At 39.8% G+C, this 72,089-nt stretch overlaps 1 long non-coding RNA gene across 1 annotated transcript; it reads left to right on the top strand.

Moving 5' to 3' along the window:
* Positions 1–32,929: 32,929 nt before the first annotated feature.
* Positions 32,930–38,904, top strand: LOC118500465. The gene is made up of 2 exons (XR_004903024.1): positions 32,930–32,995; positions 38,811–38,904. It is a non-coding gene; the product is annotated as an uncharacterized LOC118500465 (long non-coding RNA).
* Positions 38,905–72,089: the final 33,185 nt, after the last annotated feature.

The raw sequence follows: 72,089 nt of genomic DNA, 5'->3' as shown, positions 1-72,089 counted from the left end.
GTGTCAAACTCATTTTCATCAGGGGCCACATCAGCCTTGTGGTTGCCGTCAAAGGGCCGAATGTAATTTTAGGACTGTATAAATGTAACTACCCCTGAACAGTTAAGCAAGATCTTGAGCAGAAACAAGGTGCTGGGCTAGATAAAACAAGGTGGAGGGCCAGATTTGGCCCACAGGTCTTGTGTTTGCCACCTGTGTACTAGATATAAAGTTAAAAATACTGGTTATAAGGGTGTTCAGTGAACTTAGGGGAAGAGCAGATGAACTCAGAGAAAACTTCAACAGCATAAAGAAGAACATGAAAACATAAAAAAGAACCAGTTTGAAAGGTAGCCTACACTAATTGAAATGAAGAACAATTTACAGGGTATCAACAGTAGAGTAAATGAAGTGAAGAATCAAATCAGCAATTTGAAATCTAAGGAAGCCAAAAACAAACAAACAATCAAGCAAGCAAAAACAAAAACACCCAATTAAAACATCAAGAAGAAAAAAGAATAAAAAAAGTAAGGATAGTGTAAGGACCTTCTGGGACAACTTTAAGCATACCAATATTCACATCCTGGGCGTGACGAAAGGGAAGAGAGCAAGAAATTGAAAACCTGTTTGGAAAAAAATGACAGAAAACTTCCCTACCTATATGAAGAAAATAAATATACAAGTCCATGAAGCACAAAGAATCCTAAACAGGTTGAACTCAAAGAGGCTCACGCTAAGACATATCATACTTAAAATGCCAAAGGTTAAAGAAACTGAGAGAATCTTTTTTAATTTATTTTTTTAGATTTTATTTATTTATTTTTAGAGAGGGAAGGGAGGGAGAAAGAGAGAGAGAGAGAGAGAGAAGCATCAATGCAAGGTTGCTGGGGGCTGTGGCCTGCAACCCAGGCATGTGCCCTGACTGGGAATCGAACCTGCAATGCTTTGGTTCGCAGCCCGTGCTCAATCCACTAAGCTATGCCAGCCAGGGCCCAAAACAGAGAGAATCTTAAAAGCAGCAAGATAAAAGCCACTACTTACAAGGGAGCTTCCATAAGACTATCATCTGATTTCTCAACTGAAACTTTGCAGACTAGAAAGGGTTGGTGATAAATATTCAAAGTGATGAAAAGCAAGGACCTACAACCAAGAGACTCTATTCAGCAAAGCTATCATTTAGAATTGAAGGTCAGATAAAGAACTTCCTAAACTAGAAAAAGCTAAAGGAGTTTATCACCACCAAACCAGTATTGTATGAAATGTTAAAGGGCCTTCATTAAGAAGATCAGAACTATAAAACAGTGAACAATATGAACAATAAAATGGCCATAGATACATATCTATCAACAGTTTAATCTCAAAAACAAAACAAACAAACAAACAAAAAACCAAATGAACAAGCAGAAGAGAAACAGAATCACAGATACAGAGAACATTTTGATAGCTGCCAGATGGGAGGGAGACATGGGGTTGGGCAAAAAAGGTGAAGGGGTTAAGAAGTACAAATTTGTTACCACATAGTCATCAGGATGTAAAGTACAGCATAGGAAATATAGTAGCCAAAGAATAGATATGCATGACCCCTGAATATGGATAATGGTGTGGGGATTGCCTGAGAGAGTGAGGGGGTCCTGGAGGAGGGGGCAAAGGGGGAAAAATTAGGACAACTGTAATACCATAAACCATAAAATATAATTTAAATTTAAAAAATTATATATATAATCATTCATACATAAAGGAACAAATAACATTTTTGTAACATTCAAACACTGTGGAAATATGCATATTACTTTCAGCCCATTTTAAAGAAATCACTAGAGGATGTGATTTTGCCAACCAAGAAAATAAGAGACAAAAAACAGGTTGAGAGCATTAATGTGTTTAGTTACAAAAAATTAATGTTTTTAAAATGTGAAAATAATGTTTACAAAATAGAGTGAAATGTTATACATATTCATAATATAAATATAATAAAACTAACATTAGTTTAAAGTTTTGGGCCATCATTTCTTCAAATATTTTTTCTGTCTTTTCTGTCCTCTCTTTTGGGGATTCCTAGAATGCATATATCAACACATTTGTGTTAATTAACTCATATTCTCTTTATTTTAAGTTTTATTCTCACATTTTATTTTAAATAGTTTCTATTTGCATTTGCCCCTTGTCCTTGCTTCTGCTTTTAGTCTCATTTATTCTATACTGCTGAATCAGTTAGGTACCTTACTGATACCTAAGCTAATCTCATTCATTCTATGTTTCTGCACCAGTTCATTGCTGATACCTAAGCAATAATCTTAGATGAACACAATTCAAGTTTTGCTCTTGTTATAATTTAATATCAAATTACTTTTCATTGTTTGGAGTATACAGTGAACCACTGAATTTTGGAATCCTTAGAGAGGTAAGATAACGCTTAAAAGTCATATAGTGTCATCTATCAATTTACCTCCCATGAATCTCCAGCTCAAGAATGAACTATATTTGTGTGTATGAGTGTGCATGTCGCAGTTTTATCACATGTAGACTCATGGATATGCCATAACAATCAAGATAATGAATAGTTCTATCACTACAAAGATCTGTAATACTGACCTTTCATAACTGCATCCACATGTCCTCTCTCCTCTGTCTCTAAACCCTACCAACATCTAATATGTTCTATTTTTTAAATGTTTTTAATTTTCCATATAAGGAGCTTGGAAGTCACTAAAGACAATTAAAAAGGTAAACAGACTGAAAAATCCACAAGTCTTTTAGGATCCATTAGAGAAGTAAGGACGCAAGACAAACTGCTGCCCCCGAATTAGACACACAGGTGAAAAGCACAGCGTTCTGACTGCTAGAGCAGATGCACTAGCAGGAACTGCTGTGGGAACGTGTCAGAGTAGGAAAACCTGAACTGTAATTGACAAATTGCTGCAACCCCAATGTGGACAGCTCTGAAAGTTAAAAACTCTAGGAGGACCCATTAATAGTGGGGTCTCTACCATATTTTAAGATTTACCTCCAGGAGCTTGGCCCGATTCCTGCAGTAAATATCTGAGAAAAATCCCTTTCTGCTTCTCACAGAATGGAAACATAAACTATTTTGAAATATAGTCATATGCCACATAAGGATGTTTTGGTCAATGATAAACCACATATACAATTGTGGTCCCATAAGGTTTTAGTGGAGCTAAAAATTCCTATCTCTTAGTGACATCATAGCCATGGAAACAGCATAGTGCAATGCATCACTAGTGTTTGTGGTGATGCTGTTGCAAACAAATCTACTGCATTGAAACTTGTATAATAGTATAGCACATACAATTATGTATAGTACATACTTGATAATAAATGACTATATTACTGGTTTAGGTATTTACTATAATTTTTCTTGTATTTGAGGTGTGCTCTTTCTACTTAAAACAAATTTTGTTGTGAAATAGTACTCTGTGTTATGCTGGCAGCAGCCTCATATATTTCCTGTTTACCATTTCTCTACGCAACATCATTTTCTCTTGTACTTGATTTAAACCAGTGTTGTTATATAAATTTAGTGTAGTCTAAGTGTACGATGTTTATGAAGTCTACATTAGTGTACAGGGATATTCTTGGTCTTCTCATTTACTCACCACTCACTCACTCAGTTACCCAGAGCAACTGCCAAATCCTACAAGCCACATTTATAGTAAGTACTCTACAAAGGTATGTACCATTTTTTATCTTTTATATCATATTTGTACTGTACCTTTTCTATGTTTAGATATGTAAATACTTACCATTGTGTTACAATTGCCTGTGGTATTCTGTACACTAACACGCTGTACAGGTTTATAGCCTAAGAACCATATAGCCTAGGTGTGTGGTAGGCTTTACCATCTAGGTTAGTATAAGTACACTCTGTGATGTTTGCACAATGCAAACTATTGCTTAGTAATGCATTTCTCTGCACACATTCCTGTCATTAAGCAGCACATGACTGTACACTAGAACACTCTGTTCTTTATAAAAAGATCTGCCCTGAGAGGAAACTAGTTAACCAGAGCCTAATTTATTGGGGCATTATCAAAGCCTAACTAAAAACAGGATGTGGATATAAAAATGATATTAAATATTAAAATAACCTTGAAAAAGAACAAAGAGAGAGAACTTATACTACCTGACTTCAGGTTTTTCTATAAATCTACACAAATCAAAAGAACGTGATAGTTAAAGTAGACATAAAGAATGATAATAGTGAACCCCCAAATAGACTTATACAATCATGTGATTTTTAATAAAATGCTAAAGCAATCTAATGGAGAAAAATCAGCCTTTTCTACAAATGGCGTTATAACACTTGGATATACTCATATATGAAAAAAGTAAGTTTGATCTCACACTTAAAAACAAATATAATATGTATATAAGATATGAATGCATTAGCTAAATTTATGAAGCTATTTGAATAAAAAATAGAAGCCTACATTCATAACCTGGAAGCATGCAAATATTTCTTAGGTCATAAATAGGAAAAGAAAAAGCAAACTATATTCCATTAAAATATAAAACTCTGGCTTATAAAATGAAGAAATATGCCAGAAACAAAAAAAAAAACACAAAAATGTATCTGAGAAAATATTACTTTTCAGTGTTTATAAATAATTCACAACTACATATTGTATTGATAAAAACCTCAATTAAATAATGGGAAAATATTTTAAGAGAGTTCCCAAAGCAACATAGATGAATAGCCAATAATCATATGCAAGAATTTTCAATGTTAATATGTCATGGAAATGCAACTTAACACAGCAATAAAATCCATAATACTTTCACCAGAACACCTAACACTAAACAGGCTGACAGTACCAATGAGTGATAAGGATTTGGAGGAACCAGAACACTCATACTTTGCTGGCAACAAAGTGCTAGACAATCACAATTCACACTTTCAGAAAAGTAAAGAAAAAACAAATCACAGGCTCTAGCAAATGTTAATGAGAATGTGCTGCAACTACAGTTTTCATCCATTGTCGGTGGGCTTGTCACTTAGTAAAACCAGTTTGAAAAACTGAAGCTGAACTAACACATGCCCTATAACATATCTAGGAATAGGCATGTATATCCAAAAAAAAGATGTGTACTGAAATGCACGTAGAAGTAAAGGTGATACTAGTCAACAAACGCACATACACGAATGATTATTAACAAGAGAAAGAATAAAAACAGCAAAAATTGTTTGGAAATGAAAATTAATGAATTACAACTACATACAATTTTATGAATAAACCTAAAAACATAGTGTTGAGTAAAATATGGTGGAAAACATAATGTAACCAAACAGCACTTGGGGTCCTGTTGCCCCAAGGCAAAATTCCAGAGGCAAAGTTTTGGTGATAAAGGAAAGAAATTGATTCAAAGCTTCACAATTTTGGAATAGCTTTACACAAGAATTAGTCACTTAGGCTCATCAATTAAGGCTAAAAAATCTCTTTAACTCTTTAGTTGCAGCTTTAATCACTTAAGCCAATCAATTAAGGCTGAACTTTAGCTCCCGGAATCTTCTATCATTCCCCTTGTTAGGTTTTAATTATCTTATTTCTATAGGATTAGTTTACAAATTAAAACAACATAATATACAAAATCTATACAATTTTGAAAGAATGTCAGGCTTGTGTCTCAGAACCTGTTCCCTCTAAAACATCCCAAAAATAAACCTGCCACCCTCTGCCAGGCCAGCCTGATCCTAGGCTGTGCCGAGTTCCTTCCCATACAAAATACTGCCCATTGGAAAATGCAAGCACCCTAGCAAGATGATCATCCAGGCATCCTGGAGGAAGAGCCTTAGAGCACCAGCCCAAGCTCGAGCCTGAAAACCAGAGCCTGAGCGAGAACCAGCTCAGGAGCCAGAGAGCCCTCCCTCTTTTTATTTCCCTGTGCTCTAGCGGCATTCAGCTTCTCAGCCAATCCTGTCCTAGACTGCCCACAGTTGCATGACAAACTCCTCCTATGCCCTGCCCCCTACTTCTCCCCAGTGATCTGAGTTACGTTAGTCAGATCACTCTGTGCCAATAAGACTGTACACAATATAATTCCACTTATACAAGCTTAGAAAGCACATTAACCAATCTACACTGTTAAAAGTTACAGAGTGGTCACACTTGAGAATTGGTGAACGTGGGCATAAGAGGGAGCACGGGAAAATAAATAATACCCTATTTCTTGATTTCATCGCTTGTTAAGCAGGTATAACCAGGTGAAAAGTCATCAAGCTCTATACTTACACTTAGTACAGTTTTCTGAATGTATGCTTTATCTCAACAAAATTTTACTTAAAAATAAAAGCATGTCAGCAAAATGGTGGAATGTACAGCCTCAAGGTCTCATCCTCTTTCCCCTTTGAAACTTCACTAAACAAGCGGAAACTGTCAAAACCTACTTTGTCAGAACTCCAAGCAAATGATGAATACCAAAAGAGGCAACTTTAAAATGGCAGGAAAGTGTTGTGTGTATGTGTGTGTTTTAACTTGCCCTTGCCCCACAGTTTCTCCATGCAGCAGATTTTGAAGCTGCAGCAGCCCTGTGTGGAATCCTGTCCCTTAGAAGCAGCAGAGCATAACAAATTATTACGTATATCTGTTCAAATTTGTGTATAGGCCACCTAAAAGACTGATGTGAGCTCTTCACCATTGTTTAATCTAACTTGAAGCTCAGGATAGAAAAGTGGTTAAGAATTGCTCAAAAACACTTCAAGGTGAACTACAACCCCCAGGAACCTAGGGCAAAAGATTGTGGTTTAAAAATATATTTGACTGTATAAAGCCCTGGAGGAAGAAGCTGGAGGAGTTGTTGTTTTTTTTTTTAAGTAGAACATTCAAAAGTACCTATGTATATGGTACATTTTAAAAAGCCATAAGCATGTCAAATGCAAGATGTGCATTCATAAAAGATCTGAGAGGACTCTAAGCTTTCACTTTGAGTTGATTGATACCCAGGGTAAGGTTAGTGCAAGGCTAGCAGAGTGCTGAGAATCCCAGCATAGAGAGAATCCACAAAAATTTGAAGAGATGTTTGGTTTTCTTTGTCTGCTTATTTCTCCTCTTTTTCCCTCTTTTTTCAATATATTGTATTGATTAAGCCATTATAGTAGTCACATTTTTTTTCTTTTCTTTATTGCCCTCTGCCCTGTACTCCCCCTCCCTACAGCAATACCCCCTGCCTTAGTTCATGTCCATGGGTCATGCATATAAGTTCTTTGGCTTCTCCATTTCCTATACATTCTTAATCTCCTCCCGTCTATTTTGTACCTACTAGTTATGCTTCTTACTACCTGTATCTTTTTCTCCATTCTCCCCCAGCCCCAGCCCCACTGATAACCATCCATGTGATATCTGTTTCTGTGATTCTGCTTAATTTGTGCTTGTTTTTGGCTTTGGTTTTTAGGTTCAGTTGTGAATTTGTTGTCATCATACTGTTCATAGTTTTGATCTTATTTTTTTGTAGATAAGTTCCTTTAACATTTCATATAATAAGAGCTTGGTGATGATGAACTCCTTTAACTTGACCTTATCTGGGAAGTACTTTATTTGCCCTTCTATTCTAAATGGCAGCTTTGCTGGGTAGAGTAATCTTGGATGTAGGTCCTTGCCTTTCATGACTTGAAATACTTCTTTCTGCCCCTTCTTTCCTGTAAGGTTTCTTTTGTGAACTCAGCTGCTCATGGGACCTCTTTTGTAGGTCACTGCCTCCTTTCTTCTTGATGTTTTTAAGATTGTTTCCTTATCTTTAATTTTGAGTAATGTAATTATGATGACCCAGGTGTGTTCCTCCTTGGGTCCAACTTCTTTGGGGTTCTCTGAGCTTCCTGGACTTGCATATCTATTTCCTTCACCAGACTGGGGAAGTTTTCCTTCACCATTTTTTCAAATAATTTTCAATATCTTGCTCTTCCTCTTCTCCCTATTTTTTTTTTGAATTCTTGTTTGTTCATTCTGTTCCAGTTGAATATTTATTTATTTCTTTTTTTCCAAATTGTTGATCTGAGACCCATTTTCCTTCCCTTCATCGTTGGTTCCCTAAATATTTTCCTTTATTTCACTTTGCATAGCCTTCACTTCTTCTTTTATTTTTGTGTCTGTACTCAACCATTTCTGTGAGCATCCTGATTACCAGTGTTTTGAACTGTGCATCTGATATGTTGGCCATCTCCTCATCACTTAGTTCTTTCTCTGGAGTTTTGATATGCTCTTTCATTTGGGCCATATTTCTTTGTTTTGGAACACCTGTTATGTTTTAAGGGGCAGAGCCTTAGCTATTTGCCAGGGCAGAGCAACCCACTTCACTGCATCATGGTGTTGTATATGGGTGGGGAATCATACAAGGGACAATGCAGCTTATTTGACTTTTGCCCGGCTTTCAGTCACTTCTCCCAGTACCTACAAGTGAATTGGTCCCTTCTGGTGCTGATGCCTGGGTGGGTGGGTTTGTGTATATTCCAGGTCCCTCCAATAGACTTTCCTGTGAAACTAGGTGTTTATTCTGCCACCACAACCTCCACAGGTTTTTGCAACTAGAGGATTTGAGGCTTTCTTTTCCCGTGCGGGGACCCTGAGTTATGAGGTTTGTCTCCCTCCTCAACTGAGAAAATATTCCTCCCAGTTTATCCACATATGAATGTGGGACCTCCCAGTCTCCCAGCCACTGCCTTGCCCACCTGGCCCACCAGCCACCATATTGCTACATGTTCATGCCACCCCAGCTGCACATCTCTGCCCCTCATACCAATCTGGATGAATGTTATTTAACTCCTTGGTTATCAGACTTCCATACAGTTCAATGTTGGCAGTTCTGGTTGATTTTTGTTTTTAAATTGGTTGTTGTCCTTCTTTTGGTTGTGTGAGGTAGTGAAGCATATCTACCTAAGCCTCCATCTTGGTCTAAAGTCCCAAATGTGTCATTATTTACATAGAACTGAGCACTTGAGAATTGGAAAGAACTTCATTTTATAGGCAAGAAAGCAGATTCTGAAAGTCAAGTTGCTGGCCTGAGACCACACAGTTGCAGTGGGCAGGTGGTACCTGGAGCCCTACCTTTAGCTGCATGCCTGCTGCCTCTGTTTTCCAGGAATTAACACAGCTTGATGGCACAGACCCACAGTTTTCACCCTCTTGGGGCAGCTGACCATCACAGGAGCACAAAAAAGGATGTCTGTTTGCAGCAATGGCACCAGGAAGTCTTCACCTACACACTTCTCAATGCAAATTTGACAGGAATGTACAGAAGGGTCCTGAGCATAGGTGCTTCTGTCCTCTAGAGTTTGGCGTGTATCACCCTCCTGGCATATGGATGCTTCTTTTCTTTCTCTCTCTATTTTGTTTAGCTCCTAATGTTCAAGAAATTCCCAAATTTGTTGGGAACTGCCCTGACTGGTATCAGAAGCTGAAACCCCCACCTAGGCTAAGGCTAAGGGAACACTCTTGGAACTGTAAGTCAGCAAGGAGACAAAAGCTTATCTCCCTGGCAGGAATGATGCTTCTGCTGCTTTATTCATAACTGAACCCCAAAAAGCTTGGCCGGTTAGCCAAAGACGGGTAAGATTCCCCAAGGAGGGAATGACCTAAGACAGGCACGATCACTTTGGGAGGCCCCCCAAAAGAAGGACTTGGGGGGCTGCAGCAAAAGGGGGTGATGGACCCTTGCTCCTCAGCTTTGATATAGCCTGAATTCTCATCTTCTGGGAGAAAATCTCCTTATCTCTTGGTTGCCTTAGTTCCCTTGCTCCACCTAAGCCTGAAACAATGACAGGGTGGTACAGCTCTGTGCTGAACAGGGCGGATTCCCTGGGTGATCAGGCCTAAGAAAGAATATGTAAATTCCTGTGAAACCTTCTTTGTTTAGAATGCTCTCAGTTGAATGAGAAGGGTCCTAGGAGGAAGTTAGTTTATTCCTCAAAGTCTTACAGCTCTTTGACCCCGACTCAATAGACCCACAGAGTTCCTTGTTTTCTATGGTTCCTTACTTCCCCCTAATGAGTACTGTACTTTACCTGAATTATTATGCAAAATGAGCCCAATAAAAGCAGGTATGGATGGTAAATCGGCGCGCTCCCCACTAGGGGGGTGGCCATTTCGTCCTTACTTTCCCACAGAAACTAGTTTGTCTCTGTGCATGTTTGTGTTTGTTTCTAGCGTGTTTTTCGGCGAGCCATCCACAGCGTTCTGTGATCACTGCTGGCCAGTGACCCATGCATCATAAATTCAGTGACAACACATAACAAGGCATACCATCTTTGCAAAATATTTTGGAAAACTCACTAAACAGATGAACTACTATAGTCATCAACAATCAATAAAACAGCAAAATGTGGATTCCTGGATTGTCAGGAAGCAGAGGAATCTGATTTCCAGAGATACCATGTTATAATATTCAAGAATCCAGTTTTCAGCACTTCAATCCATTGATAGAGGAGGTGGGAGGTTCCATGGGCAATGCTGTCCTGTAGACCATAAAGGACCTAGACATAGGCCCAGGCCCAAGTCTGACTTCACCCATAGCCAGGTTGTTACAGGGTGCAGCCAAGAGGGGGGCCCCAAATAGGCATTTGAAATGGGGTCCAGAACTTAAGGTGTCCAGGAGATTTTAAGATGTCTCCATCCCCCACCCCAGGGTGTGGGTTGGGGGAAGGGACAAATGGAGCAGAGCCTTTGAGAGCTGTTTTGCATAGCAACAGCCTTGCAGCTAAGATCTGGTGTGGTCATTTAACATATCTATAGCCTTTGGCTGGTTGCATAGATATGTTAAGTAGCTGTGATCAGCTCTAAGACAGGGGAACAGAAGTAACTTCCCCACCCAGAAGTAACTTCCCCACCTAGCTGTAACTGGGGGGGCAGGTCCCCTGAGTTACAGCGCCTGCGTGGGAGCTCAGAGAGGATTGGCTCCAGGACATGGGGCCACACCTGCCCAGACTCATGATGGCAGCCCAATAAAGCTGGAAGGATACGAGTTCTGGCATGTGAAGCTGAGTGTGGGAGGAGTCTGAAATGAGGCTGCAGAGGAAGATTGGCCGTGGGGATTTAAAACCCAGACTTGGCGGCCATTGAGAGGAGGTGAGCCATGTGCAGCCCTGAGGAGGAGAAGCACACTGACTTGATGGAGTGTAGACTCCTGCAGCCCTGAGAAGAGAACACGCGGCAGCCCTGGAGAGAACCACGTGGCCTGGCAGAGTGGGGACCCCCACAGCTTTAGAAGGGGGAACCACCACCTGGTTTTAGCAGAGATCCCGGCAACTCAGCTGAGGGTGCCGGGAACCCAGGGAGGTCTCCCAGTCGAGAGGGAGTACTAACTGGGAAGAACCAGAAGACTACCTAAGCCATGGACTTCTATTTCCTTTCCTGAGATACGGTACTCTGGACTGGGCAAAGGGGGAAGGAAGGAAGGACTGTGTGTTCGTGGGTGTTTTAAGGGACTTCGGGATTTTGGTAAAGACATTAGGTCACTACTTTAAGTTTGTATAGCATTAAATAAACATTTCCTTTCCTTTTTACAAATCTCTGACATTGAGAGACGTCTTTCCTCTGGTGGCGGACATAATGGACCCGGGGCCTTCTTTCAATAATAGTATATCATCCCAGGCCTCCCCTTGTTGTGTTCTGTAACAAGGTGAGGTGATGGCCACCGTGCTGGTGCTGAACATGGCAGTGCTGGAGAGTCTGAGGCCGTTTCAGTGTTCTATTTGGTTCAAGATCTGCTTTGAGGGCAATGAGGCTCTGATGGTTGACCTGGAGTTGAAGATCATTTATGTCAGCTCAACTGAGTACCATCTCTCATATGAGTACATTTGACCCACAGTTCTTCCCACAGATGTCCCTGGACTGCCTTGAGGCTTTCTTGGCCAATGACTGGCAAGGTTCTGGTCCTTTTTAGCCAAAATTTCTGTCATTCCTTTCCCTTTCCAAACACCTGAGTAGATTCACAGTTTTCTGGAATTAGGATGAATCTGGGTTAGAAGGTAGACTCGGGTACAATTTCTGTCCTCTTCCCAGGACAATTTTTAGGTCTTTTGAATTCATCTTCTCTGGAAAATTCTGTTCCCAACAGTGTGATCAATACGATGCTGAGAAATGATGGTTGTCTCTTCTCTGAATCTCAACACCTTCTTGTTGCCTCCTAACTGCATCTGGATTTCTCTGGAGGCTGCCACTGTGGGGAGATGGCATGTTGGAGCAGTCTGCCATGCTCTGTCTTCATTTTGGCATCAGGGCCCTTCTGCCTCTGGCTTCCTTGATCTGTCCTCAGCTAAAACCTCATGCTCTCACAGGCTACCAAGTGATTGCAGGCACGGGAAACTGTAGAGACCCTGAAAACCTCCCTTTCATGCCAAGTGTTCTGCCATGTTCCCCAACTCCTTGCTGCTACATGGATGCTGTTGTGATAACAGTTTGTATACTAAAGAGTTTTTATATTTTAAACAAGTCATTTTTTAACAACAGAAAAAAATCACAAATAATACAATGAAAGAGGAAAATATGGCCAATTAAATAGAACAAAAAAATTTACCCAACCATCATTGAGGTTGCCCAGAAATTGTATTTATTAAGTAAAGAGTTTAAATCAACTGTTTTAAATATGCTCACAAAACTAAAGGAAAATATGGAGAAGAAAACCTAAGGTAATCAGAAAATTACAGAAACAAAATGAAAATATCAGTAAAGAGATAGACATTATAAAAATCAAACCAATTCTGGAGGTAAAAACTATAAAAACTAAAATAAAAAAACACTGGTGTTTAACAGCTGATTGGAGCAGGCAGAAAAAGAAACAGTAAATTTAAAGATAGGAAGTTACTGAATCTGAGGAGCAGAAAAAAAAACAAAAAGTGAACAAAGCCTAAGGACTCTGTGAGACACCATAAAGTGGACCAACATATGCACTATTAGAGAGATAGAAATGGAGAAGATATTTAAACTGATGGTTGGAAATATCCCAAATTTGATGGATTATATAGATTTTTAAAATCTTAGAAACTCAATGAATTCTAAATAAATTAAACTCAAAGAGTCTCATATCAAGACACATTATAATCAAATTAACTAAAGCCAAAGACAAAAAAAAAATCCCTTACAAACAACAAGAAAAAAAAGAGATGTCCTGTCAGATTAACAGCGAGTTTCTCATCAGAAGCCATGGAAGCAGGAGCACAGTATGATGACATATTTAAAGTGCTGAAAGAAAGCTCTCAAGAAACAATTCTATATTTGGAAAACCTCTCCTCTTGAAGGACAAGTAAGATATTCCTAGATAAGAAAGAAAGAAAGCAGGAAAGCATAAAAGAAGGAAAGAAAAAAGGAGCTAAAGTTCATTACCAATAAATCTGTCTTATAAGACATCGTAAAGGGAGTCTTTTAGACTGAAATGAAAGGACACTAGGCAGTAAATTGAAGGCATCTAAATAGATATAAATATATGTGGTAATGGTAAATATATGGGAAAATATAAAAGCCTATATGTCTGTATTTTTTCTAACTCTAGTTTTTCTCACAATTTAAAACATATACATACAAATAATTATAAATATTATTGGGCATATAATTTTAAATAGACATTTATCCAAAGGAAATATTCAAATGCACAATAATTATAGGAAATTATAATAATTATCAATACTCTAGGGAAATGGAAACCAAAACCACAATGAGATATTATTTCATAACTACTGGGATAGCTATGATTAAAAACAAAACAAAACAAGTGTTGGTAAAGATGTGGAGACATTGAAACTCTTTTATACTGCTGTTAGGAATGTAAAATGCTGAGCCACTTGTAGAAAATAGTTTGGCAGTTCTTCACATAGCTGCAAATATAATTACCTTTGGCCATGGTTCATAGCAATTTCATTACAGTGTTCTAAGACCACCACATTCTGGAACTCATTTCTATTTAATCATATGTATTTTCTATTAGTTAAAATATAATACATGTTCTTTCCCTATTTTTAATAGTTTTTTAAAAATTTTATTTCTATCATATTTGGCAAATATACAAAGAAGAAAAGCCAAACCCCATGGAGTGGAAATGAAGAAATAGTCAAATACTAAGAATCAGCTGTAAATGGTCAAATGATGAAGCCTGAACTGAAAAGTCTATGAATAGACACCCACAGTCCTATTATTTCATTAGTCCTTTTCCTCTCCATCATAAAGATTGATTTAAGTCATTATTATCTCATACCTGTGATGCTGCCTACATCCTATGTTCTTCCTGCTGCCTAGGCACCTCTCTCCACTTTATCTTTAGCATTGCATGGAGATGAACCTATCTGAAAACAAATCTTAGGTCATCCCTGCTTCAGAGCTATTCATGTCTCCCCTAAAACATGAGTAACACAGTGACCTAGCACAACAGAAAAAGTCTTCCATGACCTTGACTATTACAGAAATATCCTTATAGCCAGTACTTACTAAAAAACACTCAATGCATGATCAGTGTTTTCTGCTAAGATAAAGAAAATAAAAATAAGCATAATAATAAGCATAATAGGAGGTAAATTCTCCTATTTTGTACATATTTTTCTGAGCATTGTCTCTGTGTAGAAGACTGAGAGGGGAAAGGAGAAGATTTTCAATCTCAAATATATGCTTCTTCTACTTTATCTCTTGCCCCAACCTTTAAGACTTGAGGATTTAGCAGGAAATGTAAGACTTGTGCAGAATCTGCCATGTGGTTAGGACTTGATTAATATGCTGAGGGAATTCAGTGAGAGAAAGTTCATTTTTCATGTTGGGGATTTAGAAAAAGCTACAGACATTTGATCTGGGCCTTGATGAAGGGAGTAGGGCAGGTAGGAAGACACAAATCTCCAGCGTCTGGGGGAAGGCCCTCTGGTATATGAAGGTCAGGGAAGAGATATTGTACCTGCTGTCATGCTAGTCAACTCTAATGCAGAACATGTGAAGTTCAGCAATCAGCAGTAAGATTGGAACACCATTGTGGCTAGTTTTGGAGGGTCTTGATTGCTAGTAAGAGAAATTTAAGTTGAAACTTCTCTGTGGAGACTCTTGAGGCCCCAGCTAATTCTCTGCAAAGCCTGACCCCTGGCTGTTTACTCTCGCAGGCTGCCCTTCCCACCTGTAATTTATTCAGATTCACTCTGCTCCTTTCCATGCTGTGGCTCCAACTCTGTGATGATAGTTTTCCATCAGCTTCAAAGGAAACTGACCCACCAAATCATTCTTCATGTTCCTTTATATTTCCCTAAACCTGGGTATTTCTCCCCAGAAGTCTAGGGAACAAGAGAAAAAAACAAACACTGGTCTACAGACAGATTTGCATTCTAATAACAGCTCCTCTACTTGTAAATATATGACCCTGGGCAAATTATTTAACCTCTCTGAACCATATGTAAAAATATGACAATAATTCTTATCTTAGAGAGATGCCATAAAAGTAAAATAAAATGTTTAAGCCTCTAGTTCTTAGATGCTTCATAAAATATTAGATATCTTACCACTCTAGTCATTAGACTCAATCAGGTCAAATTGTGGGCTCTAATCTCCCCCCTCTCTGGAGTCCTCAATTAGGTCAACTTAATAAATTATCTTCTGTGATCATTTCTAATTCTCCTGGTTTCTTGCTCAGAGGTAAGGAGACAGTATTACACAGCAAGGTTTAAAGGCTCCTCTTCATACTTTGAATTAGGCTCACTGAGGAACCTGGAAGTTCAAGACTTGACATGTTCTGGCATTTGAGCTGATTCACATTGGAACTACCTGTATAACAACTGGAAGGAAAGAAGAATGCTCTAATCAGTCTAAGTCTGAGGAAAACTAATTGCAAATTTATGGTGACAAAAGCAGGCATGCAATGGTGAGTTACAGAGCTTGCTGTGATCTCCCAAGACAGTTTCTAGTGGGGAGCTCTCTTGCTGAAAAAGACTTAGGAGTATCTTGGCAAGTTTGTGTTGTAGGGAGTGCAATATTTATTCAGCACACAGATAATTAGTGATTGTTTTGACAATTGTAATGCTGGCTCTCTGACTCGATTTTGACTGGAGTGTTATTTAGAGACTTAACACATAATACCCTGTGGCCCCAGATACCCACGTGAATGTGATTGAAGTCTTTGCTCCTGTGAATTTCAGAGTGCAGATAACTGAGGGTGATTGGTATAGGAGCATCTGGTGACTTAAAAAAGTTGTCAGCTCCTGGCTTCTGAGATCTACTACAATTAGAATATCCCTGCATTCAGTCATAAAAATGTTGCTGGACCCTGCAGATCTTATCATGCATTTGTGGCAACTGTACAGATCAGCCTGAGCTGAGGTTGACATCACTCTCTCCTGCCAAGGTTTTCATAGGTACCCTTGAATCCACTCTATTTCATAGACTCATGGAATATTAGAGTTGAGGAAATAAGTTTATCTTATTTCAGAGGTGGCGAAAATGAGACCCGAAAGGGTATAGCTCATCAAAATCACATAGTTTCAAAAAAGGTCTGTGTGAGAACATTGGTCTCATAAGGCCCACAATGTTACTCTTTTATGATAGTTACCAAGCTACCTTAGTAGACAGCAATGCTAAATTAACTCATTATTCTGCTATTGACAGATACTAGCATTATTTGACAAGTTTCTCCAAAATGCTAAGCTATGTGTACATAGAGCCATATTGTAATTTTCTAAATTTTTCCTGAACTTTAAAATTTCAATCCCTTAATGCTTAGTTATCATATATTTTATAGCTTAACTTTATAGAGTTAAGAAATAAAGGACGTGAGAGGACTTTGATATATACTGAGGGAATAAACACATGACTCTGTCACAGACATGCCTTAATTTACAAAGTGATTAAGAGGAGGCCAGAAATATGACTAAAATCTTAGCACAAAAATATATAAAAAATCAATTTTAATTATTTTTCAAATAATTGGAATTCAGTCTTTGGTCATATCCCAATTTGAAATCTACTTTCTTACTCTATTCAAGTTTTCAAATACTGAGGGGCTCTTATGGGTATATTATGATGAACAGACAATTGTTTTTTAATGATTCTTTGGCCAGAGAACTCTGAAATCCTTCCTTTTACATTAATCAAAATCCTTCTGACTTGCCCAAGCTTATAGCTACTTAAATTATACTATGTTTTAGTATATTCAGAGAAATATCCAATAGCTTTAAGCATGCTTAGGTATGAAGAACTTCAGATATTAAAATCCCCAGATGGCTTCAGAGGTTAGCAGAATATTGGGAACAAGGTGAGGGGGTATAGGATAGCAGCATTGTTCCAATCCTCCTTGATCCTTGACTCCTGCACATTAAGCATATGTCTGCGTGTCTGCCTATTGAGCTGTCTACCTCAATCTCTTTACTTATTTTGCTATTATATCTCAATCTAACAAGAACACATGGGCAGGAGTCACCTTCCTGTAGTCATGTCCATCCACAGTAGGAAGGATATTCTCAAATACCAGGCATCTGTCCCTGGTGTGAATGCAATACATATAGCCACTACTTGTATATCATTGGTTGCTTGCTGCTGTGCTCCTGGCTCAATTGCTTTTACAAGACAAGCTGAGGCAGATACTAAGACATCTTTCAAAACAGCTGGACATATAACACAAAAGAGTTCTGTGTATGAGCAGTCTCAGTTTTATACTGTTCTCACCCTCCTACCTCCCCCTACCTATTATTAGAAGCAAAGAGCTGCTCCACGCTGGTTCAGCTTTTCCAAGGAGGTCATACCACACCTGTTTAATTTCCCTCTCCTAATGTTGCTGCACCAGAAATGGAAGCTTATGTGTCCTGGATTTCAGCACACAGCAATAAGAAAGGAACACACTTTGTAGTTCTATGAGGCTCAATTTTGCTTAAAAAATAACTTCATAATTTTTGTATAAATATGCCATGTCTTTCTTGGCAAAGGAAGTGGTAAGTACACATTCATTGAATGAAGGCCTGCTCTGTGCTCACATTTTCCCATTTGCTAAATTAAGGCCATTGTAGCAGAATTAGATAAACTTTCCTCTATGAAAGTGACATAATTCCATAACCTCTGATTAAATAAAATCACTTTGTCTTTCCATTATAAATGTTCTCCCTGCACATTCTCATCCACTGCTATGGCTTTCACTCTCACTTCTATGACTTTTAACTCATTATCTTCAGCCAGACTTCAGTCTTCACTTCCATGACTGTGTATCGAGTTGCCCAGTGTCTATCTCTGCCTAAAAGACCCACAGTACCTCAATACTAACATGTCCAAAGATGAACTTATCACCTTACACTTTCTCCCTCTCCATTACGCACATACAGATACACCTACTCCCAAATGATCTGCCTCTGCTGCTTCCCATCTCAACATATGTCACCATAATTCATCTAGCTAAACAGGTTAGAAAACAGAAAGTTTGCCTAGACTCTTTCTCTCACTCAAAATCTGGGAAAGCCTTTTTCTTTCAGTGGGACTGATCTCTACAGCTTCAGAACAGAGTGTCAACTTCTAAGTATGATTTCTTAAGTTGATGTTTATCTCTCTTTTTAATGAATTCTATTGTTTAAAGCATGTTGTGGTCTGGCACAGCTCTCTTGCATAAATGAGTTCTTTTCACCTCTCAAGTGTTGCCCTATAAATGCTTAAGACTTAACTCAAATGTTATTTCCTTTATGAGGTTTTCCATCTTCAGTTATGCTGTTTTTCTTGCATGTGTCTCTCTTTCAGCACTTTACATGTGTTACAGTGATTGCTCCATTTTCCTTTCTCTTGTATGCATTGCAATATGTGTAACCACGTTCTTTTCTTTTCCATTTCTCAAAAAGCTAGCATGTCTGTAGTAGGCATTCAGTACATATTTACAGATAATCAAATGAATAATGGTAAGAACAAAGCCCTGGAAGAACAGGTCTAGTGGTGGTCACTGGAGCAGAGTAGGGAACCGTTTTCCTGTGATGGCAACTAAGATAGGTTGAGGGAGGAGTTAATTGAAAGCAATATGCCCTACAGGATCACTCAGTCCTACAGACACCTGATAAATGGTAGGTCTGCCCTACTTGAATGGAAGTTGGTGACATGAGTTTAGTAAAATATTAAAAAGTATTTGACATTGAAATGTGGAATAAAATACATTGCATCAAATAGGTGTTTAATCTATGACATGAACACGATCTGAAGACAAGCATGCCTTTGGTTCAGGGCACCTGGTTAAAAACCTAAGTTATAGATGATCAATGGTCTTATACCCCTCAAGATAGATGATCAATGGCCTTATACCCCTCAAGATAGCATCATACTAATATCCATAAACTTACATGAATTCTCTAAAATGCATCTGTATTTTAAAATTTGTTACTTTATTTTCCTTAGGTGTAATAAATAATTGTTTCAAGTTTCAAAGCTATGCATTGTGGAGAGTGTTTACTAGTTCTATTATTCTAGAATTGGATGAACTAGTCACCATTCACCTCATCCATGTAATTATAATTTTATGACGTGTATCATATGGCCTTTCCAATTAAATGCTGGCCCCAGTAGATTCTCAATTTCACCCTTGAGTACCTTCCTAATTCTTGGGTGGAAGCTCATTTGCTTCCCCTAGTAATTTTTCTATAATTTCTTTATTAGATGCAGAATACATGGAATGTTAACATCAGGTATACTAGTATTATTAAAAAAAAACAAAATGAGAGTGGAAATCTTATATAATAAATGTGGGAATCATTTGTTTAACTTCCATTTATTCTTTTATTATCCTTGAGCAGTTTTTATTTGTTTGTTTGTTTTGTTTGACTTGTTTGAATTATGGCTTCAGGTATTCTGTAATTCTCATCTTGGTCTAAGAAATTGTTTAAATGTCTTGCCTTTTTAAGGAAGAAATTGAGGGGAAAGTAATAAGAATGTTTAATAAGAATAAAAATGCACTTCCACCCAAGATGGAGGTGTAGGTAGGTATACTGTGTCTCCTCACACCACCCCAAGAAGGACAACAACAATTTTAAAAACCAAAAACAACCAGAACTGCCAGAAAAATTGAACTGTATGGCAGTCCAACAACCAAGGAGTTAAAGAAGAAACATTCACCCAGACCAGTAGGAGGGGCAGATACAGGCAGCCAACATGGAGGGGACTCATGGCAAGGTGGCAGATGGAGGACTGGGGGTGGGTGCAGCGGCACCTGGTGGAGTGGGTAGTCCCACATTTTTGTGCAGATAAACCAGGAGAAACAACTGGTTGCAGAAACAGACCACGCAGCGCTGGGTTCAAGTGCTGGTAAATAAAGCCTCAAAACCTCTGACTGAAAAAATCTGTCAGCTTTAAGGTGAAAGGAGAAACTCCTGGCCTCATAAGGGAGTTCTTTGGAGAGATCTACAGGCTCCTGGAACAGACACAAAATCCCTCACCTGGGAATCAGCACCAGCAGGGCACAATTTGCTTATGGGTAGCAGAGGAAGTGACTAAAACCCCACTGAGAGCCTAGCAAGTGGCATTGTTCCCTCTTGGACCCCTCTTCCATATACAGCATAACAATGTAGGGTGGGTTGCCCTGCCCTGGCAAATAATTAAGGCTCTGCCCCTTACTACATACCATGCATGAAAAGACAAAAAAAAAAAAATGACCCAAGTGAAAGAACAGATCAGAGCTCCAGAAAAAAATATAACTAAGCAATGAAGAGATAGCCAACCTATCAGATGCATAGTTCAAAACATTGGTAATCAGTCTGCTCACAGAAATGGTAGAGTATGGCCGAAAAATAGAGGAAAAAGTGAAAGCTATGTAAAGTGTAATAAAGGAAATGTACAGGGAATCAACAGTGACAGGAAGGAAACCAGGACTCAAATCAATGGTTTGGAACAGAAGGAAGAAATAAACATTCAGCCAGAACAGAATGAAGAAATAAGAATTCAAAAAAAAAAATGAGGAAAGGCTTAGGAACCTCTGGGACAACATTAAAGGTTCCAGCAGCTGAATCATAAGGATGCCAGAAGAAGAAGAACAAGAAATTGAAAACTTATTTGAAAACATAATGAAGGAGAAATTTCCTAATCTGGCAAAGAAAATAAATTTCCAGGAAGCCCAAGAGGCTCAGAGAGTCCCAAAAATGTTGGACCCAAGGATGCACACACCAAGGCACATCATAATTACATTACCCAAGATTAAAAATAAGGAGAGAATCTTAAAACCAGAAAGAGAAAAGGAAAGAGCTGCCAACAAAGGAGTTCCTATAAGACTATCAGTTGATTTCTCAAATGAAGACTTGCAGGCAAGAAGGGGCTGGAAAGAAGTATTAGAAGTCATGAAAGGCAAGGCCTACACCCAAGATTACTCTATCCAACAGAGCTATCATTTAGCACATTTGGACAGCTAATGTGCTTCCCAGATAAGGTCAAATTAAAGGAGTTTCATCATCACCAAACCCTTATTATATGAAATGTTAAAGGGAACTATCTAAGAAAAGAGGAAGATCAAAAATACAAACAGTAAAATGACAGCAAACTCACAACTGTCATCAACCGAATCTAAAGAAAGCAAAAACAAACTAAACAAACAACTATAACAGGAACAGAATCACAGAAATGGAGATCACATGGAGGGTTATCAGTGGGGAGGAGAAGAGAAAATGGAGGAAAAGGTACAGGGAATAAGAAGCATAAATGGTAGGAACCGAAGAGACGGGAGGTTAGGAATAGCATAGGAAATGTAGAAGCCAAAGAACTTATATGTATGATCCATGCACATGAACCAATGGGGGCAGGGGAATGCAGGTGGGAGGGTGGTGCCAAGTGGAGGGGTATAAAGGAGGGAAAAATGGGACAACTGTAATAGCATAATCAATAAAATATATTAAAAAATAGAGAAAACTTTGAGTCCTTGACTTTGTTATTTAATTCATTTTTACTCTCTGCAAGTAATTGGGCAAAATTTTGGATGTGTCATGATAATCAAACAGACATGAACTTTCCCTAATGAAAAAAAAACACAATAATAAACACAACAATAAATGTATATATAACTACTTGTTGTATTAATTAAAATAAAAAAGCAATGTATTTGAGCCAAAGAATTAAATGTGTCCTACTTGAGAATAGGTAATCCAGGAAAGAAATGACATTAATTTAGAGATATGCATCAGAATAACAAAAGGAAGAGTAGGAAGCACAGCATTCCAGTTAGGAAATGCCATGGGGTAAAACCTTGCACTGGGAAAAATTTTGATCCTGCCAAGTTATACAGAGAATTTTAATGTGGTTGAAGTCTCATGATGGAAGAAAGGTGAGGCATGAAACAAGATGAGAGAAGATAAAATGAGATGAAATTAAAAAGGTAGGTAATTGTCAGAAATGCCTTTTAGAAATAGAAGTTTTATAAAGGATTTAAACATGGGAATGGCATGATTAAATTTACATTTTAAAAGACCAGCCCAGATGCTTTGTAGACTGATGTGTTGGTAATAGTGTAGGAAAAGGAAAACTGATTAAAAGACAAATACAGTAAGTATGAAATAACTAATGGTAGCCTGAAAAAAATGCTACAGAAGAGATGAAGAATTCCTCAATAAATTATTCAGCTGTATAACACGGATGTTATAAGTATGGGTTGGCCAAAAATTTTGTTTAGTTTTTTTCCATATAATAGAGGACTCGTTTTTCATTTTCACCAATAATTTTATTGATGTGATATTTTGAGTATTTTGGTTATCTCCCATGTGGTATAATGTTGATTGTTCTCAATTTGATCACTATCAACTGCAACTGGTCTACCCACTGTGGAGCATCATCCAGCAAGAAATCTCTAGCATGAAACTTTGCAAACCACTTCTGACTTGTTTCATCTGTCACAGCACCTTGTCTATACATTGCACAATTTTTTTCATTTCAGTTGCATTTTTACCTGTCTTGAAATAATAAAGAAAACATAGAGCATAAAGATAATATGCTGAAAATATTGCACATTTTCTTCCATCTTCAGTACTAAAATGGTTAAACAAAAATTCATCAGTTTTCATGAATTTTTTTTAAAGGCATGCTGGTAGGACAGCTGTCACAATACAATCTAACAAAATTGTTTTGAATAAAGTTGAAGACAACTAAGTGCTACTAGAGTCATTTTATGGAAAAAAATAAACGTTTTGGCCAATCCAATAACTACCTCATACAACAACAAAATTATTTGGGATTATGCCTCTACAGCACAAAGGAGAGTTCTGGCACCTAGAGTGTATGCATGTTGATTGTTATTACTGCAGCATCATTACCACGAATACTGTTGCAATTACTTAGTTTGGTTTTAGGGGTAGTACTTGGATTGCAGTGAGGAAGAGTAAGTTTATATGTTGTATTGTAATTATATTATGGTGTATTGTCTTGGGGGTGGTATTTAGAATGATGGTAGGTGATATTTAATGAATATTGAAAGAGGGGAATGAAGCAGTTGAATTTTTAAAAATCTAATGATTCACTGACTCAAGGACCAATAGAGCCTCACCAACTTTTTCTTTAACCCTCTTTCTTCCAAGAAATTTCTTCAGTATTTTTAAATCTTAAAACCTCATTCTCTGCAAACTATACAAATATCATTATAATTCTCTGCTGATGTAGGAAGCATTTCTTTCCATTGAAATTGTTTTAGGACCTCTTTTAATACCAAAGCTGAAAGGGAACTTGGTGGTAATTGGCCTAATTATCTTACCTACAAATGTAGAGGCAGACACTCTGTAAAGGAATCACTGGGACACTTCAGAGATTCCAGACTGTGTGTTGGAAAGGCTCTGGACTGGATGTCAAAGTGAACTAACTTCAAGCTTTGTATCTATCAACACCATGTAAAGTTGAGCAAATTGTTTAACTTTCTGAGGCCCAATTTCCTCATTGTAAAAAGATCCTAATGTCTCTCCTGCATAGCTAAAGAGTTGCCATGAAGAATGAATACTGATGTGCATAACAACATTTTATGAACTATAAGGTATATTTGTTATCATTCCTTTGCCAAGTTTACAGTCACCAAAACAACAGATGTACATATTGATTCAACTGTCTTCCTAGAGGTAGTTAGTGTAGCTTATGGTTATGGTGCTCAGGAATTCCTCAGGTAAAATTGTTGGCAGGCTGTATTCTGAGTACACATGAAACTTACGTAGGTTGGCTGAAAATCTTCAAGTACATATTTCACGAATTCTTAAAATGTTTAAACCTCAATACAACCTTGGGCTGTGATTGTTATGTACATTTTACTGTAAGAAAATAGTTCTAGTTTAAGTAACTAGATTAACTAACAAAACCGATATAGGGTCACACAACCACAAAGCAGCAGAGCCTGATTTCAAATCTGGATCTGGCTTCTTCAAAAAGCCATAAAATTTTTACTACTAACAGTGAGGCTATAAACAGTCACAGAAATAAATTGATAGTTTCTTCAAAAAATAAAAAAAAATAAATCCTTAAATTTGCCAAAGTTGATTAGGAAACCAGATGCATATTTTTGTATTTCAGCATGTGTTGAAATGCAGTTCATAGGATACTGCAACTGAGCAACTGGGTGCAAAAATCACTGGTAAAAACACACTGCAGATGGCAATTAATTAGCACACAAGCCCTGCTGTATAACTCAGTGAAAGACTGACAGAGATACTGGGACAAGACTGAACCCGGAAATGGCAACATACATGGAAAACTGCCCTCTGCTGGTCAAGCCAGTGTTCCCTCCTTGTTAAGCAGGGACGTTATTCAAAGGTGCAAACGAGGTATTTTGAGCACTTTTATATTTATGACTTTATTGCTCTGAGACGGTTGGGAGTTTTAATTTTGTGGTTGGCCCACCTGCTGTTTCTTTATTAAAATCTTAGTTCTGATTAATCAAATACACTCTTTGCAGTCAGGTCACATAGGTTCCATAAAACAGAATGCAGTAGTTTGCTTGGATTTGGTGTGCAATATATCTTTCAAAGATGCACACTGATTTATATGTGTGATCACAAATGTGTCAGTAAATTAAAATATAATAGCAAGTGGGGAAAGTTCATGGCTCTTTCAATGTGATCATAAAAGAGTGATTTCATGACCACGTGGCTCTGTCTCTCCTCACCTGTGGGCATATTGGAGTCACTCTTATTTGTGGCAACCCTGGAAAGCTAGCATTAGTTTTGCATAGCTATATAAAATTGGCACTAAAAACATTAAAAAATCCACAGTTCTATCAGCAACCACAGGTTTTTTTTATACACATGGCACTAAAACATGTCAACTTTTCTAAGCAGCAGAAATGATATTATCTTTCTATCATCATCCAGATTTTTGTTCACTGGCAATAACCAAGAGAGCCAATTTTGAATTTTCTTCTATGGATCTTCAAGAAGCAGCAGGGACAGAGCCTGGGTATGAGATTCAGAGATAGGGTAGCAGAGCATTGAAGCTGTTCAATAGACAGAAGTGGAGGGAATATCTAAAAGGGATGTAAGTGCTATTCTATATTTTTTCAAAGTACCCTTTAGACTCTATTTTATCCCCAAATATTACTTATTAAATGCCTATGTGAAAATGATACTATTGGAAATTTGACATACCAATTTAATTACAAGTCCCTTTGTGGCAACTTCTGATATCCACTTCCCCCGCAAAAAAAAACTAATATTACTTCAGACTTACACATAATGGAATGTAATTTAAAATCTAAAACTATGAAATATATGAGAAAGCTACAGTCAAAAGAGTGCTCCTATTTACATTGACTGTAAGAATTTCTTTATGAGATAACCTTCACTGCCAGGATTCTAGGAGACTCTTAGGAAAGAGACTTCTGCAATTGCGGAACGCAGCAAAGGAGAGGAGACAAACACTGCTCAGAAACCATATCTCTATCACGTATCTTAGGGCCTATTTCTTGACCTGACTGAGCCTCAGGATGTTATGGGGACCTATGCCACTGGATTCTTTTGAGAATTAAACTTTATACGTAAAATGCCTAACTCATAGCAGACATCAAGAAATGCTACTTTGTCTCTTTCCTGAGAAAACAGCTGGCATTATTACTCTATGTGGGAATTCCTCTAGTCAAATGATTTCATTTCTTCACTATCCCTGTCCTAAACATGTGCATCTGTATTTACTTCTGGTGGAAAATTGTTAGGCCATAGAGCCTCTACACCACAACCTGAAAACTAGTAAGAAGTAACTGGAAATATCCCCTGGCTTCTGGTCTCTTGCATAACCTGCTTCCTAGGTGCCTAAATCCCTGCAGGAACTAGCTCTGTCCCCAAATAATCCAAAAAGGTCCTGGGATTGTTTTTCAAGAGCTCTGGCAATGTTTCTCTAAATGAAGTTGCCATTACTACTCTGGGAAATAGCATTGGTCTTCTGTTCACTGTGGTCTCTCAGCAAGCCTCGCTACCACTGTTTTCCTTTCTCTGGATATTTCCATGCATAGAGTGAGTGGAGCCCTCACATGCCAACACTGCAAGAAGCTGTGTGGTAGAACCTGAAAAAGTTCTGATAAGAGATGGCCATCTTTGATTAATATCATATGAGGTCCCAAAACATAGATTCTTGTTTCCCCATCTTTTGCAGAGGCTCCTGGGAATCTCAAGATAGGCTTAAAATCTTCTCTCTTCTCTGAATGTAAACTGGGTTTGAATGTCAGGCTTACTGTATTATCAATCTGTAATCTTTTAATGACAGAGGCTTTCTTGGTGGCTCAGCTCATTGTGCCTATATGATGAGTTATATCCTTAGAGTTTTCTCATTATACCCTGACAAAAAGATCCTACTCTACCAACAACTTCATGCTTTAGGGGCCCCACTCAGGCACTGAGCCATGGGTCAAGTGCATATGCATATGCATACCCAAAACCCAACCTGAGCCTCTAAACCAGCATTTGGATAGCTGGCATCCCAGAACTCCCTTTCCAAATGGCCCAAGACGTTCTCCTTGTCCTGCTTACTCTCTTCCACATGCCTGCCCTCCTGAGAGCAGATAAAACTCTATGTACACCTTGAGGCCCTAGGAGAGACCATGGGGCAGTTGTTAGGAGCAATATAGATGGGCATGCTGACTAGGTTGTCTAAAAACTCAAGACCTTCGTAATGGAGGTGGGAACTGGTATTAATAACAGAAAGGGGAGGCCATCTGCCTTTATTTTCTTTTGTCTATTTTACTAGCTCACACAGAATTCTGAGGAATCCTAAAATACTGGATTGAAACCTGGCCTTTTAAGTCATTGTGAAGGTGTATTTGTCAAGACAGAAGAATAGGCCATATTTTATTTAACAGTTTGTTAGGCGAGTTTATACTTTCAGATACATAGACCCAGGATCTGTAGACCTCTGTTTGTACTCTAGCCCATAGGACCTGAAAGTGTAAGGGCAAACCTGCCTTGATGAGCCCTCCATAAATAGAGTTTAGTCTGACTTTTCCCCCAAATTTTGCAGGCATACAAAAGGTAACATAATTATAAATTTTTGGTGATTAAGAACATTTTTAGTTTTGTAATTTTTTTTCAGCCAAGTTTAGCTACTTTGATGAAGCACAGGGATGATGGGCATTAGCCAAGGGCTTGTAAAAATGCAATTGTGATGAATGTCCATAGACTCTAAGCTGTGTGAGTGAACTCAGAGTAGTCCTGTGAAAAACAGAGCAGTGAATGTAGCAGTGGTTATGAAGTTAAAGAGAAGTTGTGTAGGGGACACTTCCATAAGGAAGCTAGGATGCGGGGGTTTGTGAGCAGAGATTGTAGCTTAGGAGGTTGTGATCATGGGGTTTATGGCTGAGACTGGATGGAAGAAGAGGACATTGCTAATGACCTTGCAACAGAGTTCCAGATTCCTAGAATGAGTGCACCTGTACGTTGAATTCACCTTGGGTGAGGACAGAGGATAGCAAGAGACAGTTACCTAAAAGGCAAAGAGAGTGACAGTGAGAGATGTGAACTAAACAGGTCAAAGCTGTCTATAGGATGGAAGGAAGAAATCTTCAGAAGCAGTGCAGAAGAGTCACAATCTATTACTATGTTGTCGTTTACATCAAAAGTTTTTGAGACACCTTTTCTATCTACTGAAAAATCTGCTCTTCCTTAAAGTCAAAGTCAAACCCCACTTCTCACAGAGTCTTCCTGCTGTTCTTCAGGCCACACTGGTTTTATTTTCTTGACCCTTAAGATGTTTATTTTCTGTATAAAGCTCCTCTCCTGCCTAGATGGTTCCTATTTAACTTGTCTGCCCAGATAGGCTGTTGGCTTCACACTGGTGAATATTAGCCATCTTAGCTTCCTGTCCACTTATATCTCACAGTTCTTAGCATGATTTAGAGCATATGTGTGAGAATGCAAATATAATACACTAACATTTCAAAATTGTCCTTTCTTAGAAAAGACTACTCTTAATTCTGAATGTGAGCTGCAAGACCCAACCCAATAGTTTGCAGTATAAATTTTGGAGTGGAAAGTGTGAGTATGATCTAGTTACCATCTGAGGCTCTAATTGTCTAAAGTAGTAAATGATGTAAGAACTTTGTGGCATCTTCTCCTCACTTTCCTTGTTGCCCTTCACAATTTGTCATAAAACTTTCATAGCAAAACCACAGTTGGCAAAATTTGAAAAATTGAAATCCTTTTATTTTACCAGTTTATCAAATCTAAAATTCTGGAACCAGCCTTGAAGTACTATTTCTGAAGAAAAGAAAGATAAAAGTCAAATAAACCAAATTACATAACCTCAAGTCTTTTTTCCTCTCTCCTCTTTCTTAAAGGAGTCTTTGCTTTCTAAAGGCAATTATGCTGGCTTATTTAAGACAAGTTTTCCTTTGCTCAACATAAAGCAAGAAACACTACTGAAGCAGAGCTCCGAACGGGAGACTATTTTCAGTCTACTTTTCTCTGGCCTTCTCTTTCTCTTACATATTCCCATTTCTCCTTGTAACTGGTAATATGTTGTTGGTAGGACAAGATAGTACACATAAAAATGTCTTATGTTCAAATGTTACATTGTGGAAATACATTTTAAATATGGCTCAATTAACATTTGAAAATTAAGTTATGTATTCTATTATGTTAATATAGTAATTCAATAAATGTAGAAAAACATTTGATAAAACCCAATACACATTCATGATAAAAACTGAGCAAACTAGAATTAAAGGGAGACTTTCATAAATTGATAAGGAATATCTACAAAAATATTTACGTAATATAGTTAATGGTCTGAAATTAGGTGCTATACACCTAAGATCAGGAACAAGGAAGGATGTACCTTCTCACCAGTCCTATTTATCATGTACTGAAAATTCCAACTTATACATAGAAAAAGAAAAGGAAATTAAAACAAAGAAATAAAACTCTTCTTTTTCACAGATGACATGATTGCCTATGTAAAAAAAAACCCTAAAGAATGAAGAAAAATACTCCTGAAACTGATTATAGTAAATATGCAGAAAATAAGAATATAAAAATTAAATTGCTTTCCTATATACCGGCAATGACAAATAGGAATTTGAAATTAAAAATACAATAGCACTGTTGGTGCTAAACACAATTAGCACCAACAATCAAATACTTAGATGTAAGCCTAACCAAATATGCACAGGATGAATCAGAAGAAAACAATAGCACGCTAAATAAAGAAATCAAAGGAGAGCTAAATAAACAGAGAGGTATCCCATGTTTATGGATAGGAAGATTTAATATGTTAAGAGGTAAGTTTGTGACAGGACATAGCTGAGCAGTAGCTATTCTTAGGTAGGAGGTGACCAGCAGCCATTCCCAGACAGCAGCCATTCCCAGATAAGCAGTTATCTCAAGGCTGTACACTAACCCTTGTTTTAGCAACTACACTCCTTCTCCTCCTCCTTCTGCCTGTGTAACAAGCATATAAGGAAATTACAGCTTGAGCTCAAGGCCCAGAATTTGGATTTTTTTTTTATCTCCTCAGGGTCTGCATGGGCCTGGGGTCTGAGTAAACCCCACTTCACAAACTCCAAGGCCGTCTGAGTTGTCTTTTCCGTAACATTTTGGTTCCCTGACCAGGAAGCGACTCACAAGAGCAAGCTGTTTCCTCCGGTGAAGGCAGCCTTGGGGCGGCCAGTGGGGCCCAGTGGTGATAAGGAGGCGTGTGTGCCCTGGTGATTTCGGGTCCTGAACATCCCGGGCTCCGCAGGCTCGGCCCCCGGACTGCTCTTTGACCCATGCTGGCAGGGTGCAAACTGCTGGTATCTGGGAAGGCGCCAATCTGGAATCTGGTAAGTGCCCCATGGGGACCAGGAGCCCGAAAACCAGGCCCACTCTTGGAGTGGAAGGAGGGACTGATCACACCTCAGGCCAGAAGGCCCAGGCAGGGCTCCCACAGTTCCGGTGGATGGGAACGTAATATACTCGGTGTGTTTGTGTGAATGACTGTGTTTGTTGCCTCATGGGTAGAAGCCTACGGAGCATGAGTGAGCCCTAACCTGCGGTTCCTCGGTCTGTCATACAGCACAACGGCTGGGAGTTTAACCCAAATTATACACAGGCAGCCTTAGCTAAGATGGAACCTAAGTACCCCTAGAGGGATGAGGCCAGGCTGGCGACCTGAGTCCCTTCCCTTGTCTGTCAGCGCCTATTGGGAGAATTCATCTTGGAGGGAGGGTTCTGCCACAGTACTATATTGCATGTATGTGGGAGATCGGACAGCAAGCCATGTGGGTGCACCGCAGTTTTGGGTAAAATGGAGGATGAGCGACTTGAGTGCCCCACTGTGGAGGGTGGAGGGTTCATGGTTGTCGCTGTCTTGGATGACGGGTCACGTGAGAGCCCCTCCATCTTGGAACTGGGCAAGGTGCCAGGCTAAGGGCTCTCTTCAGATTATAGGCTGTATGCTGCTCTGTGTGGGCACTGCATCAGTCAGGTTCTCTGTGTAACTGGTTCTGATAGGGATAGCTCTGGTTCTGAAGGACATGAACTGAGGTCCAAGGGTGAGCATCTGACCTATGGGGTGTTTGCAGGGTCTGAGCTTCAGAAAACTGCAGATGTCCCTGCAAATCTAGGGAATTTTAGTGGAAGGTACCTGCAGTGCCAGGGATTTTTGGCTGCCACATGCTGAGTTTAAGTATAGTCGTTTCCAGTGTGGAAAAGGAACCAGGATTAAAGAGAATGATGGTTAAATCTGGATGCGAAAATTATGTGTAAAGGTTGTGAAAGTGTTAAACCTGGAGTAGAGGAAACCTGAACTACTTGTTTTATGGTTTCATGAAAAAAAAAAAGAGCAAATTTCTCACATTGGTTTTGTTTCTGATCAGAGACCTGTACCTGAAGACCTAGGAAAGGTCACCTGTAACCGGTTGGGGAGCATGGCTTTGCCACTGGGGACCCAGGAAGGGTCATTTGGGGCTGACGAGTGCTTCAGCCAGAGGCAAAGGGGGCATGTCTCTGCCAAGAGACCGGACCTGAAGGAGCATGTCTCTGCGAGGCACCCACTGGACGCATAGTGGTGCAAGAGAATGCTTCTACCTGTGTATTATTCTGGAACTCTATGTTTTGGATTTCGCTCTGTATCTGCTCTGAAAAGGAAAGTGAGGATTCCAGGGAAGGTTGAAACTTCACACTCTGTAGGAAAGGTTTGAGAAGCCTGGTGGATATCAGAGGGAAAAGGATTTTCCTTCACGCTTTGTATTTTTCTCCCTACCTGATCCCTCCAGAATTTGGCATTCTGAAGGAGGGAGCATTAATATAAGGTTTCTTTGCATAAAACTGATAGGACCAGTCGTTAATAGTGGTTTTGTTAACCAAGACTTTGACTGGAATGTCATGCCTGAAGGAGGCATGTATGGGTTCTGGTCGTCACCAGAAAAAGCCCTGAGGAACTGGGATTGACTTGTGAAGCGAGCATATGCCCAAGAGAAAAACCTGGTACTTTGGTTGGTTGTGTGGTTCATGGCAGTCTTTTCAGGAAAGGAACAAAGGTTGCTTTCCTGAAAGATGGCCAAAAGGAACCTGTAAGCACAACGGAAGCCTCAAGGATTTGAGTGAAACAACTGGTACAGGCGAAGCCAGATGGCAGATGTGTGGCTCTGCTTCTGGGCCCCAAGGACAGGGCGGGGGAGGGGGGGGGCACAGACTGAGAAGTCAATCTAAAGGCTGCCTGTGTGAGTTCCAGCAAAGTAGACTCAAGGATCACAAGTGGTCCTGGCTGCTCTTGGTGTGTTTATGCAAACGAACAATCAAATTAAAAGCGGGACTCAAAGTAGTCCCTATAATAACAGTGAGGGTGATCTTAAGGAGAAAAATTATGGTTTGAGGAAAATACAATACTCAGTATTGAACATCAGAAATGGCGCAACTAACTGTCTTGAAAATTTGCTTTTCAATTTACAGGCACAAAGGATCTGTCAAATTGCCACTGGTAAATATCATTGTAGCAAGGGCCTTGTAACAAGATGTCTTCCCCAAAGACAGTCTCCCAGGCACAGAGACCGGCTTGGGAATTTCTGTGTAAATTAGCCTGTGTGTTCTTCTGTTTTTGTAGGGCATATGCCTAGAACCTCATTACCTGAGTGACTGACGGTAATCCAGGCCTCACTTAAGGAGCCCATTTTCATCCTCACCCCCTGAGATTCCATGGTTTGGCTGAACTAAGTGGTTGGGTTGGTGAAGGGTTTAGGCGATCTGTGGGTTTCACTTTGAACTGATTTTCCCATTTCTGTCTTGATGGCTTGGACAGAAAAGGGCCCAGATATCTGAAAGGAGAGAAATCCTAACATATTCCCCTCGGCCCGAGTGAAGTATAGTGGGCCACCAGAGTGTCCCACTCTTGTGGGTGCCGCGTGCCTTGTACACCTTCCTCCTGATAAGCCATTCCTTACCTAAGCCCTTGCCTTTGTCATTTAGTGGTTATGATTTAATTGTGCCTTCCAACTTTTTCCAAATCTGTCACCTCCGGAATATGACCAGGATGCCTACGGTCCAGTAATGCCAGCCTTTGGACACTGAGCCTGCGACTTCCTGGTGACAGCCAACTGACGAGGATTCTGTAAGGTCCTTCCCCTTACAGGAAGGACTCCCTCCATGCTGCATCCCCCACCCCCTTTCAGGGCACCCCTGACCCATGGGTGGGTAGAACAACGTCCATTTCCAGCTGGAAGCAGTTACAAGAAGATGAGACCTTCGTCCATTGTCCTTTATAAGATTATAAAGTGGGTGTAAATCTGAAAGGAGGGATTGTAACAGGGTGCAGCCAAGAGGGGAGCCTCAAATAGGGATCTGTAATAGGATCCAGAAGAGCCTGGAGATAATTGGCTCCACACCACAGGGCCACCCCTGCCCAGAATCTGGCAGCTGTAGCCAATTGTGAGAGGAGCTGGAAATGGGGCTTCAGAGGAAGATTGGTGCTGGGATTGAAATGGAGACGTGGCAGCCATTTGAGGGGGAGAACCATGTGCAGCCCTGCAAGAGAGAACCACACAGCTTTAGCAGAGTGAAGACTCTCTCGGCCCTGAGGGAGAGAACCAAGTGGCTCTGGCAGAGTGGGGACTCCCGTGGTCCGGGGAGAGAGGACCACGTGCCTTTGTCAGGGTAGGGACCCCCGCGGCTTTAGGAGATACGGTACTCTGGACTGGGCAAAGGGGGAAGGAAGAAAGGACTGTGTCTGTTTGTGGGTGCTTTAAGGGACTTTAGGATTTTTGGCGAAGACATTAGGTCCCTACTTTAAGTTTGTATAGCATCAAATAAACGTTTCCTTTCCTTTTCACAAATCTCTGGCATTGAGAGACATCTTTCCTCTGGTGGCAGACATAACAGACCTGGGGGCTTCTTTATATCGTCCCAGGCCCCCCTTGTTTGTTCTGTAACAATTTTCGGTGACCCAGATGGGACGATAATTGTCTGTGGCAGACCGACCCCCTCAGGTGCGAGAGAGTGAGACTTAATTTCTCCGCACTCCTCCTGAGGGCATCGGCCACCTATCACGCCTGGAAAGATGAAAAGGAAACGAAACAAAACAAAACGGGGAGAGGGAGCAGAGAGGTGGAAGTGTTTTTGGTTGAAAACTTGGTTTCTGAGTGCTGTTTTTTTGAATAATGGAGCGGGAATTTTGGATAATGGATCTGGAAATACCTTTTCTTTACGCCATCTGTAACTTTTGCTTGCTTTATTTGACCTTTTGCTTGCTTTGTTTGAACTTTTGCTTGCTTTGTTGGAACTGTAAGAGTAGTTCTGAGCCAGTCCCTAAGTGGAGCCCATTGGGTAGAATCCTAAGGGACTGGGAGAACTACTGTGCTAAGTCGACATACAAGATTCCCTTGACTAAGCAGTTAATGGTTTATTATTGTAACACAGTGTGGCCTACTTATGTTTTGGGTGATGAGCTGAGATGGCCAGTGAATGGTTGTTTGAGTTACTGCATCATTGCTAGATTGAAACAGTATTGCAGGAAGTATGAACTATCGGAAGAGTTACACTATCTTAATGCATTAATAATATTGCACAACAGCTTTGTGCCAGAGACAGAGAAGCGTGTGATGGTCCAGAAGGGAAAAGTGGTCTCAGAACCCCTCACTGACAGTCGAACACAGGAAGAGAGAGAGAATAAGGAGATAAACCTCATTAATGCTCTGAACCCAGGGAATGGGAACTCGCAGACAGGACAAACTCCAGTGGTGCTGCGACCTCCACAAGAGGTGGGGGCCGCCATGACTCCCCAGCCCTTGCAGGTGGGAGAAGTCTCTACCGAAGATTCGTGAATTGGCTCCTTTAGCTATCCTCACCAGCATATCGTAGGGGACCCCTTGGCTCTTGAAACCAGAGCTGGCAGGCCAGCACCATCTTTACAGGTGGGCGCATCCTGTGTTCTGCCGCCACCTTAACAGGTGGGAGGGGCCTGCACACCACCTGCCTGTGGGGCACCCCAGCCCCAGTGGGTGGGGGTCGGCTCTGGAGTCCTGGTGCCCCAGCAGGTGGGAGGTGTCTGTGCTTTGCCTCCATCCAGCCCCCTGTGGGTGGGGGGGGCATCTCCACGGGGCACCACCCTCTGCAGGTGGGAGAAGCCTCTCCCCTTTGCAGGGTGAGGCCTTGGGACACCACCCTCTGCAATTGGGAGGGGCCTGGCCCCCTCTGCAGGGTGAGGCCTTGGGGCACCACCCTCTGCAGGTGGGAAGGGCCTGGCCCCCTCTGCAGGGTGAGGCCTAGGGGCACCACCCTCCACAGGTAGGAGGGGCCTCCGAGAGGGCACCACCTTCACAGCTGGTGGAGGTGTCCACACCTCCAGCCTCACACGGGATGAGAACTACCACTGCTGGGGTACCTCCCCCTGCCCAGGCAGGGGGAGCCACCTCAGTACTGTCTCCACCCGTAAAGCCAACTGCTCCTCCTCCACCTGCTGAGCCATATGTGTCACCCTCCAGAACTCGCTAGGGCACCTCCGGTACCTGGGGCGCCTCCGAAGGTGTAGCCAGCCAGTACCCTTTGAGGCAATACCCGATAGGCGGAATAAATGAGGAAGGCCAGCCCGCGGGTCACTATTGGGCTCATACTCCGTTCTCCACTTCCGACTTGCTGAACTGGAGGAATGCCAATCCCTCCTATAGGAGTGATCCCTCAGAAGATGGCAGATCTCATTGCCTCTATTTTTGCCCCTCACCACCCAAACTGGGCAGACACACAGGCCCTCCTGAACATTTCGCTGACAGCAGATGAAAGACGTTTGGTTCTAAGTAGGGCTGATCAGGAGGCCCAGCGTCTCCGTGATGAGGACACCGAGGGAATTCTTAACCCAGTGGAGGCAATTCCTCGGGTAGACCCTAAGTGGGACCCAAATAGCAGAGATGGCTTAACCTCTTTAAGACACTATAGAAAGTGCATATTGGAAAGACTTAGGAAAGGAGTGCCCAAGCAGAGGAGTCTGAATATGATACAGACTCTCCAGCAGAAGCCAGATGAGGATCCTTCTGAATTTCTAGAGGGGATCTATCAGGCATATAGGAAATACACTGACGTTGATCCAGAGGCACCAGAGAACGTGAGAATGGTAAACATGACTTTTATTGGGCAGAGTGCTCTGGATATCAGGAACAAACTTCAGGGTGTAGACGGAGTACTGGGAATGAGATCCTCCCAGCTAGTGGACATAGCCTTTAAAGTCTACAATGCCCAGGAAGCAGGGAAGGCAAATCGGGCCACAGTGTTTTTGGAGTTAGCCCAGGGAAATCAAAAGTGGGGCCCCAGGGCAGAAAAGGGAAACTCATCGGGTGCCCGCCACTGGGCCAGAGGCAAAAGGGGCCCTATGGAGAAGAAAGGTGCACTAGGCTGTAATCAATGTGCCTATTGGAAGGAGGAGGGGCATGGGAGGAATGAGTGCCCCCATCGCAAAAGGGGGAAGAATCCAGGTAGAATGATGGTGAAGCAAGAAATGGAGGATGAGAAGGAATGAGGAGGCCCAGGGGCTCCATTGGACATCTCCCAACCCTTCACTATTTCCCCACAGGAGCCCCAGGTACAAGTGACTGTGGGGAATAAGCCAATTGACTTTCCTACTGCTGCAGTTGAGGCAGAAAGGGAAAGTTGGACCTGCACTCTGGAGGAAGGTTTGAAATTCCTCTTCCGGAAAGAAACAATGAATCCTGGTACAGGGTGACAGTGTTTGTCATGTCATGAAAGTGTTTGTAAAGCTAGGGACTTTTGGCTGCCACATACTGAGTTTAAGTACTGAGTCTAAGTATAGATCCTTCCCAGTGTGGGAAAGGAACCCGGATGAAAATAAAATGATGGTTAAATCTGGATGAGTAAAATTAGTATAAAGGATGTTAAACCTGGAGTAAAGGAAACCTCAACTAGTTTTCTGGTTTCGTGGGAAAAGAGCAAATTTCTAACATTGGTTTTTGTTTCTGATCAGAAACCTGTACCTGAAGACCTAGGAAAGGTCACCTGTAACCGGTTGGGGAGAATGCCCCTGCCACTCAGGACCCAGGAAGGGTCATTTGGGGCTGACGAGTGCTTCAGCCAGAGGCAAAGGGGGCATGTCTTTGCCAAGAGACCGGACCTGAAGGAGCATGTCTGTGTGAGGCACCAATGGACGCATTGGTGCAAGAGAATGCCCCTACCTGTGTATTGTTCTGGAACTCTGTGTTTTGGATTTTGCTCTGTATCTGCTCTAAAAAGGAAATTGAGGATTCCAGGGAAGGTTGAAACTTCACACTCTGTAGGAAAGTAAATAAAAATATAATATATATGTAAATGAAGAAGGCCCGTGGGGAACTGCAAAAATAAATGGAAAAGTAAAAGTTTTAGGAAGGAATTATGTGGTATTAGTTAATAATAGAAGGTATAAGGCATGGAGATGCAATCTTGGTAGATATCAGAAGCTGTATGAAAGAAAGAATAGAGGGTTTGTGAGTGTTGCAGAATGTCTGGAAGTGAAGGTTTTGAGAAGCCTGGTGGATATCAGAAGGGAAAGGATTTTTTTTCATGCTTTGTATTTTTCTCCCTATATGATCCCTCCAGAATTTGGCATTCTGAAGGAGTGAGTGAAGACATAAGGTTTCTTTGCATAAAACCAATAAGATCAGTCAAAACCACTAATCGTGGTTTTGTTAACCAAGACTTTGACTAGAATGTCATGCCTGAAGGAGGCATGTATGTGTTCTGGTTGTCACCAGAAAGCCCTGAGGAACTGGGATTGACTTGCGAAGCTAGTGTAAGCCCACGAGAAAAGCCTGGTACTTTGGTTGCTTGTGTAGTTCATGGCAGTCTTTCCAGGGAAGGAACAAAGGTTGCTTTCATGAAAGATGGCCAAAAAGGAACCTGTGGGTACAATGGAAGCCTCAAGGATCTGAGTGAAACAACTGGTACAGGTGAAGCCAGATGGCAGATGCGTGGCTCTGCTTCTGTGCTCCGAGGGGCGGACTGAGAAGTCAATCTAAAGGTTCCCTGTGTGAGTTCCAACAAAGCAAAATTAAAGATCATAAGTGATCCAGGCTGCTCTTGGTGTGTTTATTCAAATGAACAGTCAAAATGAAAAGCGGAACTCAAAGTAGTCCCTTTAATAACAGTGAGGGTGATCTTAAGGAGAAAAATTGTGGTTCAAGGAAAATCACAATACTCAGTATTGAACACCAGGATGACGCAACTAATGGTCTTGAAAGTGCCTTTTTGTTTGAAAGTTGAAACTGGTTTTGTAATATCATCAAAGATGTACAGTTTATCGGTATGGAGGACCTGTCAAATTGCCATTGCTGAATGTCATTGCAAGAAGGATCTTGCAACTGAATGTCTTCCCAAAAGACAGTCTCACAGGCACAGAGACTGGTTTGGGGTCTATTGTGTGAATTAACCTGTGTGTTCTTCTGTTTTCATAGGACGTATGCCTATGACTTCATTACCTGAGTGATTGGTTGCAATACAGGCGTCACTTAAGGAGCCCATTCTTCATCATCGCCCCCTGAAATTCAATGGTTTGGCTGAACTGAGTGGTTGGGTTGGTGAGCAGTTTGGGTGATCTGTGGGCTTCACTTTAGAACTGATTTTCCCTTTTCTGTCTTGATGGCTTAGACAGGAAGGGTTCAGATATCTAGAAGAAGGGAAATCCTAATGTATTCCCCTCAGCCTGAGTGAAGTATAATGGGCCATAAGAGTTTTGGATAGGTGTAGCATGCCTTATACACCTTCCTCCAGATAAGCCATTCTTTACTTAAGTTCCTGGCTTTCTCATTTAGTGGTTATGATTTAATTGGGCCTTCCAACTCTTTCCAAATCTGTCATCTCCAGAATATGACCAAGATGCCAATGGTCCAGTAATGCCAGTCTTTGGACACCAAGCCTGCGACTTTCTGGTGACAACCAACTGACCAGGATTCTGTAAGGTCCTTCCCCTTATAAGAAGGACTCCCTCCATGCTGCACCACTTCTCCTTTTCAGGGCACCTCTGACCCATGGATAGGTAGGATGACGTCCATGTCCAGCCAGAAGTAGTTACAAGAAGATGAGACATTCGTCGATTGTCCTTTAAAAGAATTTAAAGTGGGTGTATATCTGAAATGAGAGATTATTACAGGGTACAGCCAAGAGAGGGGACCCCAAATGGGCATTTAAAATGGGGTCCAAAGCTCAAGGCATCCAGGAGATTTTAAGATGTCTTCACCCCTTCCCCCACAGGTGTGAGCTGGGGAAGGGACACAGAGCAAGAACATGCAGAGCTGTTTTGTACAGCAACAGCTTTACAGCCAATCCATGGCATAGTCATTTGACATACCTATAGCCTTTGGCTGGTCACTTAGATATGCTGATTAGCTGTGGCCATGCTCTGGGCCAGGGAGATAAAGAAACACTCCCCCCACCCAAGATGTGACTGGGAGGCAGGTCCCCCAAGTTACAGTGCCTGCGTGGGAGCTCGGAGAATATTGGCTCCATAGCATGGGGCCACACCTGCCCAGACTCATGATGGCAGACAGACAGGAGCAGGTATTGGCCAGTCCAGGATCTGTGTGCTGTCAATGAAGCAGCCGTCACCCTCCACCAGACCTCCCAAACCCATACACCCTTCTGAGCCAGCTTCCCCCAATAGCAACGTGATTTACCTTCCTTGATCTGAAGGATGCCTTCTTTTGCATTCCTGTGGCACCTTCTAGTCAACCCATTTTTGCCTTCAAATGGAAAGATCCGCACATAGCAGTCAAGACTCAGTTAACCTGGGCTAGACTGTCCGAGGGGTTTAAGAACTCCCCAACCTTATTTGGAGAAGCCCTAGCAGGAGACCTGAAGCCCCTCACTAAGGGGGGCGGGCCGGACCTGCCGATTCTGCAGTACATGGATGACCTCCTCCTGGTGGCCCCATCCCAGGAATGGTGCTGGGAGGGAACACACACGCTGCCAAAATGCCTGGCTGTATTAAGGAAAGAGCACCAAAAGCACATCCTGAACCCACTCCTACTCTTCACGTCAACTTGCAGAGGGCATGCACTGTGTATCTGAAGTGCCCCCACAGCTGTCCCTGCAGTCCTCTGTCACGGCCCTTCATGGTGCTCCATTGGGTTCACCTGCCCCAGCAGCCTACGAGGTCCCTCAGGGTTCCAGTGCGTCACCCAGCGCAGCACTCAGCAACCACACCTGTCGGAAGTATTCACTGTAGATCAGGGACATGGACGAAAAATGGAACCTTAGCTAAATTCTACCAGGAAACTGGACTTCCCTGGACAGACTTGCTGCCTCTAGCATTGCCTAGGTTACAGGAGTCACCCCTTGGATCCACCACAGCTGGGCCAAAACAGCAGCAGATCCCGAGGACCTGAGGACTAGGCCTGCACCTAGAATACCCATGTCAATGCACCAGAGGATGCCAGCCAGTAAAGAAGACACCAAGGAATGGACCATTGTTCTGCAGGGTACCTGACTTTAATTGGCACCTTCGCAGGAGCGTTGGGAATTGGACTAGTGACTGTGACCCCTGTGGAATGAAACCCCATGGAGCGGATCACCCTAGGAATAGTTTATCTCTTTTTGGTCTCTGCATTTGGGTTTATTGTATGCTTCGCTTAACAAATGCGGCCCCTGTCTCAGCCCCATCCTGCAAATGTAATACCCCCAGGCATGGGATTATGCTCAGCAGTAGAGTGGTCTCTTACTATCTTCCAGGGTCAGCTTTCAGCTCCTCCACTGACATGCCATCGGGTTGTGTTCAGCCACAGCAATCCCTCTGCACTTGAGGAGGGAAGGTATACCAGACTGGAGTGATATCCAGAACCATAGGATACTAGACCTGGAGGTGTAAGGCCTATGGGACCCTGCACCCTCTGGACCTTGGTCCAGCACCTGGGGCCACAGTGACTTGTAGGGCAGTTGCCAAAGTGTTAGCCCTCCAGTGGTACCACCACCAGTATCAGCAGTTGCAACCCTCCCAAGGATCTCAGCAGTATAGCCAGGTATATAGTGATGCTGAAGGGATAAAAACACCTTATAGCATCAAAGGGGGGATTGTGACAGGACATAGCTGAGCAGTAGCTATTCTTAGGTAGGAGGTGACCAGCAGCCCTTCCCAGACAGCAGCCATTCCCAGATAAGCAGTTATCTCAAGGTCATACACTAACCCCCATTTTAGCAGCTGCACTCCTTCCCCTCTTCCTTCTGCCTGTGTAACAAGCATATAAGGAAACTCCAGCTTGAGCTCAAGGCCCAGAATTTGGATTTTTTTATCTCCTCTGGGTCCACATGCATGAATAAACCCCACTTTGCAAACTCCAAGGCCGTCTGAGTTGTCTTTTCCATAACAAGTTCTTCTTCACTTGGTCTACAGACACAACACAGTTCCAATAAAAATCCCAACAAATTACTTTGTGGATATTGACAAATGATTCTAAAGTTTATATGGAAAGACAAAGATCAAGAATAGCCAACATAGTACTGAAGAAGAACAAAGTTAGGGGACTGTCACTCTTCAAGTTCAAGATTTACTGTAAAGCTACAGTAATCAAGGTAATGCGGTAGTGGTGAAATAATAGACAAATAGGTCAATGAAACAAAATAGACATGCAGAAATAGGCATATAGAAATATAGTTGACTCATCTTTGACAAAGGAGCAAAGGCAAGTTTGTGAAGAAAAAATACAGTCTTTTCAATAATGGTGCTGGAACAATTGGACATACATATGCAAAAAAAATGAATCTAGACATAGGCCTTACACATTTCCAAAAAGTAACTCCAAATATGTCATAGACTTGAATATACCACACAAAACTTGTAGAAGATAACATAGGAGAATATCTAGGTGACCTTAGTTTTGGCAATGAATTTTTTTATTTTTAAATCATTTTTTATTTTTCAATTGTAGTTGACATACAATATTATGAGTTTCAAGCATACAACCCAGTGATTAAACATTATATAACTTAGTAAGTGACCATCCTGATAAATATTGTACCAACTGACACCATACATAGTTAATGATTTTTAAATGCAACTTGATCCATGAGAGAAAAATTAATAAGCTAGACTTCCTTAAAATAAAAAAAATCCGCTCTATGAAAAACACATCTAAGGGGAGAAAAAGACAAGCCATGGAGAGGGGGGATATATTTACAAAATGCAAAAAAATCTAATAAAAGACTTACCCAAGCTAAACAGTATGATAAAAAAGTAACACAATGAAAAAGGATCAAATGATCTGGATATATCACCAAAGAATATTTACAGATGGAAAGAACCATATGAAAAAATATTCAGTACCATATGTCCTTAAGGAATTATAAATTAAAATAACAATGAGATACGACTATGTACCTATTAGAGTGGCTAAAATTCAAAGTACTAACACCACCAAATGTTCACAATGATGTGGAATAACAGGAATTGTCACTCATAACCATTTTGGAAGACAGTTCGGCAGTTTCTACATAGAGAAACATGGGCTTATATGCAATGAGCTGAAAACTTATGTCCACACAAACCTGAACATAAATATTTATAGCAGTTTTATTCATAATTGCCCAAACCTTAAAGCAACCAATATGTCCTTACCTACCTGACTTTACAAACAAATTGAGGTGCATCCATACAAGGGAACATTATTTAACAATAAAACTTAGTGAGATGTCAAGCCATAAAAATACATGGAAAAATCTTAAATTCTTGTTGCTGAATGAAAGAAGTCAGCCTGAAAAGGCTGCACTTTGTATAATACAAAAATTATTATTAAAAAAAGCAAAATTACAGAAACAGTAAAAAGTTTAATGGTGGACCAGGGTTGAGTGGGAAAAAGGGATAAATAAGCAGAACAGAAAGGATTTTTAGGGCAACTTTTAAAATAGAAATTATTCTGTATGATACCATACTAGTGGATACATGGCATGACATATTTGTCAAAACTCACACAAATGTACAAAGCAAAACATAAGTTTTAATGTAAAGTATGGGTTTTAGTTAATAATATATCATTATTGGTTCATCAGTTGTAACAACATGACACATTAAAGGGAGATGCTAATAATAGGGAGAACTTGAGGAGGGGGTGATTGGAAGAGGGACTATATGAGAACTCTAACTACCTGCTCAATTTTCCTGTAAACCTAAAAGTGCTCTAAAACTGAAGTCTATTCAAAAATAGAAAATGTCATCTCAAATGATCCTCTGTTAATCACAGACAAATAAGTTTATGGTATCATATTACAGGTGACAATACTAAACTGAAGCTCAAATATTAGTCAGTAATAGAAGAAAATAGTGAACTGCTGACTTGCTTTGATGTACCTATTTGAACTATAATGTCTCAGAGAGGGTCTTCCAATAAAGGATAAAAGCCTAGCATCAAGCATGTCCCAAGATTCTAGAGCTGTTCTATCCAGCATGATTGTTGCTCCCCATGTCTTTAGGGCCTGTCCTAAGGTGGTATTAGAACACAGAAGTTAGAGAGATCTCTTGGGGATATAGTTGAGAGGAACAAACTTATCATAAGACTGAGGAGAATATAGATGAAGAACACTAGCTACAAAGTTTTGAAAGACTGAGGCCATTTGTAACTTCACATTTTGCTATTTTTGTTAGTCCCCTAGTTGCAATGTTTCTCAGTTCTGAAAGTACCTTGAATTAAATTCTTCTAAATTACTTGTAAATAATGCATATTTCTGTGCCCCAAATGAAGACCAACATAGTGTCATTCTCTAGAAGCAGAATCTGTAGTCTTAACTAGTTCCTCAAGTGAAGTTTACACAGTTTAAATTTTCCCCTTTAGCTGGAGAAAACAATCCTAAAATAAAAACTATACATTTATTTGTTTTAAAAATCATGTTGGTGATGGTGAGGGGAATGGTGGGGGATTTCTACACACCAATAAATGCAATAGATGATCGGGCATCAATATGATGAAAAACATCTGGGTCCCTAGGACTGGTCTTGTGTGTATGTGTGTATGTGTGTGTGTGTGGTTGTGAGGATGAATGTGGACCTATGAAAAAATGAAGTAAAAATAGCCAATGAAGTGAAAAAGCCTTTGAAACTGCATAATAATATTGGGTTATCCAACATTTCTTTATAATGTGTAATTTTTTCATGTTGTAGAGGAAAAGAAAGAAAAATATGTATTTTAATTACTCTTTTATCTCTTCAAATTCAGATAATAATGGATCAATCATTTAATCTCACTAAATGTCTACTTCAAACATAAAATTATTATGGGATGAGCTTCCCTATATCTCTATGTTAGACTATTGAATTAGGGTTAGGGAATTGCTGGCGTACCGTATTAAAAAGTGTAAAGTGATACCTAATTAAAATCTTTCATAGTATTTTAAGTATAAATGCTAAAATGATGCCTTGGGTTGGGAAATAGCATATAACAACAGGATTTGAAAAAAGATGGAAGTAAATATTTATTGTTTCATTTATTATTCGATGCCAGTATCTTTGGCTTTGTTGATGACCTTCTTAGTAGCCAAATTATAAGGAATCAGATTATGTCTCTACCTCAGACTTAATAATGTAATCAAATCATCTGTGTCTATTCCTAAATACCATTTCCAAAGAAATGACTCTACCATGTCACAATGCCTTCACTACAGTGGAGTAAATAAAGCATGGGTGAGGCATCTTACAAAGTTACTTTTTTCTCACACTTTTCATGAGTCTGGGGCTTTCTAAGAATTTAATAGAAAGCATCTATTCACAGCATCTCACTTGCAGAAGTGTTGATTTCATTTAAATGACCCATGAAGCTGTTTTACATTGAATGCTCTATTGTGTATAATCTTTTAGAGAACACATTATGAGACCATTTGCATAGCGATTATTTCTAGTCAGGTGTAAATAGTAACCTCTGTCTACTTTAGAGGACTACTGTGAACTTTATTTTATTTTATTCTATTCTCCCAATCACCTTGAGGTGTCACCCCACCTCTCAACATACATACGACTAAAAGAAGTTAGTGCCTCAACACCTGGATACCTTGTATTAATAAAATCTTAGAGAATCACAACTGTCTTGAAGAAGGAAAGAACTGGTGTTCCCAGATAGAAAACTATGAGATTTTCTTGCTCATTGTGGGTCAGGGGGCATTGTCAAATACTTTTCATATGAATTAGTATTTTCTATGACACTCTTTCTCACTAGGATGAATTATGTCCTCAGAATCCTCCTCATGACTATACTCTTTCACCAATAACCAATCATATTTGGCATGAGAGTTGAAAATTTTTTTACCATTTTAGATTGTGGAAATCTTATAGGGTTTATAATCAGGGAAATCTCTTATAAATAGTGGCTCTGAATATCTATGTAACTCTTCTTAATTCGCAGATAAGATAACATCTACAATATAAGGTTTTTGCGAGGAATTGATGAGTATGTGCAAGCACATAAATACACACCAGGAACAGACTCACACAATGAACCAAGTATAACAGTAGTAACTCATATTATTTCATCTTAACTATACACATCAGCAGCACACTCTGTTGCCAGTATGGTTATTGTGGAAGAAGAGATTAAACCAACAGCCTAACTTGCCCTCTAAAAGTTCCTAATGTTTTCAATGAAGTCAGACCCTCATGTCAGTCACTGTGACAGTTACCAAATACAATCTTTCTTTTAAAATATTATCTATTCTATTGAAAGACAAAGAGGCAACACCATTTTTTAAATGAAAGTTTCCTTCAGAAATGATTAAATTCCCAAGGCCTAAAGAGGAAGAAAAGTAAGATAGTAGATAAAACCCAGGCTCTAAAAAAAGTTATTTACACAACACCATGAGAAAATGAGACAAATCCAAAATGTGAGAAATTCAACCAAACAACTGGCCTGAGTTTTTCAAAAAGTCAATATTGTGAGAGAAGAAAAAAGATGGAGAAATTGTTCTGTTTCAAAAGACACTAAGAAGACATTCAAAATGTATCAACATTGACTGAATCTTGATTTGAAAAAAAAAACAGCTCTAAAACTACATTTGAAAGTTAGGAAAATTTGGATATGAACTGGATATTAGCTATTGTGACACAGTTTTAACTTTCTTAGGTATGTTACTGGTGTTATCATTATATGTAGAATATACCCTATGCCTAAGGTTGAAATGTCATTATTCCTGAAACATATTTTTAAATTATTCAACAAGAATACATAAAATAATTTGCAATAAGCATATGGATGTTCATTGAATTATTCTTTCAACTTTTTATGTGTTTTAAATTTCTAATAATAGCTAACTGAAAAAATATCAGAGATATACTGCTCCAGTTTTAATGCTCGATTCACATCTTCTAATGTGTATGGAATTAGGTAAATGACTTTGCCATTTTGTGCATCATCTATAAATGTAGAAATAAGAATGGTGTTTTCCTCAGATTATTATTGTAAAGCTTTTTAAGGTGTTTGTAGAGAAAGCATATCTTACCTGTCAAATTGCCAGAAATGGAATCCAGTTAGCATTAAATGGCAAGAAACTTTTTTTATATCTCTTTGCCTGGACTTGAAAGACAAAAACAGGTACTGGATATGTATGCAACAAAAGTCATAACAAATCCAAAAACAGAATAAACTAAGGAGCTTTTCTTCCCCTAAAATAATAGTATTATTAAGGGAAATGTTCCTGGAATTGGAAATATATTATTTAAAAAAGTCTAGAGATAAAAATTAGAGAATTATCAGATAATAAAATACAGATAAGGACATATAAAATTAGCCTGGGAAAGAAGAAAATATAGGGATAACTTTAGAAAATTCTAAATTGGAGTGACAAAATGGGAAGCTGCTGTAGACATTGGAAAGAAAAAAAGAGTATACATGTACAAGTACCTATACATATACATATATACATCATACATACATATATATACACACATATATAGTCAACCAAAAGTCATTGTCACCAAATGAATGACAACAAGAGCCTCCAATTTGAGGTTCAATGAGGGGAGAGACTTTATTCAGTGTAAACAGTTCAGTTGAGAAGCAGCACAGCTATGAGGTGGCCTGGATGAGGCAGCCTTGGTGTTGACTCAGCTAGGAAACACAATCTTCCATGGAAACTGAAAGTGAGCTCCACTAAGACAGGGGACAAGCTGACATATATACAGAATAGTGCCTGCCCTTAGTCCTTGATTGGTATGGTCTCATGAAAAATGAGGACTCCAAATTCTCACAGTTTGAGGGGTCCAAAAAGCACTTTCCTGATTTGTCAGAATGAAGCTCCTCTGATCAGTCAGTGAAGATGCTAATGAGGATATAGCTGTGCAGCTCTGATTGGATGAGAAGTATTTCAGTCCTGTTGGTTCAAAATAATCCTAGGAGCTCTCATTTAAGGTTTGATTCAGGCAGTGGGAGTCCAGTGCAGGAGGATTAGCAGCCAGTCTGTAGCATTTCCCTGAAATTCAGCATGCAGAATGGGCCTCTGTAAACAATGCTGGCTAGACTCTGGTTATGAATTTGAGCCTGATTAACCATAGTGTCCTTCTTGGTAGGTATATTCTCAACATCAACAATATACACATACATACATAATAAACCTTAATATAAAACAGAAAATTTAATGTTAAAGCCAAAAGAATCTTGGTTTTCATAAAAGAGGGATAAGTCAACATTTTCAAATGGAAAAGAGATTATTAAGGTAAAAATTGAGATGCAGTCATTGCATTTAATCAATAGGGACTAATTGGTAACCTTGCCCAGATAAATTTCAGTAGAGTAAGTAAAAGAACTGAGAATGTAGTAGATTGATGTGAGCAAAAATATAATGTTACAGAAATGGTAGAGTTCATGCCTATTTTTTTCCTATAATCCAGAAACAAGTAAAGTGATAACTTGATATCTTTGTTAATTTGTTTCAGAACTCATGACAAATGCCAAAACTGACAAGTGGCAAGCAAGCAGCAAGTGAAGAAGATTTTCTTTTGCAGGGTGGCGTTTTGACTCATACATATTCCAGCAAGTGCTACAGGTCCCGGGCAAGTGCCAAGTGCTGTAACATTTTTTTCTTGTCAAAATGTGACAAGTACCAGGTTTGATGAGGTCTGAAGCCAACAAGTACCAAATTTGGACTATATACAAATCTTACTTTATATCTCCTTTGTGTTACATGAACATACCTTGGAAACTGATATATCACAAATCAAACTCACTCTCTCTTCCTTTTTACCCTTCTCTCCCAAGGAATTTCCCCTTCTAATATTCTATATCTTAGTTAATATTACTACTGTTTTTCATGTAACACTGTTCAGTTAAAGATGGGAGTAAATGTTGAGGTTTCAATAGCCTCTAAAGCAGTCACTCATGGAGGAAGGGACAGCAGTTCCATTTTCTAGTTGGTACAGCCCTCAATTTATGGAGATGAAACAACTTGTAGAGGCAGAGAGAAGGAAAAGATATTTTGTTATATTCATTTAAGGTAACATTTTTAACCCATAGTTGCTTGTGAAAGGTTAATTGCAATCCTCATATCAGTTTCATGGCTTATATAGTCAATACTCTTTCCAGATATAGACAAGAAGTTGGGTTTTACTCTTGGGGGCTATTTTATTTTTACCTTTCTCTGATGATTCACAAATACAGAAGTAGAATGTATATCTATGGCCAGCTAGCTAAATGTAATTTTAAACTATCTCTTTGGTTTATTTTGTTAACCCAAATAGAACATGTACATTTGTTTAGGTTTCCAATAAATTAATTGGATATCAATTGGGATTGACAATATCATAGTACAATGTTGGATTGCGTAGTTATCAAAATGGACTGATACTGTCATTGAATAAAATTCAACAGTCCAGATATGGTGTAATTTTTAAGATGATAATAGGATAAGAAAAGGCATGAAAGCAATTGCTTAAAGCAGAAGAAAGCACAAAGTGCTTCCACAAAGTGCTTTCTTTTAGAAAAGGTTACAATTTCCCAGCTCACATGCAATACTGCAGAAGCTATCTTTTTTGGGCAGAGAACTCCCATCCAAGTGACATTAGCCTGAGGGGAAGCAATAGGCTCACCTGCAGGAATTCATCTTTCCTCACCCTGTAGAACTTAAGCTCAGCTCCTGCGGAGTACAGCTGGAGGGTATTTCAGAGATGAAGCCTGACAGAAAGCCTACAGGCAGAGGCAAATCTCTGGGAGCTCTGAGACTTTAGCTGACCCTCCCTCAGTCCTGGTAAAAGCAAGCCTTGGTGTGCAGCTTGATTCTTTCTACACACACCTAAGCCTAGCAGAAAGAGCCACAAACTACGGATCACTGATAGCTCCAAAAGGTTGGCCAGGGCCAGTCACACGCAGCATCTGACATAGGTGTAAACAAGAGTCTTCACATATCTACCTAATACATACACACAAATACAAAGAGGCAGTTAAAATAGGAAGACAAAACAACAGGCCCCAAATGAGAGAACAAGGGAATTCTCCAGAAGAGCTAGATGAAATGGAGGCAAGCGAGTGATCAGGTAGAGTGTTTAGAGTAATGATTATAAAGATATTCAATAGCATGAAAAAAGACATAGAAACCATGAAAAAGGACCAGTAAGAAATAAAGAATCCAGTATCTGAAATAAATAATATATTGGAAGGAATAAACAGTAGATTAGATGAAGCAAAGTTTTGAATAAGTGATTTGGAAGACTAGGAAAAAAAGAAAACACCCAGGCAGAGTAGTAAAAATAAAAAAAAGAATTTAAAAAGTGAGGTGATCTTAAGAAACATTTTGAACATCATGAAGTATAAAAATATATACATCATGGGAATACCAGAAGGAGAAGAGATGAGCAAGGGATCGAGAACCTATTTGAAGAAATAATGACAAAAAACTTCCCTAACCTGGTGAAAGAAAAAGGCACACAAGTTCAGAAAGCTCACAGAGTCCCAAACAACAAAGACCCAAAGAGGTCCACTCCAAGACACATTGCAATTAAAATGGCACTTAAGACACGGAAAGAATTATAAAAGCCACAACAGAAAAGCAGTTAGCTGCCTACAAGGGAGCCCACATTAGACTGTCATCTGATTTCTCAGCAGAAACTTTTCATGCCAAAGGGACTGACATGAAATATTTACTGTGATGAAAAGCAAGGACCTACAACCAAGACTATTTTACCCAGAAAAATTAGCATTTAAAGGAGAAATTAAGAGCTTTCCAGAAAAAAAAGGTGAAGGTATTTGTGAAGAAAAAAACAGTGTTTCAACAAGTGTTAAAGGATTTGCTTTAAGAAGAAAAATAATAAAAACAGAGGAAAATAGTTAAAAAATAAAATGGCAATCAACATGTATCTATCAATAATCACTTTAAATGTAAATGGATTAAATGCTCCAACTGAAAGACATAGATAGCTGAATGAATAAGAAAACAAAGAGCCAAATATATGGCATCTCCCAGAGACCCATCTCAGATCAAAAGATATACACAGACTAAAAAGAAAGTGACAGAAAAAGATATTTCATTCAAATGGAAAAGAAAAAAATAGCTGGGGTGGCAATACTTACATGTGACAAAAGAGACTTAAAACCAAAGCTATAGTTAGAGACAAAGAAGGACACTACATAATGATAAAACGAAAAATCCAGCAAGAGGATATAACCTCAGTAAACATTTATGCACCCAACATAGGAGAATATAAACATGTATAGCAAAGCTCAATAGACATAAAGAGAGAGATCTGCAGAAATACATTCATAGTAGGTGATTTTAACACTCCATTGACTTCAGTGGATAGATCTTCCAGATAGAAAATCAACAAGTAGATAGTCACATAAGTGATGCATTAGATCAAGTGGATTTAACTGATATCTATAGAACATTTCACCACAAAGCAACAAAATATACATTATTTTCAACTGCATATGAACACTTTTTAAGGTGGATGAGTGTTAGGGCACAAAACAAGTCTCAATAATTTTAACCCAGTAGATGTTATGGCTGATCTGAGAGATACAAACAAATTCTTTTTTTAAATATTGTTACATATATCAGGTGCATATGCATTTGTACATGACTAATGTGAAGCCATAACATTCAAGCTAGTCATGACTTTGAACCTATGCACATGGTATATATAACAATATTTAAGAAAATAATTTGTATCTCTCAGATCAGCTGCAATCTCCACAGGGTCAAGAAGACTTAAGTCATATCAGGCATTTTCTGTAATCATAATGCTATGAAACTGGAAATCAATCATAAGAAGAAAACTGACAAATACACAAAGATATGGGAGCTAAATAACATGTTATTAAACAATGAATGGATCAACAATGAGATCAAGGGAGAAATGAAAATATACTTTGAAACAAATGAAAATGAGATAACAACCCATAATCTGTGGGACACAGGGAAACCAATCCTAAGAGGGAAATTTATATCATTATTGATGCAGACACCAGCCCACAGTGTCTAAGTCATTATGGATGAAATGAGACATTCACACAGATTACCGAATCTGGTGGAGGAAAAGGGACAGCATGGCTTTTCTCTCAAGGGGAGCAAAAGCCTTGGACTCTGCCATGACAGTCCTTTATTTCTTTTCCAGGCCCATTACATGACGGTCCTCATTTACTATGCCCTAGTTCACTTTAGGTGTTTACCTTTTACAGAAAACAAAGGAGCCAATGCTGCTAATCACATCCCAGAAGAGGGATATTTGAAATGAAAAGGCAAAAGTGGTTGAACTGGTTATACTCATCCTAGGAAGGTTTAGCATGGATTTTAGGAAGTTACTTTGCAGTAAATGTCCTCAATTCAGGGTGAGGGAGTTTTTTAGCAAGCACAAGACTCCAAGCAGCCTAGGCACATTGCTGGCCTGATTCTCCACAGGAGAACCTATCCATGGGCATGGGTCCTGTGCATCTCCGAGTGGGAGCTGAGCCCATGCCATGCAAAAAGTTCTCCTACAATTATAGGCTTACCTCAAGAAACAAGAAAAAGCTCAAATACACAATCTAATTTTACACTTAAAGAAACTTGAAAAAGAACAATAAACAAAGCCCAAAAGTGAATAGAAAGAAGGAAATAATAAAGATCAGACCAGAAATAAATGAAGTAGGATCTAAAAAAATGATACAAAAGATCAGTGAATCTAAGAACTGGTTCTTTGTGAACATAAACAAGATTGACAAATCTTTACCCAGACTCACCAAGAAAAAAAGAGAGAGAGAACCCAAGTAAATAAAATGAGAAATAAAAGAGGAGTAAATAACAACTGACACCAAAAAACAGAGAGGATTGCAAGCAAATATGAAAAATTATATGCCAACAAATTGGACAACCTGGATGAAATGGATAAATTCCTAGAAACATACAATCTTCCAAAACTAAATCAGAAAGAACCAGAGAGTCTGAAAGACAGATTACACCTAGTGAAATTGAAGCAGTAATGAAAAGACCCAACAAACAGAAAGCTGTTACCAGATGGCTTCCCAGATAAAGTTCACCAAACATTCCAAAAACTAATATCTCTCCTTCTCAAAGTATGCCAATAAATTCAAGAGAAGGGAAAACTCCCAAGGTCATTTGATGAGGCCAGCATTACCCTAATTCTGAAACTAGGTAAAGGCACTACAAAGAAAGAAAATTATAGGCCAATAACACTAATTAAAATAAACGTTAAAATTCTCAACAAAATATTAAAAATCAATAATAGCAAAGCATCAAAAAGATCATAAGCTATGATCAAGTAGGATTTATTCCAGGATTCAAGGTTAGTATACTTGCAAATCAATAAATGTGATATACCACACAAACAAAATGAAATATAAAAACCACATGATCATATCAATAAATGCAGAAAAAGCACTTGATAAAATCCAGCACCCATTTATGATAAAAACTCTCAGCAAAGTGGGAATAGAGGGAATATACTGAAGAATAATAAAGGCTACATATACCAAACTCATTGCCAGCATCATATTCAATGGGCAAAAACTACAAGTGCTTTTTCCTTAATATTAGAAATAAACTTGGATGTTTGCTTTCACCTCTATTATTCAACATAGTACTGGAATTCCTGGCAATGGGAATAAGATGAGAAAAAATAAAAGGCATCCAAATGGGAAAGGAAGAAGTAAAACTGCCTTTATTTGCAGATGACATGATACTTTACATAGAGAACCCTAAAGATTCCATTTCACATTGGTCTGAATGTTTATCATCAATAAATGAACAAATGAGTGCTGGTGAAGATGTAGAGGAAGGGGAACTCTTTGAACTGTTGGTTGGAATGCAGACTGTTGCAGCCATTGTGGAAAGCAGTATGGAGATAACTCAAAAAATTATCAATGAAAGTGCCTAATGACCCAGCAATGCCACCTCTGGGAATGTATCTGAAGAAATTCAAAACATTAATTCAAAAGGACATAAGCACTCCTATGTTCATTACAGCATTATTTGCAAATGCCAAGATACAAAGGCAACCCCAGTGTCCATCAATAGATGAGTAGCTAAAACAACTATGGGACATTTTCACAATGGAATATTACATAGCTAAGAAATAAGCCAGTCAAAGGAAGACAAATACCATATGATTTCACTCATATGTGCAATCTAATGAACAAGCTGAACTAACATGAAAAATAGAAACAGACTCATAGATAGCACGATGACAGCTAATGGGGAGATGGGAGGGGGTTGAGGGATAAAGCAAAAAGGACAAAGGACTCATGGACATGGACAATAGTGTGTTTATTGCATGGGGTGGGGAGTATAAGATAAATGATAATGTGTTGCGCATGGGTCCCTGGCCAGCAGTGACCAAGGAACGCTGTGGATGGCTCACCGAAAAACACGCGAGAAACAAACACAAACATGCACAGAGACAGACTAGTTTCTGTGGGAAAGTAGGGACGAAATGGCCACCCCCCCTAGTGGGGAGGGCCCTGATTTACCGTCCATACCTGCTCTTATTGGGCTCATTTTGCATAATAATTCAGGTAAAGTACAGTACTTATCAGTGGGAAGTAAGGAACTATAGAAAACAAGGAACTCTGCTGGTCTATTGAGTCGGGGTCAAAGAGGTGTAAGACTTTGAGGAACAAACTTCCTCCTTGGACCCCTCTCATTCAACTGAGAGCATTCTAAACAAAGAAGGTTTCACAGTGATTTACATGTTCTTTCTTAGGACTGATCACCCAGGGAATCTGCCCTTAACAGCCCAGAGCTTCACCACCCTGTCATTGTTTCAGGCTTAGCACGGGAACTAAGGCAATAAGGAGATTTTCTCCTAGAGGATGAGAACTCAGGCTATGTCAAAGCCGAGGAGCGAGGGTCCGTCACCCCCTTTTGCTGCAGCCCCCAAAGTCCTTCTTTTGGGGGGCCTCCCAAAGTGATCGTGTCTGCCTTAGGTCGTTCCCCCCATGGGGAATCTTATCCATCTTTGGCTAACTGACCAAGCTTTTTGGGGTTCAGTTATGAATACAGCAGCAGAAGCAGCATTCCTGCCAGGGAGACAAGCCCTTGTCTCCTTGCTGGCTTATGGTTCCAAGGGCGTTCCCTTAGCCTTAGCCTAGGCGGGGGTTTCAGCTTCTGACACCAGTCAGGGCGGTTCCCAACATCAATGGAAAATATATGATAATAATAATTAATAATAAAAACAGGGTGTTACAAGTTTAAGAGATTTTATATAAGATATTTTATCATGATAACTGCAAGGGAAAATTCTGTAGTGATCACACAAAACAACTTGATAAAGACATCAAAGCCCAAACTAATTCCCATGAAGAGACTCTATAACTATGTAGGACAGACAGAGATATCTCCACTAATCCATCCCCCAGCTCTTCTAGACCTGTCCCACCCTGTTGTTGGAGCTCCATTCATAATGTGACTTGATACTTCTTGAGTCTAAAAGCCCAAACTACCCAGATGAGACCTTTCTAAATTCCTTTTTTTTTTATTTTATTTTAATCATTGTTCAAGTACAGTTTTCTCCCCCCTACTCCCATTCCAGCCCATCCACCCAACCCTCCCCTCTTCTCCCTCATTGCCCCCCACCCCTAGTTTTTGTCCATGTGTCCTCCAAATTTGTTCCTGTAAACCCTACCCATTCCCCCCTGAAATTCCCTCTTCTCTCCCCTCTGGTCACTGTCAGACTATCCCCTATTTCAGTGTCTTTGGTTATATTTTGCTAGTTTTGCTGTTGTTGTTGTTGTTTTGTTATTTAGATTCCTGTTAAAGGTGATATCATGTGGTATTTGTCTTTCACTGCCTGGCTTGTTTTGCTTAGCATAATGCTTCCCAGCTCCATCCATGATGTTGCAAAGGGTAGGAGCTCCTTCTTTCTTTCTGCTGCATAGAATTCCATTGTGTAAATGTACCATAGTTTTTTGATCCATTCATTTACTGATGGGCATCTAGGTTGCTTCCAGCACCTAGCTATTGTAAATTGTGCTGCTATGAACATTGGGATGCATAGGTTCTTTTGAATTGGTGTTTTAGAATTCTTAGGATAGAGTCCCAGCAGTGAAATTGCCGGGTCAAAAGGCAGATCCATTTTTAGTTTTCTGAGGAAGTTCCAAACTGCTTTCCATAGTGGTTGTACCAGTCTGCAGTCCCACCAACAGTGAACTAGGGACCCCCTTTCTCCACAGCCTCTCCAACACTTGTTGTTTGTTGCTTTGTTTATGCTGGCCATTCTGACTGGTGTGAAGTGGTATCTCATTGTGGTTTTAATCTGCATCTCTCTGATGGCTAGTGATATTGAACATCGTTTCATGTGTCTTTGGATTTTCTGTATGTCCTCCCTGGAGAAGTGTCTGTTCAAGTCCTTTGCCCATTTTTCAATTGGGTTCCTTGTCTTCCTAGAGTGGAGTCGTGTAAATTCTCTATATATTTTGGAGATTAAACCCTTGCCTGAGGTATCCTTGGCAAATATGTTTTCCCATACAGTTGGTTCTCTTTTTATTTTGATACTGTTTTCTTTAGCTGTGCAGAAGCTTTCAATTTTGATGAGGTCCCATTTGTTTATTCTTTCCTTTATGTCCCTTGCTCTAGGAGACAAGTCAGTAAAAAAGTTTCTGCATGAAATATCTGAGATTTTCCTACCTACGTTCTCTTCTAGGACTTTAATGGTGTCAGACTTTATATTTAAGTCTTTTATCCACCTTGAATCTATTTTTGTATATAGTGTAAGTTGGTGCTCGAGTTTCATTTTTTTGCACGTAGCTGTCCAGTTCTCCCAACACCATTTGTTGAAGAGGCTATTTTTATTCCGTTTTATGTTGCTGCTTCCCTTGTCAAATATTAATTAACTGTAGAGGCTTGGGTTTATTTCTGGGCTCTCTGTTCTGTTCCATTGGTCCATGTGCCTGTTTTTATGCCAGTAAGAGGCTGTTTTGATTACAGTGGCCTTGTAGTATAGGTTAGTGTCAGGTATTGTGATCCCTCCTACTTTACTCTTCTTTCTCAAAATTGCAGCAGCTATTCGGGGTGGTTTATGGTTCCATATAAATTGTTGAAGTGTTTGTTCTATGTCTGTGAAATATGTCACTGGTACTTTAACTGGTATTGCATTGAATGTGTAAATTGCTTTTGGTAGTATGGACATTTTGATGATATTAATTCTTCCAAGCCATGAACACGGTATATGTTTCCATTTGTTTGTGTCTTCCTTGATTTCTCTCCTCAGTGTTATGTAGTTTTCTGAATACAGGTCTTTTACCTCTTTGATTAGGTTTATTCCTAGGTATTTTATTTTTCTTTTTGCTATTTCAAATGGGATTTTTTTCTTGATTTCTGCTTCTGCTGTTTCATTGTTGGTGTACAGAAATGCCTTTGATTTCTGGATATTGACTTTGTATCCCGCTGTTTTGCCAAATTCATTTATTAGGTAAAGCAGTTTTTTGGTGGAGTCTATAGGATTTTCTATGTACACTATCATGTCATCTGCGAACAGTGACAGTTTTGTTTCCTCCTTTCCGATTTGGATTCCTTTTTTTTCTTTTTCTTGTCTGATTGCTGCGGCTAGAACTTTCAGTACTATATTGAATAGAAGTGGTGAAAGTGGACATCCTTGTCTTGTTCCTGTTCTTAGTGGAAAAGATTTTAATTTTTGCCCATTGAGTATAATGTTGGCTGTAGGTTTCTCATATATGGCCTTTATTATGTTGAGGAATGCTCCCTCTATTCCCCCTTTACTGAGTGTTTTTATCATAAATGGGTGCTGTACCTTATCAAATGCTTTTTCTGCATCTATTCATATGATCATGTGGTTTTTGTCTTTGCTTTTGTTTATGTGATGTATTACATTTACTGATTTGCGAATATTGTACCATCCTTGCATCCCTGGAATGAATCCCACTTGGTCATGGTGTATGATCTTCTTAATATACTGTTGGATGCGGATTGCCAGTATCTTGTTGAGGATTTTAGCGTCAATGTTCATCAGCAATATTGGCCTGTAGTTTTCTTTCTTTGTTGTGTCTTTATCTGGTTTTGGAATTAAGATGATGTTGGCCTCATAAAAAGAGTTTGGGAGTCTTCCATCTTTTTGGATTTTTTGAAATAGTCTGTGAAGGATAGGTGTTAGTTCTTCCTTAAATGCTTTGTAGAATTCTCCTGTGAAACCATCTGGTCCAGGGCTTTTGTGTGTTGGGAGTTTTTTGATTACTGCTTCAATTTCTTTTGCTGTTATTGGATTGTTCAGGCTTTCTGCTTCTATTTTATTGAGTTTTGGAAGATTATATTTTTCTAGAAATTTGTCCATTTCATCTAGGTTTTCAAATTTCTTGGCATACAGCTCTTTGTAGTAATTTGTTACAATCCTTTGTATTTCTGTGGTATCTGTTGTCATCTCTCCTCTTTCATTTCTGATTGTGTTTATTTGGGTTTTCTCTCTTTTTTTCTTGATGAGTCTGCTTAAAAGCTTGTCAATTTTGTTTATCTTTTCAAAGAACCAACTCTTGGATTCATTGATCTTTAGAATTGTGTTTTTAGTCTCTATGTCATTTAATTCTGCTCTGATCTTGGTTATTTCCTTCCTTCTGCTTGCTCTGGGCTGTCTTTGTTGCTGTTCCTCGAGTTCTTGTAGACTTCGGGTTAGGTTGTTTGTTTGAAATGTTTCTAACTTTTTTAGGTGGGCCTGTATCACTATGAACTTCCCTCTCAGGACTGCCTTGGCTGTGTCCCATAAGTTTTGGGTAGTTGTGAGTTCGTTTTCCTTTGTTTCCAAAAACTGTTTGATTTCTTCCCTAATATCATTCTTGATCCATTCAATGTTTAATAGCATGCTGTTTAGTCTCCATGAATTTGAGTGTTTTGGGTTTTTTCCATGGGGTTGGTTTCTAGTTTCAGTCCCTTGTGATCCGAGAAATTGCTTGGTATGATTTCAATTTTTTTGAAATTGTTGAGGCTTGTTTTATGTCCTATCATGTGGTCAGTCTTTGAAAATGTTCCATGTACATTTGAAAAGAATGTGTATTTAGCTTCTTTGGGATGGAGGGTTCTGTAAATATCAGTAAAGCCCATTTCGTCTAGGGTATTGTTCAATGCCACAATATCTTTGTTGATATTTTGTTTGGAAGATCTTTCCATTTTTGATAGTGGGGTGTTAAAATCCCCCACAATAATTGTGTTGTTGTCCATATCTTTCTTGGAGTCCTCTAAGATTTTTGTTATGTATTTGGGTGCTCCTATGTTGGGTGCATATATATTTACAATATTTATGTCTTCTTGGTGAATTCTTCCCTTGAGTATTATTAAATGACCTTCTGGGTCTCTCTTTATCGTCCTTCTTTGGAAGTCTATTTTGTCAGATATGAGTATTGCTACCCCGGCTTTTTTGTCCTGCCCATTTGCTTGGAAAATTTTTTCCAGCCCTTCATTTTCAACCTGTGCAGATATTTTATCCTGAGGTGGGTCTCTTGTAGACAGCATATGTGTGGGTCATGTTTTCTTATCCAATCAGCTATTCTATGTCTTTTGATTGGAGCATTTAATCCTTTTACATTTAAGGTTATTATGGATAGGTACTTATTCTTTGCCTTTTATGTACGTGTGATCCTCTTTCACTCTCTCTTTTCCTTTCTTTCCTTAAAGCAGTCCCTTTAGCATCTTTTGCAGACTGGTTTAGTGGAGGTGTATTCTTTTAGACTTCTTTTGTCTGAGAAGCTTCTTATTTGGCCTTCTATCTTAATTGAGAGCCTTGCTGGGTAAACTAGTCGTGGTTGCAGGCCTCTGGTTCTCATTACTTGGATTATTTCTTGCCATTCTCTTCTGGCTTGGAGTGTTTCCATTGGGAAGTCAGCTGTTAGCCTTATTGGGGCTCCCTTGTATGTTACTTCCTGTTTCTCCCTTGCTGCCTTTAAGATTCTCTCTTTGTCTTGAAATTTTGCCATTTTAATTATGATGTGTCTTGAGGTGGGCCTCTTTGGGTTCCTCTTGATTGGGACTCTCTGTGTTTCCTGGATTTGTGTGACTTTTTCTCTCATCAAATTAGGGAAGTTTTCCATCATCACTTGTTCAACTAGGTTTTCTATCCCTTGTTCTTCTTCTCCTTCTGGTATCCCTATTATACGGATATTATTACGTTTCATATTGTCTTGCATTTCTCTTAATCCCTCTTCATTTTTTCTGAGCCTCTTTTCCTTTTCTTGCTCTTTCTGGGTGTTTTCTTCTACTTTGTCCTCTCGCTCGCTGATCCGAACTCCTGCTTCATCGATCCCGCTTTTCATTCCTTCTACTGTGTTCTTCAGTTCAGAAATTGTATTCTTCATTTCCTCTTGGCCCTTGTTGAGAGTTTCTATTTCCTTTTTTATGCTGATGTATTTTTCATTGAGTTCATTGTAGCTTCCCTGTAGTTTCTCGTAGCTCATTGTGAGCTCATTGAGCTTCCTGACAATCACTGCTTTGAATTCAATATCTGATAGTTGAATTGCCTATTTCATTTAGCATTCTTTTTGAGGCTTCCTCCTTTCCTTTCATTTGGGGATTATTTCTTTGTCTTCCCATTGTTTGTGAGACTCCTCTTGTTCACCTCAGCTTCTTATATTGATCTGTTCTGGCTCCCTGGGTTTATGTTGTGAACTTCTTTAGTAGAATAGCAATGAGTTTCAGTGGTGCTGTTTCCTTGATCTCCCAAGCTCACTGGTCTTAGGCTGTCGTTTCAGTTGGCTTTGTGTTTGCCTTTGGATTTTGGTTGTTGTTGAGTCCTTCTTTGGTGGTTCCTTCCCACCAGCTGGTTAAAGGAGGGTCACTCTGTCCACCACCTTCTGTATTTTGCTGTGCTGGTGAGGGCAGGTTGTGTTGAAGCTGGTTCTTCTGTGTGTACAAGGTTTAAAGAAATCTTGTTCAGTTGTTTGTATTGGGTACTGTCTCTACTGTTTAGTTGTATTTCCAGATAAGTCCTGGATTGAGGTTTGTGTGGTTACTACTCCCTCCTTCACCTTCTTTTGCTGTTATCTGTTAGTGGTTCCTTAGTTGTTGGGTTTCCTCTTCCAGTGGGTATCCTGGTGTTCACCTCCTCCACCTATTCTTTTTTGTCATCAGATGGACGGGAGGGCAAAATGGTTTAAGACAGCAACAGAAAATTCTATGCTATTTACAGTAGTAGCAAGTAAGGAAGAGATAGGAGATCCTTTCACTATGTATAGTGTTAACCGTGGTCTTCCACCCAGCTAGCTGATTTTTAGAAAGGATGGAAAGAAGATAAGACTCTTGTTGGGGGAGGAAGGATTGTGAGTTGGATCTATAAAGCAGGGAGGTTGTGGGCGGTCAGATTCTGGGGTAAGGTGAGAGTAAAGGATAGTAAATAGGTGTAGTGTGTGAGAGAATAGAATTAACCACTATAGTAATAGAGTTCAGGAAACTTTGAAATGGGCTAAGATCTGCGGGGGGGGGGGGGGGGGGGGAGAGTGTTGTGAAGTAATTACAATTGCATGGAACAGCGATTATTTACAATAATATTATGGCAACATTGATATGACAGAGTCCATGAGATCTAGGTAACAAGAATAGGGAGTACAGAACATCGAGTAGTGTGCTGATGGGACACAGGTGAGTTAAAGGACAGTAGATTAGTAATACAGTCTAGAAAGAGATATCAAGGGAAAGCTGTCAGGTCATACAATATATCCAGCCTAGCAAAGCAGGCTATACAAAAAGAAGAGGGATATAAAAATACTGTTAAAAAAAGATGTAGGAACACTGGAAAAATAATAATAATACAAACATGCAATAACTTGCAGGTTCTCTGTAATCGCAGAGTGACATTTATCTCACTGTCCCAGCTGTTGTGATCCCCCTTCTTTGGGTTCAACTTTGGTCTTTTCACAGATCCAGGATTTTGTCTCACTTGTAGGTATTTAGGAAAAAATTTAAAAAAGTAAAAAATAGAAAAGGCAGATGAAGGAAGGAAGAAGAGATAAAATTGGAGGACAGGAAGGAGGAAGGAATAAAACAAGAAATCAGGTAAGAGAGGAAAAAGAAATCAAAAGAGAATAAAAACAGTAAAACTTAAAAAAATTAAAAATTGTTAAAAAAAATAGAATCAAATTAAAAAGTCTCTTGATTTCAAAGTGGACAAACTGGTTTTTCTGCTCTTGCTGGTTGAGGCAGGCTGAAGGATGATTTGTTTGGCTTTTCTTCCTTGGCCAGTGGATTTCACACTGGCTCCTCAGCTTTGGGCCCTGGGTGTGGGAATCAGGTCTTTCCCCAGGGTTACTGCTGTGGGCTGGTGTGCGGGGATGCTCTCCCTGCAGGTGCACCCATGCACCGGTGTGCCTGTCCGCTGGTGGGCCGGTGGGTGGGCTGGTGTGCCGGCGCGCCCACAACTGGGATGCAGACAGGCTGGAACTACTGATCACTTTAGGAGAATTCCCCAAACAGCGTCTGTGTCTATTCACTCCTTCCTCTTGAGAAATTCCTCCCATTCAAGCCCGCCACTCCCCACAGTGGCCTGGCTTCTCCCACCGTGGCCTGGCTTCTCCCCGGGCCCAAGCTCCAGCCAGACCGGTGACAGTGGGAGTCCGGCTCCACTGCACGACTCGGCCCCTCTGGTGTCCACCACCGCCTCCAAAGGTGCTCACCTCCCCCGTGTGTTTGCCAGCACCTGGATTCCTCCCAGAGCCGCTCAGACCTTGCTCAGCTGGGGAGGGAGCAGTTGACCTGGCTCTCTCCCAAGAACCCTATGGTAAACGCAGCAGTGGCCCGGGCCTGGGGCTGCAGCCCTGGGCCCACACACTTGTCCTATGACCCTACCTTGTTGCAGCACTCCCCTTAGGATCTGTTCTTTGTTCTTTCAGTTCTGCCACAATCCTTGGTCCTCTGTTTTCAAAAATGCTGAAATATGTTGGTTGCTTGCCTTTCTACTCCATAGATCGGTCAGGATTTTCTCCCCTGAGCAGAGGAAAGCCGAATCTGCTCCTTCCTACTCCGACACCATCTTTGATCCCCCTCTAAATCCCTGATTGAGAGAAAGCATGAGAGGTCTTAAAATTTTGGTGTTAATTTAAGCCTCTATGTTTTGAGGTGACGTGTTAGTAGCAATACATAAGAAATATAGTCAGACCACCATATTTAAAGGTTTCTCATCTGCAAATTCAACCAATCATAGATCAAAACTATTTCAAAAAAAGTTATGCTATTGCTGTTGTGTACTGTGTAATTAGGCCTACAAAGGTTGCATATCTACTGAACATGTAGACTTATTTTTATAGGTTATATGCAAATACTCTGAATTTTATGTAAGAAACTTGAGCATCTGAAGACTTTGGTATAGAGTTAGAGGGGGTACTGGGACCAATTCTCTATGAATGCTGGAGGACAACTCTACATATATGTATATATATACTATGTCATTATGTACATTTTATATATAAGTAATATATAAATATATCCATTTCAAAATCATGATTCATCAATTTACATATGACTAATCACAACAAGGTATGAACAGTACTACTTCGGAGGAAAAACCAACACAGAAAAGAATTTCCTTACAAAGGACAGCTTTCATAGCTCCCCTTCAGGGATATAGATTTTTTCTCTGCTTCTGTAGTGCTCAAAGTTTGTTTTTGCCTTAGGCAGATTCAAATAATAGATCTTTACAGACAATTCTCTATGGCCTTTAATAATTTCCCCAAAGAACTGTGCATATTAATGAAAACCCAAATCTAGACTGATTAGATAATAGTAGAATTCATTGATACAATAAATAATTCAATAATATATTGTTGGGAACTGCTATGCCTGGTTTCAGAAGCTTTAACCCCCATGGCTAAGGGTGAGTAAGAGATTTTGGGACCATAAGCCACTAAGAAGACAAAGCTTATCTTCCTGGCAGGGGCAGCACCTCTGCCCCCTTTTACTTAACCCTGCTTGACCCTGGGTGGATGACTGGTTAGCCAATGACAGGTAAGATTCCTCAAGGGAGGGACAACCTAAGACAGACACAGTCATGAAGGGGCCCTCAGGGAAGGACTTGGGGGCTATAGAAAAAAGGGGTGGTGGACCCTTGCCCCTCACCTTTGACATAGCCTGAGTCCTCATTCTGCCTGCAAGAAGTCTCCTAATCTGTTAGCTGCCTTACTTACCCTGCTTGATTTAAGCCTGAAACAATGCCTGAGGTGGGTGTGGCCCTGTGCTGGAAAGGGCAGGTTCCCTGGGGTGATCAGGCCTAAGAAAGAATGAATAAAATCCTGTGAAGCCTGCTTTGCTAATACCCTCAATTTAAATGATAAAGGTCCAAACATAGAATGAGTTTGTTTCCCCAAAGTTTTATGGCCCTTTAGCTATCTGACCCTGACTCAGAATAAGCCCTCACAGTTCTCTGAATGTTAACTATTGTTTGATCATTACTGCCTGACAATGACTGATGAGCTTTATCTATACTCCCTGTATTCCTACGCAAATTAAACCCAATAAAAACCTATTGAGGAACTGGCTCCTGACCCTTCTCCTTTGGGAGATCTGCCACCTTTACTCCTGAAGCAGATCATGTCTTGGTAGGCTTATTCTCATCCAAGGTGGATGGGCTCTCTGTGCAGAGAGTCCACAGAGCCCCCTGCCCCAATATATAAAGTAATCTGGAAAACCTACTTCTGGTAAGTTTCCATTTTTCGCACTCATCAAAGCCCAATAAGAGAATGTGAAGTGGTTTGGTGGACCTTATCCTCATCTTTAACTACACTAAACCCAGAATAAGGAATAACCTCAATAACCCACAGAAATTACTTTAGATTTTTGTAATCTAAATTACTTTCGATTACTTTGTATTCTCTGAAAATTTTCATGGGTATTTTTATGGAAATTAGGGATGACATTTTCCCACAGTCTCAGGCAAAAAAGGAGAGAACTTCATCACCAAACCCTTGTCCTTTCAATGGCTTTTCTTTTCTCTAGTCCTACAATATTGTTTACCAAATAAAGTTTCTATCATCATACACATGTAAGGATACACAATGCAGGGAAAACACTTTCTTGACTTACATCCTTTTTAATTTCTATGTTTCTACTTTTCTTGAATGTTGTTTTGTTGCTATTGTTCTCTTTATTTGTTTATTACCCAACAGTCTGTTTAGCCTGTCTACTTCTGTGACTTCTCACTTCCAGAAAATACATAGAATTGTAGTTTTATAAGTATCATGGATAACTATAACTTGATTTTGTTTTAAAAAATATGTGCCTCTCTGTCTGGTAAGAGGTGACCAGAGAGGCTAATAAAAAAATAAAGGCAGCTAACTCCACAAAATAACACACTTGAAGTCTTAATAGCTTTCCAAATAAGTTACCATATAGAGAACTCAATGGAAAGTAAATAGCTATAGCTAAGAAAGAGTTTGAATGAAGGAAAAACTAGCGAAGCAACAGGTTCGGGAGAAAAAGTTTCTCAGGCATAGGGAAAGGTACTAGAGTTCTAGAAAGTTAATATATGATGTGTCAGAAAGTTTTCCCAGGACTTATGGCCAAGATGGAGGTGTAGGTAAACACATTGTGCTCCTGGCACAACCAAAAGAAGGACAACAACAATTTAAAAAAAAACAAAAAACAGAACAGACAGAAAATTGAACTGTATGGAAGTCCAACAGCCAAGGAGTTAAAGAAGACACATTCATCCAGACCAGTTGGGGGGCAGAGTCAGTCAGCTAGGGCAGGGTGGTGGCTGGCGGACCCAGCAAGGGAGTGGATGGTGGAGTAGGCAGTCCCACATTTGTGCACAGATAAACTGGGAGAAACAACTGGGGAGCAGGACAGACTACACAACCCAGGGCCCCAGTGACAGGAAATAAAGCCTCAAACCACTGATTTAAAACACCTGTGGGGGCCGAGGCAGCAGTGAGAGAAACTCTGGCCCTCTCAGGAGAGTTCATTGGAGAGACCCACAGGGTCCTAGAAAGTACACAAACACACTCACAAGGGAGTCAGCACCAGAAGTGCCCACCTTTCTTGTGAGTAGCAGGGGAAGTGACTAAAATCTAGCAGAGAGTGGAGCAAGCACCATTGTTCCCTCTTGGACCCCTGCCCCACACACAGCATCACAACACAGCAACTAGAACAGGAACAGAACCACAGAAATGGAGATCACATGGAGGGTTGGCAACAGGGCAATGGGAGGAGGAGGGAGGGGGGAAGGTACAGAGAATAAGTAGCATAGATGGTAGACAGAAAATAGACAGGGAGAGGGTAAGAATAGTATGGGAAATGTAGAAGCCAAAGAACTTATATGTATGACACATGGACATGAACTAAAGAGGGGAATGTGGGTGGGAGGGGGTGTGCAGGGTGGAGGGGAGCGAGGAGGGGAAAATAGGACAACTGTAATAGCATAATCAATAAAATATATTTTAAAAATAAAAATAATAATATCTAAAAAAATAAGTTTTCCCAAAATAAAAAGAAGAAAGAACAAGGAAGACCAGAATCCCTGCAAACTATTGGTCTATGTCACAAGTCACTTTTTAAAAAATTTGTAAATGAGTTTATTGCATAAGGTTAGACTTCAGTTACATGCATATTTACACACTATGAGCTACTCCAAATGCTGCTGAGTTATGAAAGTGTTATTATATATTTCTTTTTTAAAATATATTTTATTGGTTATTCTATTACAGTTGTCCCATTTTCCCCCTTCACTCCCATCCACTCTGCACACTCCATCCCACCCACATTCCCCCCCTTTAGTTCATGTCCATGTCCACATATCATACATATAAGTTCTTTGGCTTCTACATTTCCCATACTATTCTTACCCTCTCCCTGTCTATTTTCTACCTACCATTTATGCTACTTATTCTCTGTACCTTTTCCCCTTCCCTCCTCCTCCCATTGCCCTGTTGCTAACCCTCCATGTGATCTCCATTTCTGTGGTTCTGTTCCTGTTCCAGTCATTTGCTTAGTTTCTTTTTGTTTTTGCTTTAGGTGTGGTTGTTAATAATTGGGACTTTGCTGTCATTTTACTGTTCATTTTTATCTTCTTTTTCTTAGATAAGTCCCTTTAACATTCCATATAAAGGCTTGGTGATGATGAACTCCTTTAACTTGACATTATCTGACAAACACTTTATTTGCCCTTCCATTTGCTGGATAGAGCAATCTTGGATGTAGGTCCTTGCCTTTCATGACTTGGAATACTTCTTTCCAGCCCCTTTTTACCTGTAATATCTCTTTTGAGAAATCAGCTGACAGTCTTATGGGAACTCCTTTGTAGGTAACTGTCTCCTTTTCTCTTGCTGCTTTTAAGATTCTCTCCTCATCTTTAATCTTGGGTAATGCAATTATGATGTGTCTTGGTGTGTTCCTCCTTGGGTCCAACTTCTTTAGGACTCTTTGAGCTTCCTGGACTTCCTGGAAGTCTATTTCCTTTTCCATAATGGGGAAGTTCTCCTTTACTATTTGTTCAAATAACTTTACCACTTGTTGCTCTTCCTCTTCCCCTTCTAGTACACTTATAATTCAGATATTGGAATGTTTAAAGATGTCCTGGAGGTTTTTAAGCTTCTTCTCACTTTTTAAAATTCTTATTTCTTCATTCTTTTCTGATTGGATGTTTCTTTCTTCCTTCTGGTCCACTCCATTGATGTGAGTCCCAGTTTCCTTCCCATCACTATTGGTTCCCTGTACATTTTCCTTTATTTCACTTAGTGTAGCCTTCACTTTTTCATCTAATTTGTGACCAAATTCAACTAATTCTGTGAACATCCTGATTACCACTGTTTTGAACTCTGCATCTGATAGGTTGGCTATCTCTTCATAACTTAGTTGTATTTTTTCTGGAGCTTTGATCTGTTCTTTTGTATGGGCCATGTTTTTTTCTGCCTTGACATGCCTGTTAAGTACTGAGGGTCAGAGCCTTAGTTGTTCACCCAGGCAGGTCAACCCAGTTGCTGGGTTGTGATGCTGTATGTGGGGGAGGGGTCTGAAAGGGAACAATGACACTTGTTCCACTCTCTCCTGAATTTCAGCCACTTTTCCCACTTCCCCCAAGCAAACTGGGCCCTTCTGGTGCTGATTCCCATGTGGGTGGTTTGTATACATTCTAGGACCCTGTGGATCCCTTCAACAAACTCTCCTGTGAGGCTGGGAGTTTCTTCTGGCGCCTCAACCCCACAGGTGTTTTCAATTGGTGGTTTGAGGCTTTGTTTCCCTGTGTTGGGACCCCGAGTTTCAAGGTCTGTCTTGCTCCACAGTTTCACCTGGTTTATCTGAATGTGAATGTGGGCCCACCAGGCCCACCAGCTGCCTTGTGTGCCATGCCCCTCCACAGTCCGCCACCTCACCTGGTTCACCAGCTGCTGCCTTGTGCACCCAGGGTCTGCCAGCCACCGCTTTGCCAAGCAAGACCCCTCTCTGCCTAGCCACCTGACTCTGCCCCTCCTACCGGTCTAGATGAATGTGTCTACTTCTTGGTTGAACTGTCCATACAGTTCAATTTTTTTGTCAGTATTGTTTTTTTTGTTGTTGTTTGTTTCTAAATTGTTGTTGCCGTTATTTTGGTTGTGTGAGGAGGCACAGTGTGTCTACCTACACCTCCATCTTGGCCAGAATTTACAAGTCACTTTTTAAAAGAGTAGAACACTTCAGACATTTATGATACGGTATCAATGTAATTAATTTAGTTTCTATCTGTGCTTGTAGATAGCATATAATAGGGTAACATAGTTAAGATAGTAAAATTTGAGAACAGAAACCATTTAGTGTTAATTGGTGCTCAATAATCACTGATCTTTCACAAAAGACATCTAAATGCAAAGTGACTAAATTAAGAATCAGCTACTTCTAAATGATAAAATAAGTAAAACAAAAACCAAACAAATAAGAAAGCTACAAAATGAGCACTCATGAGAACCCTGAGATTTATTAGGATGACTAAAGATGAAGATACTATTTTCCCAAGTCTAAGAATCAGATTTAAAATATGAATATTTCGCTTACCAACTAAACCTGGGAAAGTACTCTAAAAATTCCATGCTCAGTAGGCAGATTTATCTGAGTGTGAGACATGTATACATGAGCACCAGTAGTCATAGTATTTTCCAGGAAAAGAAAATGGTTCCTGAGTTTCTTGGTAGAGCTGCCCAGTCAAATACTTGGTGCCTCCAAAAACAGCAGCAATAGAGTTTGTCACAATTATAGGCACATTTGTTGGGGTTGACATTGATGCTCAGAAGCTATGACTAACAAAAATGAGCTTCTGAAGTTAACTACACATCATTATCTGCAAGTTTCCTAATAAAGGCTTGAAAACTCTTACTTGGGGATTAGTAGTGTAGGTAATCTAGTAACCATTTATAGCTATCTTTGTCTTAATGTCTTAATGTATGGTTGAATTTTATCATTTGCATGTTAAAGCCTCCTCCAAAATTTGAAACAAACGCTTGGGTAATACATACAGTTACAAGAAAACTAGAAAATACGTTGAATAAACTTCAAGTTTTAAATTATTTCTGGATAATGCAGCTAGGATTATGTCATTCATCCTGCCTTCAAAATACCTGGTAAGCTAAAGAAGATAATAAAAGGCCAGAGCAAAATCAGAAATACTGAGATTGCTCAGATCAGAATCTAGGAGGAATTTCCATTCAATTTAGACAAGTGAGGTTGGATTCAGAATATACAACTGGCTTTACCTTGTGGTATAAATAGGATTTGCTTCAGAAGAACTAAATTTGAAAATTAGATTCAGATGAGGAAGATGGTAGCCAAATAGGTTGAAGCTGAGCCCACTGGCTCTTTCACCCAACTCAGTCATTCAGTTGACCTTCCAAAAAAAGTAAAGTGAACAATCAATAGAATCTTAGCTGATATGTAGTTTGGAAGGCAAAGAGTACAGAAGACACTTCAAAATGAGTGGTAAGGAGATTTTATAGGAGGATGGGGAAATCCCCAGGTGTGACACCAGCAGCCATGGTGCCAGCAGCTGCAGCATCTGCAGCTGAGGTGACTGAACCCATAGAGAGCCTACTCAGAGAGAGCAGCTTAGCAGCTCCCTCCCCTCCCAGGGCAGGGAATCTCCAGACCAAGACAAGGAGTGACTTGGATACACAAAGTTGTCAAATTGTCAGGGAGAACCAGGCTACACACACATACAGCTGGCAACATAGGCATAGCTGAAGCAGCAAACACCACCTAGGAGAGTGCCAGAGAGTGAGAGAGATACTGTCAGAATCTGGATCTTGTAGAGGAGGAGAGCCATAGCTGGCCAATGACTGTGGTAGATTCTACTTTTTAAGGAGGTGGCATGTATTGAAAGCCAGACAGTGGCTCAGTGTTGCAGTGGGAAATCCCAAAGAGCCTTTTTTGAGCGGGGAGCTGAGGTGTGCTGGGCAGGGACCCCATTCATATAGCTGCCATGCCAACAAGGTAAAAGAATTGAAGGTGTGATTTGCTCCCATTCAGAACGGTTGGGCAGATTGATTAAAAAGGTGCAAAGCAAGGTGGTTTCTCAGCTCCAGGCTGGCACAGCTGCACAGAGTAAAGATTCAGGCCACTGTATGCTGTGAGACTAGTGGGCTAACTGTGTGCCTAAGGTTATTTAAAGCCAGACTGAGCCCCCTTCCTTGGCAGAACCTCTGGGAAGGGAAGGTTGCACCCAGCCCCCATCTCCTGCAGGAGCAAAGGAAGATCTGAAAGACCCTGCAGCGGCATTTTTGCTAGAGGCAGACATCAAGAGAAATGCCTAAAAGGGCCCATTTTGAACTTCTCACAGGAAAACAAAGTACACTGGGTCCTGGGGCCCTATTTCACTGAGGACATCAAGGCAGGGGGTTCAGAAAGTGGTGCAAAAAGGGGGATTCAGGGCTCTGCCCAGCCACACCTTGCACATGGAGCTGAAATCAAAGCAGGAGAGAGCTGATATTCTTATACAGATTTCCCACCCCCCCATGAAACAGACAGCTATTTAATCAGAACCTATAATTATTGGAAATAAACTGGGACAGGCTAAGATGGGAGGTGTAGGGGGAGGTGTGAGGGATACCCACAATTTTCCCAGAATACTAAATAGTGCCTCCCAGGGGAGACACAGAGTCCCCACTCTGTGCAAGTGCAACAGAGGCAGGTAAAGGAGATACAGATGGTGTTGCTAGAAGTTGGATGACCCACCCCAGGACCTTGATTTGATAAAAAAAAAAAAAAAAAAAAAAAAAAAAAAAACAGAGATGGATCCAAAAACAAGGGCAAATACCAACAACTGAAACAAATTTCACCTTGCACTTCCCCAGAACTTGCATGTTTTTTCTTTTTTTTTTTCCTCTTTTCCACAGCCTTTTGATGTCTTATTTTGCTTCAGTTGTATTCCAACTAGCTCACTGTACTTGGTCTTTTATTTTTATTCTTTTTATCCAGGTTATGTATATTTTTTCATATTACAATTATTTCAAATCTCACATAGCACTCTTCCCTGATCTTACTCCATTTTGCCTTCTTCCTAACCATTCATGTTATTGTTGTAAACTATTTTTTCCCACACTATGACATGTTCCTATTACTTACTCTTAGTATTTGTCCTTCAGTTATCTTCACAAAAGCGTTCTTCTTTCCTTAAGTCAGCTCACATTCTTTTTCCCTTTCCTTTAATAGTCTTATTTTCTTTCCACCTTTATAAATTGTGGCTAGTTGGGTGAATATATCATGGTTATTGCTGTTCTTCTCCCATGGTATTCACTATTTGTTTATACTTTCAATCCCATAGGATACTCTCCACCTCTCTTGCTCCATTTTGCCTTCCTCCAGCTCTTGATCAGTTGACTTAGGAATTTTATTTATTTATTTATTTGTTTGTTTGTTTAATTTTATTTTTCCCCTTTCTGAGCCTGGGCTCCATTCCTTATTCTAATTAGTTATTCTGACCCATCTTCTCAAAATAATTTTTCTTTACTGTAGACACCTCATATATACTTTTCTCTTTGTATAATATTCTTATTCCCTTTCCACCTTTGTTAATCTTCACTCAGCTATCATTGTTATTGACCCTGCTGTGGTTTCTGTGCAATTTTGTTCCTGTTGGTTCAATACCTTTTTAATTTTACTTCAAAACTCATTGTATACTCTTCCCTTTTCTTACTCCATTTTTAACATAACATTTCCCATGTTTTACTTACATTTTAAATTTTATTCCCTCCATTTCTTTATCTTTCTTTTATTCCTTACTATCATTATTTATCCTCCTTCTTTCCACTTAAAATAATTTTTCTTCCTTTAGTCATCTCATATTCTCTTTTTATTATGTTATGATATTCTTAATCTCTCCCCATCTTTATTAATATTTGTTCAATTGCTGTTGATATTATTGATGTTGTATCAGTAATACACCAGGGTTTTTTTTTCTGACATGGGTCTGGTTTTCTGGTAATTATGCTCTGTTAACTAATACCTGTACACCAGTATACAATATGTGGCGAGCGTTGTGACTGTCAGTCAGCCAGCTGGAGGGGAGAACCCACCAACAAATGAGCCACCAACAAGAAAACCCCAAGCACATCAAGAGAGCCCACACAAACTAAAAAAGGGAAACCCTACAGCATCCAGACAAGGAGATCAAAGGGGCTGCACTGCTGAGGGCCACAGAACTCCTACCACAGAGGCCCAACCCACAAAGACAGGCAGGCAAAGCAGAGCATCCTGAGATGCAGAAACAAATAAAAAGAATCATCCAAAGTGGGGAGACAAAGAAAGAATTCTTGACTGAAAGGAATGGAGGAATCCGAGAAAAAGAGCTAAATGAAATTGAGTCAAGCAATCTACCAGACACAGAATTAAAAAATAAAGTGGTTGTAAGAATCCTCCAGGAACTCAGTGACAACTATAAGGAATTGAGTGGGAACTACAGTATCATGAAAAAGGAAATAAAAACTAT

This window comes from Phyllostomus discolor, chromosome 5, assembly GCF_004126475.2.
Source record: "Phyllostomus discolor isolate MPI-MPIP mPhyDis1 chromosome 5, mPhyDis1.pri.v3, whole genome shotgun sequence".
Classification (NCBI taxonomy): Eukaryota; Metazoa; Chordata; class Mammalia; order Chiroptera; family Phyllostomidae; genus Phyllostomus; species Phyllostomus discolor.
This window is presented reverse-complemented; position numbering and strand designations above follow the sequence as displayed.